The sequence below is a fragment of the Peromyscus maniculatus genome, chromosome X (genome assembly GCF_049852395.1).
Source record: "Peromyscus maniculatus bairdii isolate BWxNUB_F1_BW_parent chromosome X, HU_Pman_BW_mat_3.1, whole genome shotgun sequence".
NCBI classification, from domain to species: Eukaryota; Metazoa; Chordata; class Mammalia; order Rodentia; family Cricetidae; genus Peromyscus; species Peromyscus maniculatus.
Genome location: NC_134875.1, coordinates 35,764,860 through 35,821,656, shown reverse-complemented (window position 1 = coordinate 35,821,656; position 56,797 = coordinate 35,764,860). Strand labels below are relative to the sequence as shown.

Sequence of the window (56,797 nt, the reverse complement as noted above, 5' to 3'; positions counted from 1 at the left end):
GAAATCTGCAGCCAGAGGGGAAGCAGGATGCATGCCTGCAGAGAGAGCACTGGGTGATATAGATTTGCCCCACATCTTTGAAACTTCTGGTCGGATTTTAACTGAAGAAGATTTGATAAAGGGATACAGGAGGGAGCTCACAATTGGACAAACAAGTATTTAATCACAAGAGACATCGCTGCCATGAGATGCTGATGGTTGCTCTGGGCAGCCCTGACTTCACCAGCCAGTTACCTTATGAGATGGATTTCTTGAGGTGCCCTCAGGCTACCTGCATGTGTTGTGTGACAAGATTTTTCCAGAGGAGACGAAACACACTCATCTACTCACCCCAGATAGGGAGCCCATGATAGACCAAAGTGCAGATACCACCAAAGTCCAACTCGGTGCATGAATGGGTTTTACTGGGGTTACTTAGAGGATATGGGTGGGCGGTTACAGGACCAGAAATCACTCAGACAGGTGCATCACCAAAACTGACCCCAGCATGGGTGACAGCTCAGAAAACCTGGGAAACTGCAGTACACTGCACAAATCAACAGGTTGGAAAGTGTCCTTTCCAGGTGCCTCAGCTGGTTAAAACCTCTTCTAGGCTGCTTAGCTGGGCTAGCTTCTTCTAGGCAGCTGGTCTTGTCTTAGTCTTGTCTGCTTCTTTTGACCTCTAAGAGTGTTCCTAGCAGCTCAGCTTTTCTTCCTCTGAGAGGGACTCTCAGCTTTCATTGTTGACTCTGGCAGGAAGGGACCTAGTGAACCTGGACAGTTTCAGGGCTTTCTTAGGATTATTTGGAGTTATCTTTCTGGTTAAGGAGGTCCCAACCCTGCATGGTGCAATGTTTCCATCTCGGAGGAAACTGTTACACAACAGTGGGCCATCAGCATGGGCCAGAAAGAAAGTTCAGGCCAGCAGTGGCCTGTCCACAGTGTCACTGTAAGACCTCCTGTCTTGGATCCCTGTGTTAGTGGTGTTCAATGGTCAGGGTTTAGAGATCACAACTGGGTGAACAGAGGAAAGACTTCATCTCAGCAGATCTATGAGAGTCACAGCCATGAGGTCCAGCATGTAGGGGAGGATAATGAGGCACTACCTGAAGCTGCTGTGAGTTACAGAGATCCAACTGGAAGGAACAGAACTTGCTGGAAATCTGATCTCTCTAATCCAGCCCTCCTAGTCATTGGCTGCTGTATGGATCTTGACAAAGCTGGGGAAGGAAGGCAGATGCTTTCCCCTGGGATTCAGAAAAATAGATACTCTTAGTTGACACCTTCTTTTAATGTCCGAAACATGTGCTTGTCCAATGACAATATTTCAACTTTCTCCATGGGATTAGACATTAAATGCAAACTAGGCAAACTTTGTCATACAGCACATAAATTACAGTATGTAGTGGAACTATTACTCATTACTATTATTATTATTATTATTATTATTATTATTACAATTAATATATTGGGGTGACCCTTCTCAGTGTGGAGATGAGAGGATGACTCGCAGGATCTGATTCTTTCCTTCCACCATGTAAATCCTGGGGATGAACTTCAGGTCACCTGTCTTGGTGACAAGCACTTTACCTTCTGTGATGTTTTGCTTTAGTTGTCAACTTGACACGACCTACAATCACTTGAGAAGAGAGTCCCAGTGATAAATTATCTGCTTTGGGTGACCTGTGGGAGATTGTCTCAAGTGAGTTGTTATAGGAAGATCTAGTCCACTTTTGGGGGGCACCATTCCCTAGCCAGGGGATCTTGAACTGCATACAAATAGATACATTTCCATGAGTGAACACAAGCAAGTAAGCAGGAATGCATTCACTTCTGTCTACTGAGGACTGTGAAAGTAATGTGTGTAGCTATTTTAAGTTCCTTACTCTAATGGTCTATAACGTGGAATTGTGAGCTAAAATAACCCCTTTCAACCATGAGTGACTGAAAGGGAAAAATCAGTAGCCCTCTTAAGAGATGCTCCCTCCCTACCTCCTCTAAAGGTATTTGCTGACCAGAGTTTTATAGCTGACCAGAAATTAAACCCATTGGAAAATAGGACTAAAATAATAAATCTGAATTTATATATCCTGTGCTCAGCAAACACAGGATATAGGGAGTAAAAAATTTATGTCTCTGTAGATACCCTGCATCCTGTTAGCCATTAGTAACCTCACGCTTATATTTCAGCCAGTAACTTCAAAGAACTACCTCACCCTGAGCCCCCTTGTGAAATCCCGAGATATGCAACCCTCTGCACATAAACTTTTCCTATATAAACCCCTTGAAGTGAGTGCTCAGGGCTCTCCTCCTTCACCTACTGTGTTGAGTGTTGGACATGGATCAAGCCTGGGCATGTTTTGCTGTTAACAAATGCCTGTGTGCTTGCATTGGATATTGGCTCTGCGGTGGTCTTGCTTGGGGGGTCTTGTGACACGGGTACAATGTTACTTTTATTTCAGGGTATTTTGTCACAGCAACAGAAATGAAACACCTGCTGAACTTTCTCACCAGCCATGTTCCTATTCAGATACATACATCAAAAAAGCCTTGCACCAGGCGGTAGTGGCACACGCCTTTAATCCCAGCACTCGGGAGGCAGAGACAGGCGGATCTCTGTGAGTTCGAGGCCAGCCTGGGTTACCAAGTGAGTCCCAGGAAAGGCGCAAAGCTACACAGAGAAACCCTGTCTAGAAAAAACAAAAAACAAAAAAACAAAACAAAACAAAACAAACAAACAAACAAACAAAAACGCCTTGCACTAGGCATATGCTGATGGTGGCAGGAGCATGAAGAATCCTGGGACACAAAGATTCATGGCTGAAGATCTGTTGTCTGGAACTCTCAATCTGGACTTTCTTTTTGAAATCTTATTTTTAATTATGTGCACGAATCTGTGCATGTATGCATACAGGTGCATGTATAGGCCAGAGGAGGGTGTCATATCCCCTGAAGTTGGAGTTACAGGAGGATATGAGCCAACACAGGTGCTGAAAATGAACCATAAAGAGTATGACTGGGTCCATGATTGCTGTGCCAGCTCTCTATGCCCTTATTCTGGACTTTGCCCCAAGAGATGTGTGTCAGTTTCGAATGTTTTGTCGTGGGGTCATGGGAATGGCAGTCGCTGGATAAGGACCACAGATCACAATGAGGTCAGCTTCCCATTTGTGTATTGACTACATATACTTTCCCCTCTCTTGGTAAGTGGAGCTGTGGGTGCTCACTCTGGTCCCACACCAGAACCTGTTTTTAGCAATGGTCCCTTTCCTCATTGTTCATTGATCTCTATGGAGAGCAGCTTTCTCTGCATTTATTGGGCCCTGATCCACCAGGCTCACTTTGTGTGGCCAGTCACTCTCCAATTCTCAGGACTCTACTAAGAACCTGTTTGCATTCTGTGGTAGTAGACCCTGGGGAGTCTTTCTCACTGTCTCCACCTCACACACCCCACCTCTGCCTCCATAGGCATCTCTCTACTGTTCCCTTTCCTTCTATGTCCTGCTCATGTGCATAAATCCAGCATCCACCCTGGTGCTTACAACTCCAGCATCATTGCTCCCAGTCCTGCTTTGAGTAGAAGTATGTTGTCTTGGTCAGGGTTTCTGTTGCTGTGACAAACACCACGAGCAAAATGCAAACTGGGAAAGAAAGGGATTATTTGGCTTACACTTCAACATTGCTGTTCATCACTGAAGGAAATTTGGACAAGAACTCAAACAGGGCAGGATCCTGGAGACAGGAGCTGATGTAGAGGCCATGGATGGGTGCTGATTACTGCCTTACTCCCCATGGCTTGCTTAGCCTGTTTTCTTTGTTTGTTTGTTTTTTGTTGTTTTTCAAGACAGGGTTTCTCTGTGTATTTTTGGTGCCTGTCCTGGATCTCGTTCTCTAGATCAGGCTGGCCTCAAACACACACTGGCTCTGCCTCCCAAGTGCTGGGATTAAAGGCATGCACCACCACTGCCTGGCCTGCTTTCTTATAGAACCCAGGACCACTAGTCCAGGGATGGCACCACCCACAATGGGCTGTTTCCTCAGTTTCCAAAGAGGGCTTGGACACATGCTGCTGCACCCCTCTTTTTTAGTCTGCCACAGCTCACAAGTGGTCACAGCATCAAAATCAGCTCATGTCGTGGCCCCATTCTTACAGGACCCGAAGCTCTACTCCCATGCCATAAACCACCATACTAATGCCCTACACCACCATACTAATGCCCCTTTGATGTGTCTTCCCTGCTGGAACTCAGGCATAAGCCTCTCTATACATTTCCCACACTGCCTCTCCTCCAATTACCCTTGGGCTAACACAGACTTTTTTCCCTGCATGTCCCAAACTCTGTATCCAGTGTCTCCCCCTAACCTGGGCTGGTGCATCTACTGAGAAACCTTTGCCTCTCTGGTCTGACCTGAGAGGAATGTATCAATATGCATCTTGTGCATAGAGGTAGGAGAAGAGAGGAAACTTCCTTCTAGTCAGCATGGGATGGGCTCTTCTGATTCCTTTGAAACAGTAGGACCTGAGGCAGAAGGACTCCTAGTACCATGACTGAGCCATTGAAAGGACGAACAGTGAACAGACCTGGGGGCAGCCTGGGCCATTGCTCACAATCCTCCTCCCATGAATGCTCAGAATGTCCTCTTTGTGTATTTGGTGCAGATAAGAGTGGACTCCTAAGTATTGGTGGAACTCAGCTCTCTTTGTGAACAGTCTTCTCACTGGCAACTTGCCCTGTTCCTGTTTTCATGCATTTGCTCATATATACAGGGTCAATGATTAAGGTGAGGATAGCACAATGTGACAACAGAGAAGACTATGTGCCTGAGTGAGGATCTCTGTGGCTCCTGAGAAACTTGTGATTTGTGGAGTAATAAAGATGACTCAGGGTTTGTCACCTCTCTTTGTCCTTCAAACATGATATTTTCTCAATAATTGACACCCACAACTTAATGCTACCCCAAAAAAGACATGAAATATATTGAATACACATCTCTTTGTTGATGAAAGAATAAGGTTTCACAGCCATTATGAGCACTCGTCAGTGACACCAGAATATCTTCATTGAGTGCCGGGACAAGATGATGCTTCAGGATTCCTCCAAAAGCTTTACTGCAAGGTGTTCTGCCTGTCAGCAGATTCACACTTCAGCATTTGAGACTGCTGAGTTTTCCTGTACTTGGCTCTTCTTCTCTTAAACCACTTCTGCAATAACATGGTGAAAGAGATAGCTTTAGTATATTCAAGAGTCAATATCACAACTGGAAAAAACTCTGTGTAACTGTACATAGCAGTGAGGCTTTAGACTTACCAGAACAATCTCATACATATGGGTTTTTTCTTTAAAATTATTTTATAGGATATATTTGATCGTTTCCCCTCCTGAACATGTCTCACATTCTCCATACCTCCTAACCCACCCAACTTCATTCTCTCTCTCACCCACCCAACTTCCTTCATTCTCTCTCTCTCTCTCTCTCTCTCTCTCTCTCTCTCTCTCTCTCTCTCTCTCTCCAAAAATAAGATAATGACAAAAAATCAAAACAAACTAAAAGATGACAGAAAAACCAAACAAAAGAAGAAGAAATCCTGCAGAAAACATGGAGGCAACCAGAACTATTCCTGGGTATGGGGCCTGCCCCAGAGTATGGTTGCTATACCCAGTGACACTCTATGCAGAAAACTCATGTTCCCTCTTCAATCAGGTATCACCTGCAAGGAGCTTCTTGGTGAGGGGTGGAACTTTTTGTCCACTTCCCCTTCTCAGTGCTAGAATTTTGTCTGGTTTGAACACTTGCAGGTCTTTTGTCTGAAAGTGAGAGACTTTGTGCCAGGGCAAGACAACAAAAAGCTTCCTCCATTTTGTATTCTTGCTAAGGCCATTTCAGATTTACCAGGAATTTGATCTCCTTGTTAGAAAAATCTTGAAAAATTATCCAAATCTATTATTCTGAGGACCAGAGGTCAATATGTCCTAGCTACATAATCTCAGCTTCTGTTAAACTACCTGCTTGTACAGAACACTCTCTCCAGCTAACCACTTAATTTGGCTTCTACTAAAACTGCTTATTTCAAAGTACTTTCTCTGCAAAGCCCCCCTGATGCTGCTGAGTGTGATGCCAGGACATTTTCTGTCTTTAAAACACCATGCTCTGTACTCTCCAGGCTACACCTAGGTCCCTGAATAGCGTGGATGTGATCCCATCCAGCTGGAATAAATACTTTTAATTGGCTATAAATTGTTTGAGTGGCCAAATTTGGTGGGCTATGGGTAAAATTTTGAAGGTCTCTCTGAGATCCCAGAGATTGGATGCAGACACTTAGGCTCTTGGGATCCCCAGGAACAGTGAAGAGTGCACCAGCTGGAGAGGAATCTTAGGGGATGTGCTCAGCCTGCGACGGTCCAGGATCCCAAGAAAATCATCTCTTTGCCATTGCTGCTGAGCACTCAGGAGGCACCCAGTATTGGTCACCACCCAAAAGAGAAACAAACAAAAAAGGTAAAACAAAAGTCATCCGGTCTGAACACCTCCAGAGGTAAGTTTACTCTGTAAGGGGTAACATCTGGTTAGGACACAAGAGGAGAGGTCACACTTGACTATCGATCCTGTGTCTAGGATCTGTGAGATGTCACTGGATTGCTGGTCTGCAGGTGTATGAACGTGTGGTGGCCACCCCTATTTGCCATTTGTCTTTTGTATGTGTCTCTCAGTATGACTGTGTCTCCCTGAAAATTTCTGTCAGTTCTGTTGGCTGAAGAAACAGATCAAAAATGAAAGGAAGAATAAGTAATCTAAGACCACAGCTAGAGCTGCCCCTAAGCAGTGCACAATTTCCTGCAAGCTCATGGGCAATGCCAGGCAGCACCTTGGTGCCCCTGTTTCTGGCAGCAGTTGTGGCTGTGCCTTGTGGCAGCTGGCTCCACTACTGCTATGACTACCTGGGTGCTTCCAAGCCTCATCTGTAATCACCAGTTCCCATGTAATAACCAATGGCTTCCTCTGGTGCAAGACCCCTACCCTTGGCTTAAGACCTGTGTCTTCTCCTTGGAAACCAGAATCCTTTGGGCCTAACCGAGTAACTCAGAGAAACCCCAAACTTCTGGCTGTTCCCTCAGTTGGGAGATGGGAATAATTCCCAGAGCCAGGTGCTGGTTGCTCAGAGGAAGGAGAAAATTAAAGGGACTCTAGCCTGCTTAAGCATGGCAAACATGGCTCTGGCAGGTCTTATCCATCTCCCCATTCCCTATGCCTTGCTAAAAACTGTTAGCTTACATTCCTAAAGCTAGCCACCAAGGTCTATTCCCTTATTTGTCCACTTCCTTCTCCTGACGCTCACTACCAAGTTTTGTATCAAAGTGTTGAAGTCCAGCAATCAAAATCCTCTTGTGGCTTCCCTAATTAACATGTCCAATCAAAATTAAACACCTTATCCTAAAGGGAAGTTTCCCCTTTTACCTTTGTAAACTGCCGTTTTCCTATGGCCCATGTCTGTCTCATCTCTATCCAGAGACAATCTTTTGTCATCATCCCCCACAAATATCCCCCTCTCCCTTGTTTCCTTCCCCTTCTCCCTCATCCTCTATCTCCTGTCTTTGTCTCTTATTCCCTGCCCTTTGTGTCTCTGGGGCAAATAAATCTCCTTTGTGCTGAGAAGTTGGTCTTGGGGGTCTGGAAACAATACTGACCCCTTCAGAAGTAATTTCCCTGTCCCATGTGTGGGGAGTGGTGGCTCAAGGTTAATAGGTTTCAACTTAAGGAAATCACTCAGAAAGTTTACAGTCGCTGACATTGAAGCCAAAGACAAAGAAGGAAAGAAACTTTCCCATGAGGTGATGACTGCCCTTGGGGAACAGACAAGAGAGAAAATGGGAGAAACAGACCAGGAAAAGGGGTTCAGGATTTCACCAGCATCATTTGATGGGGCCCTGAGTGCAGATCTATTGGAGTTTAAGGGGGGAAAATATCCATAAATCCTTCTGCTCCAGTGGGTAGATGGCCTCCTTATAGCTCTGACCACTGATGAGGGATGTGGACAGCTAACAGAAGGCCATTTTGGAGGTCCTTCAAGCCCAGAGGTACAGAGTCTAAGCCAAGAAGTCTCAAATACCATGTTTTGATGTGCCACCTGTGCTCAGGTAAACTCCAAAGCGATCTGGGCTTGAGGAAGTGGGCCTAGAGAACATTGGGGGTTGGACTTTACTGAAATTTAGCCTACGATTTTTGGCTATAAAAATTTGTAGACACCTTCCAAGGATGCATGGAGGCATACCCCACCCAAACAGATTCTGCTCCACTAATTACTAGGAAACTTCTTCAGGAAATAATTCCCAGGTTTGGACTGCCCCTAGCTTTGGGGTCTAGCGATGACCCAGCCTTCACAGCCAAAATGTCTCAAAATCTGAGAAAGGAATTAAGTATTAATTGGAAGTTACATTATGAATATATATAACACAGAGTTCAGGTCAGTAAAAATAATGACTAGAACTCTAAAGGAGACTTTTGACCAAATAGGTCCTGAAAAACTGGTGAAAAATTGAGCCAATCTCCTCCTTATCCTGCTCTGAGTCCGATGTACTCCTTACCAAGAGGGCTTTCTCTTTTCAAAATTAAGTGTAGGCAACCACCTTCCATCCTCCCCAAACTCAAAGAGCTTCCTCAGGCAGAGATGTCTAATCACTCCCTTCTCAAGCCCTTGTAGGCTTAGCAAGAAGCTTGCCAGGCCATTGATCTGACCATTAGAGCATCCTGTCATCTCCCATCTCTGAGCCAACCACCCAGGAGACTTGGTTTAGATAAAGAGAGTCCCTGCTTGGCCCGTGAGATCTCTCTGGAAGGGACCCTACCCACTCATCCTCACCACCCCAACTGTTGTCAAAGCAGCTAGTGTCATCCCTTGAAAAAAAGGCCACTAAGGGATGACAGATGGACCATCACTTGGACCTTTGACACCTTATAGATAAGACTGACCAGAGTTTACTAACCCATGATACCATCACAAAATCCTTACCAACCCCAAACCTGGATGTAGGAATTCAGAACAAGCAGGAATGAGAAACTCTAGTTTTAGGGTGTACCTTTGCTCTCTTATGTCCTTTCTATGAATGAAACAATATGGGTCTAGGAAAGGGACCGGGGGTCATTATCAGGTTATGGAGAAGAGTGGACAGAAAAAGGCCTTCAGGGTTTACAGTTTTATACCTTCTCTCCCAAGGATAAGGTACCTGCATCATGCCTTTAAATTATCTGGCTTGTGCTGATGGTTAGACTAAATGTACCTCCTCTGTCTCACTGGAAAGTCACACCCCCACTGGATGTATACTGGCCTATGTTATCCTCTCGATACATGCCTATAATGGAGAAGAAGGGAGATGTTATAATGACCTTGATTCAATGTTAACAGAGGTCAAATGTGTCCCAATTCTGGTCCCCATTAGGTATGGGTAGGAATAGCTGATGCTGCCATAGCTACCTCAAATTTGATTGTTGGGGATGATCCCAAGATTTATGACCTAAGCTGAAGGAACAGAAAGCTGAATATATTTTCAATTTCTTTTTTTTTTGTATGGCTTTGTCAAAATTTATCAATAAAAGAGCTGCAGGAGGCAGGGCCCTTGCTAGGTGACAGTGGATGGCTCTGCATCTTTCCACAGAGGCCTCGTATCTCCTATGCACAGGAAAGGAGGCTTATGGGAGCTTTGGGCCAATGTCTGAACCAAGTCTGGCTTTCACCAGGCTTCCTGGAAATTCTGCACCCTGTTGTTCTAAGGTAGGAGAGGAGGGTGATGATGAGGTTGTGGGAACTGGATGCCAGTGCCCTGGAGTACATACATGGGCCTGTACTTTTTAAAATAAGTAAAGGAACGAAGTAATGAGGGATCACAAGTAAAAGATGATGGAGAGAGTTAGAGAGGAGAAAAAGAATAGTTGGGAGAAAGAGAAAGAGTGTGAGAGAAAGCAATAGAGGAGTGAGAGAGAAAAGCTCAATGGATGGAAAGAAGACATAGATCAGGAAATTAGTATCAGTCTCTGATGACCTGGTCCCTATGGCTGGCCACTTTACTGTCACCATTAGCTGAACCATCAATTCTTGTCTTTATTGGGCTAAAGGTGGAACCCTGCATGCTCGGCTGCATGGCCAACTGCGTCAGACAGAGAATAAACTCATTTAAGCTACTGGTCCCTAGAACCATCTATGCCCTCCTAGAACAGGATGAGTCAATGATTTGACTCATGCCTTTGATCCAGTGGGCAATGTGACAGGGCGAGACAGTGCAGTGGTTCCTCCAGCTTGTATTCTTGTTGAGGCCATTTCAGGTACAAATAGAATTTGATTTCTATGATGAAGTATCCCATGGAAAATTACTCAACTCTATTCTAGGGACCAAAGATCAGGAATGTTCTAGCTAACTTAGTTTTGGTTAAACTGCCTGTTTGTACAAAACCCCCACTCCAGCTAACTGCTTATTTTAGCTTTCGTTAAACAGCTTGCTTCAAAGTGCTTACAAAGGCCCTCTGAAGCTGGAGATTCTAGGACAAGGTTTCTGACATTAAAATCCCTGTGTTCTGAGCACTTGGGGCCCCATCCAGGTGCCAGATACCTGAGTGTGGTCCTAGCCAGCTGGAATAAAGACTGTTCCAAAGCTGTTACCAAAGTCAATTCTAAATGGGAGGTCTTCATCAAACTCCTCCCTTCAAGGCTCAGGGATCTATACCCAAGCCAAAGCAGAAAGATTGGAAGATCCAGAGGTCGTGGATCACTCTAAGGAAACAAAAATCTATTTTCTGGACAAAAAGGTCAAAAATAAAACTGAAATCAACACACTTCATCATTCACTCTCTGTTTGCAGCCTGACTTCAAGACTTGTGGTGTCTTACACAAAGTTAATCCTAACTCCCAGTGGTGCCTCCTCACAAGTGGCCAGTCTAAGAAAGGACAAAGGATACTGTGAGATTTATCACTTACAATAGTGGGATATCCACTTCCTACTTTCTTTCAACTTTCAGAAAACAATCTCTTTCATTCCCAATCTCCTCCTTCTCCTCCTCTTCTTCCTGCTCCTCTTCCTCTTCCTCCTCTCCTCTTTCTCCCTCCAGCTTCTTCTTCTTCTACCCTGGTCTCTCACAAGCAGCCTTCTGTGTTTCTGGATCTCCTCTGGCATATATTTTTATCTCGCAATTCTTCCCTATTAACATTTTAACCCCCATGCTTTCAGCTCACCATTCATGGCTTGATGACTTCTTATTGCTCTAGGACCTTAAGGGGGTGGGGTGATAACAAGGAACCACATCCTATCCCCAGCTCAAACAAACAAAATTCCCTCTCAAATTGCCTTGGAACAGCTAACACTACTCCAAGGGAGGCCTGCACAGAGCTGGGATATTGTCACTTATAGGGTTAGAGAAACAAGTCCAATTCAGACAAATCATTCAGGTATCTTGGCACTCCCCTGCTTCCATGTGGTTCAGGTGATGGTCGAGGCTGCTGTCACTTATAGACGTCTTGCCCTCTTATGTTTTCTGGGCTCAGGACAAAGGCAATCTTCTCAATGAGAGTTGCAGTGTGAGGATATTGATGCCCTAATTCCTGCCCGACATGAAGTGCATCCTGGACCCTATTATCTTACCGGGACATCCAAAGCCTAAAGGAAGAGCCTTAAGGTTGAACCTCCACTCAGGAAGGTGATCTGCCACAGAGTGGAGAACATTTAACAGAACTGCCTCCTCCTCCTCCTCCTCCTCCTCCTCAATACATTAGCTAGCTATGGTCACAGTCACAGTTACCTGTTAGATGTCACCATCCTCTCAGGATCCTAGTGAATGAGAGTCCATTGTATTGGGAAGTTCTCAAACTGCACATTTGTGTCTCCATGTACTTTATCTCCCTGCCTATTATGTGGATGTATAGTCTAATGAAGACCAACCAAAGGACCAGAAGCCCTAGTACCATCCTGATGCCTCCATGAACTCAAATAAAGCCCCAGTGGCTGACTCATGTGTCTCACATTAAATCAGAGTTCCCCCTGTTGATTCCTAAATCCTGTCTATTACGTCTGTAAGAGGAACGGGGAAATCAGAAGTGAGGCTTTGGAAAAGCCACACAGAAGAGTGTGCAAACAGGAGACCATGGGTGTTTTCTCCTGTGTCTTGTGTCCACCTTCTCTCTGTAGCTGCAGTGCACCAGTCTCTAGAGCTACAGTGCATCACCCTGTCTAGAGCTCCAGTGCATCAACCTCTCTAGAGTTCCAGTCCATCAGCCTGTCTGGAGCTGCAGTGCATCAACCTCTTGAGCTGCAGTGCATCAGTCTCTTTACAGCTGCAGTGCATCAGCCTCTCTGGAGCTGCAGTGCATCAACCTCTAGAGCTGCAGTGCATTTATACCCTAGAGCTGCAGTACACCAGCCTCTCTAGAGCTGCAGTGCATCAACCTCTAGAAGTGCAGTATATTTATACCTAAAGCTGCAGTGCAGTGGCCTGTCAGCTCCGAGAGGGAAAAATCCCTCACACCTTCAGCTTTTCTTTTCCTCTCACTCTTCCTCTCCATCTATGGGAAAACCCCTCTTCTTTCTTCCAACTTCTCCCACCTGAGCCTGGTCCTGCTGTAGCATATCTCTCGTGGTGTTGGGATGCATGCACTCCGGGGCCTGCTATTTGGGACTGCTGTTGTCCACAACCTACTGCAGGCAGGGCAGCATGCTTAAGTCACGACTGCCATGATGCATGCTGAAGTTAGCATTAACAGCACTCTGTGCTGCCTTTGTCCTTTCTGATTTGGCATGGAGTATTCAGTTTCTTGGGGCTCATGACCTCAGCTTTTTTATCTCATTAGTCTTTACTGTCTGAAGAAACGAAATTCATTTGAAAATAAGATAGCTACAATTCTACCTTCAAGTGAGCTCTAGCCATTCCAATTTTTCAAAAAACCTATATCTTCAACACAGTCTCCTTTAAAGGAAAAGGAACCTTTCCTGTTTTCAAGATTTTTAACAGAAGACTTACTTGTCTGTGGCTTGGCAGCCTTTATTTTTATGTGGATGGTGTGTGATGTGCATGTGTGTCCATGTGCACATGCACACTTGTGATTGCAGAAGACTGAGGTCAGAGACAAGCATCTTCCTAGCTTATTCCCCACATGATTTATGGAGGCAGGGTCTGTCCCTGAACCTAAGCTCAGCAACTAAGCTAATCTCAATCACCCTCAGGACCCACAGTCTCTGTCTCCTGAGCCCTAGCTTATGATACAGGTGAGCTAACATACCTGCTAAGCTTTTATGTGGGTGCTGAGGAGCCAACTCATGTGGGAAGTGCGTTATCCACTGAGCTCTCTCCTCAGTCCCAACCTGCATTTTGACTTCGCTATTTTCCCCAGATCATGTCCTCCTTATTAGATTAACTGAAATTAATTCAGTCCGACTCTTGTTTAATTTTTGTTTGTTTGTTTTTTCGAGACAGGGTTTCTCTGTGTAGTTTTGGTGCCTGTCCTGGATCTCACTCTGTAGACCAGGCTGGCCTTGAACTCACAGAGATCCACCTGGCTCTGTCTCCCAAATGCTGTGATTAAAGGCCTGTGCCACTACCTCCTGGCTTTCATTTTTGTTTAAATTTAACACAAATTTCCAAAGCTGTCATCCCTAGACCTCTCCAAACACTAATGAGACTATGGCTGGTGGATACAAACAATAATGAGACTTTTACTTTAAAGGACATAACCTAAACAAAGCACTGGGAAACATGAAAATTCAGCCTTGCTGTTGTCTACCTCACCTTTCCACAAACTTACAAAGGTGCAGGGCCAGCCACGTGGACTTTTAAAGTGTCTTCCCACATGACTCTTTGCTAAACTAAACACAGGTGAGTTATTGAAAACCTGTGTTTCTTGAAAGAATTTCTCCCTTGTCTCAATTAACTCATGCTTTTAAGTAAATGTATATTTGTTGCAACTGAACCCCTTTTTATCCCTGCTCCTTGCTACAATTAGAGGTCCCCAAGGTCATTTAGAGCCCTACTATGATACTAGATGTAAGTGCCCTGAAAAGACCAGGGTGTCAGGACTTCAGTATTAATCACTGCAGACATACCAGTAAACATTTATGTCGTCCTATATGCATGGAATTGTAATATTCAATGCTGTCTATATATCTGATGTCCACACACTGATTATAAGTAGTCTGCCTTTTCAGTTTTTTTTTTCAATTAAGAAATCATGTTGCCTCCAGCAATGGGAAAGGACCATAAGCTGCTGGGTGTTCATTTCCTTTTTACCTGTGGAAAACTGCAAGACTCAAAGCTTGGTTGCCATTATAAAACAGACAAGGACACCTCCCACCCATGATCACTTTTCATAATGGCTACAAGAAAATCGACCACAGCCTGAAGCAGGGTGCCCTGCACAAAGACTTTTGAAATGTACTGACCCGCACTCTAGATTCTCCCAGGAACAAGCGCTTTGCAAGGGCCCTCCTGTGGAAATAAGATGGAAAAGTGGAGCTGTTAGAAGAATACAGCATTTCAGCTTGGCAAGATGAAGAGACTTCTGGAGATGGGTCACATACTAACACAAAAATATGTAAAGTTGGTGATCTCTAAATTATAAAAGTGGCTTTTTATTTATCTCTACTTTACTACAATAAATAAATTAATTAATAAAATAATTAATTAACACATGGGGGATATGATAGAGCAGTAGTGGGATGGCGTAGAAACCACCAGGTCTTGAGTTCAATTCCCATTACAAAAGTGGGGGGGGGGAGCATAAAGAAGAAGAGGAGGAAAAGAAATATAAACAAAAAGAAAACTGGATGAGGAATTGAGAGGCACCAATCAGTTTTTAGAATCAATCCATATCAACATTGCATGGAAATATTGACTCTGAACATCACAAAACATCCTTCCCATACCCATCAATGAACCAGGCAAAAACCTCCGTTCCCTCTGGCTCAAAGCAGATAGGGGCCACAGTGTAGAGAACACACCTCCAAATGAGAAGCTGAAAGATGGGAGGTGGGATTGGCTACTGAAACAAGCCACATACCTTGTAGTCTCATCAGGGTACTTAGTTTGTTCAAAAACTTCTTCCAGTTCACTCAGCTGCCTGGGTGTGAGACCCAACTGGATCCGTGGCCTTGTGCGGCGGAACTGTGGAACCCTGGCAGCAGCCAAGTCCTCCTGCTTCTCCAACTGTGGGTGTCCAGACCCTTGGTGGCTCCCATGGCTCTCATCTTTGATGTCATCACCAATGTCATGGATCACATCATCCTTATGGTCTGGAATGCCCTGGTTCTTTAGTTTTTCCGGACCATTTAGAGGACCTTCAAAGTTGCCATTTTCTGCTGCTGGAGCAGCCTCTTGTTCAGCCTCAAGGATCACCTCGATCTCATTTTCAACCAGCTTGTAGAAATTGGGGTCTACATGTTGGAACTGAAAAGCCATGGTGGACCTAAAAGGGAGTAAGTAGTGTCACCTCTACAAATGTTCTGTGGATTGAATGGTATTGCAGTGCCTGGGGTTTTTGCAAGATTCATATCTGCCCTTTCTATCCCACAATCCCTACAGGAGATATGTGGTCAATGGGAGTGGCTCTTGGGAGCATTAGCAGAATGTACCCAACTTGGAATCCAACCAAGCCCATCAAAACCTCGAGAAGAAGGGACTTTAGGATTAAGCAAGCTGTTGCAAGTGCACAAGCAAGGACAAGGACAAGAATTTACATTGAGCACATGGCCCCTGAGTGAACCTCTAGAGAACTTCTAGCCTCTATATCTCACTGTGCACATTGCTGGAACTAGGAATTAAGTGCTCATGGTTATCTCAGTTTGTGTTTGTTCCAAATTTCTGTATGAACACTGAAAACACAGCCAATCACTGTCCTCCATCAGCAGCAATGGCATGTTTATGGAGCCAGGTATGTGCAGCATTCTGGTGGACTAGACACTGCAAAAAGATTGATGTCATCAGTGAAAAAAAATTCACATACTCCAGATTGTTGATGAGGAATCTCCATCACAGTTGTATGTCCTGTCCAGTGCTTCTTGTGTCTGCAAATGCTGACACTGCACGGTTAACTGCCCTTTTTGTAGTGTCAATAAACCACTTAAGGTTGAGCATGCATTGTAACAATACCTGGGTTGATTAAACACCATATGTGCATTAAGGAAATGAAAATGAAAAAACGTCAGGCCCAGTTCTTTTCAAGGAGTTAATAGTCTCAAAGAAGTGTTTTCAGTGTACGGAGATGTTGGAAAATATCAAGAGGATCTCATTAAGAAAATGTAATCCTTCACCCAGCAACTGATAGAAACAGATGCAAACATTAGGTGGACCTCGGGGAATCCTGTGGAAGAGGTAGAGGAAGGTTTATGGAGCCAGAGGTGCCAAGGAAAACACAAGAAAACCCACAGAATCAACTAATCTGGGCTCATAGGTTCTCATAGAGACTGAATCGCCAGGCAGAGAGCTTACATGGGAATGAACTAGGTCCTCTACACATACTTTACAGATGTATAGCTTGATCTTCTTGTGGGGCTTCTACCAGTGGAAGCAGGGGCTGTCTCTGACTCTGTGACATGCTTTCGGGACCCTTTCCTCCTACTAGATTGCCTTGTCCAGCCTTAACAGGAGAGGAGGTGCCTCGTCTCACTGCAACTTGATAAACCATGGCTGGTGGATACATAAGGGAGGCCTGCCCTTTTCTGAAGAGAAAAGAGGAGGAGTGGATGGAGGGAAGAGGGAAGGTCAGTGGGAAGGTCTGGGAGGAGAGGAGGAAGGGAGAGGAAATGTGATTGGGCTGGGAAAATAACTAATTAATTAATTAATAAAAAAGAAAAACTAGGGTTCAATATTACTTTTAAAAATTAATACTGAATTTACTAAAGTTACAGATTAAGAAACTTAAAAACATAATTCCTTTTTTAAAAGATGATTATTTGTTTGTGTGCACATGCTTGTGGGTGCCTACAAGGAGCACTGGAGGCCCTAAAGCTCAACTTACAGATAGGTGGTTGTGAGGACCTGAGGTGGATGCTGGGAACTGGACTCTGGTCCTCTGAAAGAACAACAAATGTTCTTGACCATTTAGCCATCTTCCAGCCCCCTCACACAAATGCAAACTTTTTCTTTCTTCATTTCAGTTGTAGAATCCCAGAGCTTTGTGACATTAGGGCAACGAGTATGATTGCTAAGAAAGTTGTAGTGCAAATAGTTTGACTTGAAAATGTGAAAATCAATGTCCTTAAATGCAAAAGCCTTGTCAAATACCCATAGAGTTGGTAGCTGAGTAGATTTGGAATCCTTTTAATTGCTGAATTTATTTGTTAAGTGTATGTGGACCAGTAAGTACCATGGAGTACAAGCCATAACACACATTAGGATGTGAGAGGACTACTTGGGAGAATCCATTCTCTCTTTCTACATGTGCATCCCAGGGATCAGGCTCAGGTCATCAGGCTTGGCAGCAAAAGCCTTAACCCACTGAAACATCACAGAAGACCTGCCTGCCCCGCACAAAGGTTCATTTTTATGTACAAGGGGTGTCATCCAGGCAAAGTCCCATAAAAGTATGCCTGCTCAAAATTATCAAACAAATTTAGAATGCCTTTCGATATTCATCTTACTGGACTTTGAATCCTACATACACTAAAAGGGCTCATAAATCATAACAGTATCCCCCCCCCCCCGAGAACTCCTAACTCAAGTAAATCTCATCAAATTCCTCCTAAGCATCCTATCAGGAGGAAGAGTATAATATCCCTTCTGAAGAGAATACTGTCTTTTCTGAAGTTGTATTACAACCCTTTTAGTGTATTGTGTGTTCTTATAAAGAGTAGTTCTTTGGTTGTTAGCAGGTTTGTGTAGTACAGAATAAGAAGCAGAGCCTCTGAGACTGCCACCTGCTAATGCTAGAAGCTGAGGTCTTCATGGTAATGCTGAACATAAAAAACACCTGATATTTCCATCATGTGAGCATCAGCAGGACAGGACACTGTCACCTTCCCTTTCCACTCACTGCTAGGAAGTCCTTTGATTCTAACCTTCAAGGAGGAAGAGAGAAGGAAAAGAAGTAAGAATGAGGGTAAAAGGAATGGAAAAGGCAGGCTGCTGTGAAGCAAGGTGATGATCAGCAGTGTAAGGAGGCACGTGGGTGCCCAGTTCCAAAGCCTGAGCTTTGTGTCTTAGGACCCTCCATGACTGTGTCTAATCCTCAGTTATATTAGCCTCCTTTAGCTGCTTCACCTATTCCTTTTGCCTCCTGGGAACATTTTTCACTCAGCTGCTGTTGCGAAACACACTTTTTCTAGGGAAACAACACACATTTACTCACTACAGAAAGGGATCCCCCCACAGACAGAAGTAACAATTATACCAGTGTCCAACCAGGCGAACAAATGGATTTTACCAGAGTTACAGGAATATGGGCGAGGGGTTGCTTACAGAAGCAGAAATGACTCAAAGTCACCTTTGTCACCAAAGCCTACCTCAGCTTGAGTGATGGCTCTTCAGATCTGAAAACCCAAAGCACACGATAAAGAGCCTGAGGGCAGAGAAACAGGTTGCGGTCTTTCCAGGTGGCTCTTAGTCTTAGTCTCTTACATACGGTAGCTCAACCGGTCTTTGCTCCTTCTGAGCACTTCTGCTGGTCTGTTCCAGGCTGCTCCACTGGTCTGAGAAAGACTCTCAGCAGTCTTAACTATTTATACAGCCTTGGGGAGGGCGGAGCCCACTGAATGAAGTCAGTTTCAGAAATTTCCTGAAGGTATTTTGAGTTGTTTACTCCTTTTTCCCTCTTGCCCGAACCTGAGGACCGAACCCACGGCCTTATGCTTGCTAGGCAAGCACTCTACCACTGAGTTAAATCTGCAATCCCTGTTTACTCCTTCTTAAGGAGGTTTTCTGTGGAATTGAATGTTTCAATCCAGGAGGAAACTGCTATACAACAGCAGTAAAAAGAATCAATAATAAAAATGTGCACTTCAGCCTGTCATGCTCCTTATTATACCCTCCCAGAGAAGGCACATAATACTTGGAAATGAATATGGCATCATAACTTTCAGCTACATAGTCATATAGTATAGTAGGCCACAAAAGAAACCCTACCATCTTCATTAAACATACATGTTTCTGACACATTTTGGCTATAAGACACCTTGTTGCTATTCCTGGGCAATAGATCAGTTTATATTTACAAAACAAGACTGTTGAGGGGGCAGAAGAATGATACAGGGGTAGGGGTACACCCAGCCAGGTTCACAGCAGGATCCCAGGCCACAGAACACTCAAGCTTGTGGAGAGGACATGCAACAGAGAGCATCAGGCTACACCACAGCTCAGAACACATGTGTCACCTGATACTTGAGAGTGCATGTGCTGGGTACTTTGATGAATACAGGAAATGCTGGCCAAGAATTCAGAATTTCCCAAATGGCTGTGTTTTAGGAATTTTGCTATCAGAAATGTGGTATAGGGTGACTGCAATGCCAATGAGATCATCTGACTTGGCTCAGAGGGAGCAGCCTTCTATAAGATTCTAAACCAGTGGTTTTCAACCTTCCTAATGCTTCAAACCTTTAACACAGTTCCTCATGTTGAGGTGCCCCCACACACCATAAAATCATTTCATTGCTACTTTCTAACTGTAATTTTGCTATTGTTATGAGTGGTAATGGAAATATCTGACATGCGGGATATCTGATAAGCAACCCGAAGCAGGTCACAACCCACAGGTTGAGAACCACTGTTATAAACAAAGGTGACTGTAGACAGCTCAGGGTCTGATGTGGGAAAGAAGTAGTATGGCAGGGTAGAACAGATGGAGAAGGGAAGGGTTTACAAGGCACACATTAAGTGGTTCAAGGCCAGAGAAAAAGGGATTGAAGATGACTAGAGAGAAGAGAAGGAGAGAAACAGAGGACAGAACCTGGTATATCCAATGAGGTGACTTCTGTATCCCAAATTCTGCAAAGAATGTTCACGTAACCTTCATCAAAATTCTGCCAAAGAGTAAGGGTTCAAGAATAGGGTTCCATTCAGATGAGATCTTCATATGATGTCATATAGCAGAAAGACCCATTCGTTACCAAGAAAAACCTTCCAAGCCCATGGAATCTGGGAATAATGCCCACACAAGTAACGCTAAAAAAAGTGTTTGTACCTAGGAGGACTCTTTTGAAAGAATCTCAGGACCCTAACCATCATTAGAGTCAGCCTCAGAGTAGAATCAAACCTCGGGAGTTAAGTCCATCCTAACCAGCTTTCATACAAACTGCCTGAAGCAATGCTTCTGCAATATGATTCATAAGTAGATGTCAAGTATATAGGTCAGGAGTGAAGGCTCAACACTGAAGTATGAATACCTGGGGTCCCAGATGAGAGGTCCAGGAGCTCAGGGATGTCAATGTTACAGCTTCACAACTACAAAAGAAAAACATTTACTGAACTCTTCAAAGGGAGACTGTTCCAGGGGAGCTTCCAGAGAGGTATAGGGAAAGGAGCTAAGCTCAGATTCAGGTGTGTGCCACAGTCAAGACAACTTGTAGTCAAGTCTCTTCTTGGGCCTAAACACTGACCTACCAGGTCTGTGGCCCCGACTGTGGAGGAGAAAGATAATTTTAGTTACTTCTTCGGTGAATTTAGGGCCAAAACTGAGGTCACTGTCACTAAAATGAAGCCTGGTTGGGACTAGAGAGATGGCTCAGTGGTTAAGAGCACTTGGTGTTCTTGCAGAGGACCTGGGTTCAGATATCATTACCCACATGGTGGCTCACAACTATCCATAACCCCATTTCCAGGGTATCTGATACCCCCTTTTATACATACATACATGCAGGAAAAAGAGTCATATACATAAACTTCAATAAATAAATCTAAGAAAATAAATAAATGGCAGCCTGGGAATGTGGCAATTCCCAGCTTCAGAGCAGAGGGTAGAGTAGTGGATGGAAATCTACTCACATAAATCCTTTGTAGGAAGGCGTAATTCTGGTTGAATAAAGATAAGACTTTGTCTAAGTCGGGTCAGGGTGCCCAGACATCTGCTGGGTGTGTGCAAGGATGAGGATGCAGAGCAGACATCGGGAGTGCTAGGCTATACATGACAGCTCAACTGACTGAGCAGGAGCTTTGCTAAACGTGGGCCAGGCACACACGAAGTCTTAAGTTCAGAGTCTGGGCTCAGCTCAGGAGAGACTGGATGTCAGGCTCCTCCCCTGCATGACCTCAGGGTAGATAGCAGGGGAACAAAAGCATACTACACGGTGAAAAGATAGGAAAATTCCATGAGTCTGAGGTACCAGCCCTGTCTACTTGAGACAGGAGGCATAAGGGAAAGCCGAGGGACCACGACCCTTTGTGAAGGGAGAGGAGAAGCTGAGAACGTAAAGGAGTAAGTTGAAGAAAGGTCTGCACCCCGGGAGATGTGAAGGAAGGCATGGAAAGGGGCACAGTGCAGGCAGGGAGGCAAATGACAAGACTCAGAGCATGGTGTCTGAAGCATGAAATGAGCCAAGGAGTGGGGAATGAGGCCTGAGCACAGCCCTTGCTCAGGCCACTGAGCATGGTGCTTAACTCACAATCACATAGAGACTAGGAATACTTAGAGAAATATTCTCTCAGCTCTGGAATCACAAGGTGAAAACATGGAAGTCCCAGGGCTTCTGGACTGACCCCAAGAATCAAAGACCCTTTGTCAACACACGCAGAAGTCCCATAAAACACTAAACTGAATTCAGAGGATTGGTGTAGACCCATGCAGGCCCTGTGTTTGCTGCTACAGTTTCTGAGAGTTCACAGGAGCTTTGTTCAGTTGATTTGGAGGGACTTGTTCTCCTGGTGTCCCCCATCCCCTCTGGCTCTTACACTCTTTCTGCCTCCTCTTCTCTGGGGTTCCCTGAGCCCTGAGGGGAGTGATTTGATGGGACAACCTGTTTAGAGCTGAGTATGAGATGCACTGGATTGTTATAGGCAGCTTGCTTAGGCTATTTACAGTAATTCAGAAGTCAGAGGCATCCATGCTGACATAGGCTCTGGAAGCACTGTCCTAGTGCTGAGATTATGCTATTCAGGGGAAGTAAACTGTAGTTACCGGTACACTGATTTGTGAAGTTGAAGTAAAAGGATGTCAAACTCTGCAAGTAACTCAATGAACCCTGATGGTATCCCTGTCCTGTGCCATTGGTGTTATCCCCATTTCCTGGTTAAGGAAGCTCTGAACAAGGCATTTCATTCAGAGTCCCAAGATAAACAGAGCTCAAGTTTTGGGATTTAGCTAAATAGAGCTGATACTGCCCATCCCATTTTCTTTTTTCTTAACTGCTTCTTTCTTTGCCTTCTGTTCTCTTCCCCCTCTGAAGTTATAATGCAGAGGTCTCCTAGAAATTGTGTGGCAGTCAGCGAGAGAAAAACTGTCCTCTGAGGCCCAAGTACAAACGTCAAGTGCCAAGCCTGTTGTTGGTGGTGCACACCTTTAATCCCAGCACTCGGGAGACAGTCATGTGGGTCTCTGTGAGTTTGAGCCCAGCCTGGATTTCATAGTGCTTTCCAGGAAAGGCGCAAAGCTACACAGAGAAACCCTGTCTTGAAAATCCAAAAAAGAAAAAAAACAACAAATGTCAAGTGACTTCCATGTCTCCACATCCACCATAAAGACTCCAGCTTCCTGCATTAGCGTGCTGCAGACTCGGGGTCTCTGTCTCTTTATCTATACTGACAAACCCTTGGACACCCAAGTAGTCAACTTTTAGAAACACACAAAATACATTGTAAGGCATATGGGAATCTGTCAGGAAGAGAGTTACTGATCCTTCCCCACTTTCGACGGTGGTTAACTCAGGCACCTATTATTTTTTCTGAAAAGGTGTCATATGCCTTATTATGTGTCTACACCCACACACATGTACAAATACAAACAAGTGAGCAATACATACACATAAAGAAAAAGAAAAATGAACCTTAAAAAATTTGAACTGAATTTTTAATCCTGACCCTCCCCCAAACTTCCACGAGCAGGGAAAACCCTAGGGTTGTGTTAAGTGTCTGGAGAGAAGAGTAGAAACAAATATTAAGGAAGACTTATGAAATTTTATATGTGATAAAACAATAGGCCAATTTACTCTTTTTCTTGAGACATTTTTTTCTGGGTGATTTGTCCCTTTTCTTGAAATGTCTCATTTGTCCAATATTCTTCAGAATCCTTAGCTGTCATTCTCTTGAAAGACAAAAACAAAATCCCTTCTCCAAGCCTAACTTTGGGGAGGTCCCCTTTTGGCAAGTTATATCTGATTAAATGAAAAACATTTGTTAGTGATATAAGTTAATTTTAATTGGATGATCATGCTGGTTTATGAATTATCACCTCTTCTAATTAAGATGTCTCTCTTGTTTAAATCAAACCTTTATTAATTTTGATGGTATCCACAGCTTACCTTCTCCTGTAGAAACAAAAGCAAAACCTCAACCCCAATGTAACACATATCCTGGTTCCCATTCTGAGGTCAGCACATCTTTAAAGTATATAGGCTGATTTAACTCAGTAGTTTTTTCTATTATCCAATGTCACTCCACAGCTATTGCTCTATTCTCATTAGCATTGAGAAAATTCAAAGTTAATAGAGCATTATGCAATCTATTTCTGGTTTTTTTGTTACCCCTTTCTGTTTATTTAGCATATCCTTTAGAGTTCTGTTTGATCTTTCTATGACTGCTTGGCCTGTAGGATTATGTGGTATAGCTGTAATATGCTTTATATTGTAATAAGCAAAAATCTATTTTCTTGTACCAAAGACAGATGCTGGAACATTGTTAATTTTAATTTGTGCAGATATCCCCATGATGACCATAACTTCCAGCAAATGCGTGATTACAGATTCAGCTTTTTCAGAACTCATAGAAGTTGCCCATTGAAATCCTGAATAAGCATCAATAGTGTGGTGTACATATTTTAATTTTCCAAAATCTACAAAGTGAAACACATCCATCTGCCAGATTTCATTCTTCTGAGTACTCTCTGAGTTACATCCTGCTGGTAGTGAAGTCTGATTTTAAAAAGAATAAGTAGGATATTTCCTTATAATTTCCTTGGCTTGTTGCCCGGTTATGGAAAAATACATTGCCTTGTGCTAAAGGGCCTGGCAGACCAGTATGAGATCGGATGTGAGTTATATATAAAGGATGACTCCTTTTCCTGATTGTATCTTGTAATTGAATAAATAGTGAAGTTAATTCTGAAGCATCAGGGATAAATTCGGCAGTTTCAATATGTAATACCACTCTTTCAGCATACTGAGAGTCAGTAACTATGTTGAGAGGTTCCAAAAAATCCATTAATACCATCAGAATAGCATACAATTCTGATTTTTGAACTGAATTATAAGGACTTTGAACCACTTACTTAAATTTTCTGAATTGTGACCTGCCTTTTCTTGTTTGTTTGCATCTGTATAAAATGTACAGGCTCTAGATATGGGTATTTCCCATACAATGTGAGGCAGAATCTAATCAGTTCTCTTTATAAGCTGAATTGTATCAATTTTGGGATATTTTCTGCTAATCTCTCCCCAAATTTACTGCAAGATTTTTGCCAAGGTTCACTTTCTACCCATAATTTTTCAATGTCATTCTTAGTTGAAGGTACTACAATTTCTGCTGGGTCTATTCCTGCTAATTGACAAAGTCTCAATTTTCCATTTAAAATCAAGTCCGAGATCTTTTCCACATAAGTTTTTAATTTTTTACTCTGTTTATTTGGTAGAAATATTCATTCCAATATAATAGCTTCCCTCTGCATTAAAATTCCTGTAGGAGAATGCTTAGAGGGTAAAATAACCAAAATGCAATCAAGTTTTGGATCCACATGATCCACATGTACTTCCTGTACTTTCTTTTCCACCAAGGCCAATTCTTTCTCAGCTTCAGCAAATAATTCTTTTGAACTATTTAAATCTTTGTCACCTTCTAAGGTTTTGAACAAATTATTCAATTCATCATTTTTTACCTCTCCAACAGTTCATAGATGGGAAATGTCTCCAAATAATCTTTGAAAGTCATTAAGAGTCCATAATTAATCTTTCTTAATTTGTACCTTTTGGGGTCTAATTTTTGTAGACCTATTTTATATCCTAAAATAAATTAATAGTATCTCCTCTTTGTATCTTTTCAGGAGCAATTTGTAATCCTGAACAAGGCAAAATTTTCTTTACTTCTGGGAATCTGTCAGGAAGGGTGCTACTGACCCTCCCCACTTCCAAAAGTGTCTAACTCAGGCACCTATTACTTTTCTGAACGGTACCATATGCCATATGTCACATGCCAAATATTGTTTTAAACACTGCCTGAATATTTACGTATTTACCTTCAATCCAACAGAAAGGACCGCATCAACATCCTCAGTGATAAGAACTGAGGCAAATATTACATGTGGAATTTATCAGAGATTATAAAATTATTATAATCTGAGGTAATTATTTCTCAAACAGATCATTTTTCTTTTGAGAGGAGGGGGTGTCTTTTGTTTGGTTTTCGACAGTGTCATTAACTAGAATTATATTCAAACCCAGTCCCAAGATCTTGATGTTGAGCTTGAAGAAGAATGGCTACCTAGCATTCAATGTACTAACAGGGACTCTTGTACTAGCAGCCACTAAGCTGATCATGTCTAGTTAGTTCTAAGCCCATTCTCTGAGCAGCAGTAGTAGGTGGAGGGTGCGGTCCACAGAAATTTTCTACATGTTCACGCAAGGGTCCTGTGGTCAGTGTGTGTTCCCACCTTTCTTCCATACTTCCCCAATTATCTTTCAATGCTACACAATTCATCCTTTAGTGTCATTTCTACAACCTAAGAGGAACAGGCAGCGTGCGCATATATGCAGATGCAGGCTAAAACTCATTCTACACGCATGCCCTCGAAACAAGGTTTAATTTCACACGACGTTTCACAAGCCTGTTCACAGTGGCTCCCTCAGTTCCTCATCTTTGGGCCACACCCACCATTTGTGCACCAAAGCAAATACCACCTACCTCAGCAGGAGTTCAGAAAGCCCAGAGCAGTCAGTCAGGAAGGGAAAAAACTATGGCGCCCTTCTGGAGAGGAGCGTGTGGACGTCAACCGTGAGGAACATGGAGAAGTGTGGAGCATGCGCAGAAGGACACATTGACGTCACCCATTCCTCGGGCCCTCTCTTGACGCCCCGTCAGTAGCAGAGACTGACCGAACAATAGGCCTTGAGTGTGGGCATTCCTGGGGCCCCACTTCTCTCTGTGGCTTCGGCCCACTACTAGTCATGGCCAGTAAGAATGATAATGGTGAGGAAATAGCTCAGGTCCCCACCTTAGAGGCTGCCTTGGCGATGGTGGGTGGCAACTCTAGTGGACGTGACGCCTGCTGCGTAATTGACCTAAATAACGGGGTTTTCCAGGTCCGTGAGGGCCAAAACGACTCTGAGGAGAACAGTAGGGACCCGAACTCCTCTTCCTCAGAGCCTCACCAGAAGGAGCCAAGGCCCTAGCCGAGCCTGTGATTCAGATTCCGAGGCGCCGTTCCTCACGAAGGCGGCGGCGAACCACATTGCAGTTCACACTGGGGCAGGTGGAGGAAATGGAAAAATTGTTCAAAGAAACCCAGTACACAGATGCGCTTGCCAGGTATGTGTCTGGCACCAAGAGCTATCCCCAACCTCCCTGTTGTCTCAGGTTGAGATGTCCTTTTGTTCTTCCAGGCCATGGTTTCCTATCATCCCACCCTAAGCCACTGCTGTCTTCTCCCTCGGTGGTGGGTACAGGAGGGTGCCTTGTGTAGGGGTCAAGATCAGTATTAGCGTGTAGTGTTGAGCCGAAACAAGTGTACATAGTCAACACCACGAGTTTCCTGTCATATTTTAATTTCTGTAAATTATAGAAACATGAGTACAGTGTGCCAAAATACTCACTAGTGTGAAGTTCACCAGTGTTAAGGATTTACACTTTGTTGGGTGACCTCCTCACCAGTAGCCTGGTCATTTTTTCAGGGACTGTGTCTCTATCCATCAACTCCTTTCGGTTTCCCTTCTCCTTCCCCTGGTGCTGTTTTTAATTTAGTACAATTTGCTCACTGTACACTTTGGCATTTATATTTAATTTTTTTTTTTTTTTGGTTTTTCGAGACAGGGTTTCTCTTTGTAGCTTTGCGCCTTTCCTAGAACTCACTTGGTAGCCCAGGCTGGCCTCGAACTCACAAAGATCCGCCTGCCTCTGCCTCCCAAGTGCTGGGATTAAAGGCGTGCGCCACCACCGCCTGGCTATTTTTAATTTTTAATAGTGTGTTAAAATTATTCATCTGTATTGTTTAAAAACTTTTTAAGAGGTAAAAGTATTTCAAAAGCGAGACTAGTTCTGAGTATGAAAGTTAAATGTGGGTGTGAGGGAGGATAGCAATATTAAAAAAGTGTAGTAATCATATATGACTCTGCATTTCATGTAAAACACTGCACACTAAACATTGGTGGTTTTCTTTCCACAGGAATGAACTTGCACAAGCTTTGAATGTTACTGAAGTCAAAGTGAAGGTCAGTAAATCCAAGCAAAGCCATTGAACAGTCAATCTACAGCCTTCCTCAGGTCTTGGGAAGCCTTGTACTAGGCACTTTTTTTATTCAAGATTTTTTTTTCATTTTACATACCAACCACAGTTCCCCCTCACTCCCCATCTCCTGCTCTCATCCCTACCCCACCCCACTCCCACATCTACTCTTCATAGATGGTAAGGCCTCCATTGTGAGTCAACAATGCCTGGTACATTCAGTTGGGGCAGGACCAAGCCCCTCCCCCCTGCATCAAGGCTGACCAAGGCATCCCACCATAGGGAATGGGCTCTAAAAAGCCAGTTCATATAACCAGGATTAGTCCTGGTCCCACTGTCAGGGACCCCACAAACAGATCAATCCACACAGCTGTCACCCACATTCAGAGGGCCTAGTTTCGTCCCATGCAAGCTCCCCAGCTGTCAGTCCAGAGTCTCTGAGCTCCCACTAACTCGGGTCAGCTGTCTCTGTGGTTTTTTCCCATCATGGTCTTGATGCCCCTGGCTCATATAATCCCTCCTCCCTCTCTTCAACTGAACTCCAGGAGCTCGGCCATGTACTTGGCTGTAGATCTCTGCATCTGCTTCCATCAGTCACTGGAAGTAGGTTCTATGACGACAATTAAGGTAGACCCCATCTGACTACAGAAGAAGACCAATTAAGGCACCCTCTCAACCATTGCTAGGAGTCTTAGCTGGGGTCATCCTTGTGGGTTCTTGGGGATTTCCCTAGCACCAGTTTTCTCCCTAACCCCATAATGGCTCTCTCTGTCAAGATATCTCTTTCATTGCTCTCCCTTTCCATCCCTCCTCCAACCTGACCATCCAGATCCCTCATGGTCCCATTCCCCCATCCTCAACCTTCTACCCCCTTCCCAGTTTACCCAGGACCTCTTAACCATTTTCCCTTCCTGGGGTGATCCATGCATGTCTGTCTTAGGGTCTTCCTCTTTAACTGACTTCTCTTGAATTGTTTATAGTAGCCTGGTTATCCTTTGCTAGAGAGAGAGGTTGATGCACTGCAGCTCTAGAGAGGTTGATGCACTGTAGCTCTAGAGAGGTTGATGCACTGCAGCTCTAGAGAGGTTGATGCACTGCAGCTCTAGAGAGGTTGATGCACTGAAGCTCTAGAGAGGCTGATGCACTGTAGCTCTAGAGAGGTTGATGCACTGCATCTCTAGAGGCTGGTGCACTGCAGTTCTAGATGCTGGTGCACTGCAGCTCTAGAGATACTCATACACTGTAGCTTGATTTTTCCGCCTTGCCCACAGTCAGGACAAACCTCTGTCACCCGCCACTCCCACAGCCGCTCAGACCCAACCAAATAAACACAGACACTTATATTGCTTGCAAACTGCATGGCCGTGGCAGGCTTCCTGCCAACTGTCCTTATCTTGGTAACTGTGCTTTTATCTTAAATTGATCCATTTCCATACATCTATACCTTGCCATGTGGCTGGTGGCTTACTGGCGTCTTCACATGCTGCTGGTCATGGCAGCGGCTGCAGTGTCTCTGGTCACGGCGGCGACTGCAGCCTCTCTGGCCATTGCGGCGGCTGCAGCGTCTCTGGTCATGACAGCAGCTGCAGCGTCTCCTTCTGCCTTTCTGTCCTTTTATCCTGCCTAGCCACGGCCGATCAGGTTTTATTTATTAACCAATCAGAGCAACTTGACATACAGACCATCCCCCAGCACAGCCAAGTGCAGACCATCTCAAACACCTGCACTCAGGCCCATGGTCCTAATCATCCTCTATACGGACCTGCTGGGTAACGCCACAAAGAACCTGAGAATGGGCTCCCACAGGACATACAGAACATCCCACAGCACTTCCCCTTTCTTTTTTTTTAAAAAAAGGAAGGTTTTAACTTTTACACATCTTTAAAGCCAGCTTGGTATATTTGGGAATTTGGGCGTAGCTTCTCTTACTACTTCCTGCTGGAGGGGGGCGCTGTATCTTATGGGAATGCAAAGAAAATTTTAGGATCATGGAGTAGTCCGTGAGACCGTATCGTCTGAGCCAGTTGCCTTGAAACGATTCTGGATGTTGGATCATCTGGGCCATGGTGTCATCGGAGACCTTTCAGGTGGTCTTGGCTGGTCAAACCTGATGTATCTTAATCTGGAACAAATCCATAGGCTCTGGATTTCTGTAGAGACAAAAGCAGAGTCTCCTTCCCAAAGTAACACATCCTTATATCCAAATTTTAAAGTCAAGATATCTTTAATATATACATATTGGTTTAACTCAACATCTTTTACGATCAAATGTTTTTCTGCAGTTAAAAATCCCAAAGACAATATAATCCAAACTCTCTGTGTGATATCCATCTTTACATGGCTTTTTTAAACTTTCTATTTCTTTATATAACTGTCTATGTTCCTTTTCCTCTCTCTTCCAAGCCCCAGGAACCCGCCAGTAACTCAAACCGGCGGCTGCCGCTCATTTGAGAGAGAGAATTAGGAACTGTGGGGCATTTACCGACGTCACCGTTCCTGGAGAACTTACCGACGTCACCGCTCCGTGTGTTGAGTTCTGAATCCTCTTTACCACCACGCGAGGATTCTTCTCAGATCACACTTTATTGGAGCGCCTCTTGGTTAAGGGACTTTGTCTTTAGTATTTTTTTTCATAACACCGGCCTTTATCCCTGTTCATTTGTCCTTTTTCTTTAGTCCCTCTTTTTTTTTTCTTTCCTTTTTTTTCTTTAGCCCTTTTTTTCTTTAACCCCACGTTCGGGCGCCAAATGTAGCTTGATTTTTCCTGCCTCGCCCACAGTCAGGACAAACCTCTGTCACCCGCCACTCCCACAGCCGCTCAGACCCAACCAAATAAACACAGACACTTATATTGCTTGCAAACTGCATGGCCGTGGCAGGCTTCCTGCCAACTGTCCTTATCTTGGTAACTGTGCTTTTATCTTAAATTGATCCATTTCCATACATCTATACCTTGCCATGTGGCTGGTGGCTTACTGGCGTCTTCACATGCTGCTGGTCATGGCAGCGGCTGCAGTGTCTCTGGTCACGGCGGCGACTGCAGCCTCTCTGGCCATTGCGGCGGCTGCAGCGTCTCTGGTCATGACAGCAGCTGCAGCGTCTCCTTCTGCCTTTCTGTCCTTTTATCCTGCCTAGCCACGGCCGATCAGGTTTTATTTATTAACCAATCAGAGCAACTTGACATACAGACCATCCCCCAGCACAGCCAAGTGCAGACCATCTCAAACACCTGCACTCAGGCCCATGGTCCTAATCATCCTCTATACGGACCTGCTGGGTAACGCCACAAAGAACCTGAGAATGGGCTCCCACAGGACATACAGAACATCCCACAGCAATACACAGCAGCTCTAGGGGCTGATGCACTGTATCTGTAGAGAGACTGATGCACTGCAGCTCTAGAAATGCTGATGGATGCACTGCAACTCTAGAGAGGTTGATGCACTGCAGCTCTAGAGAGGATGATGCACTGTAGCTCTAGAGTGGCTGGTGCACTGCAGGACTAGAGATTGATGCACTGCAGCCCTAGAGAGACTGATGCACTACAGCTCTAGAAATGCTGATGCACTGTAGCTCTAGAGAGGTTGATGCACTGCAGCTCTAGAGCCTGATGCACTGGAAAATGATGCACTGCAGCTCTAGAGAGGATAATGCACTGCAGCTGTAGAAAGGATGATGCACTGTAGCTCTAGAGTGCCTGGTGCACTGCAGGACTAGAGGTTGATGCACTGCAGCTCTAGAGAGACTGATGCACTGCAGCTCTAGAGAGACTGATGCACTGCAGCTCTATAGAATGGTATAATCCAGCTCTAGAGAGGTTGATGCACTGCAGCTCTAGAAAAGATGATGAACTGCAGCTCTAGAGGCTGGTGCACTGCAGTTCTAGAGGCTGATACACTGCAGCTCTAGAGGCTGATACACTGCATCTCTAAAGAGAGGCTCATACACTGCAGCTCTAGGGGCTGATGCACTGTAGCTGTAGAGAGACTGATGCACTACAGCTCTAGAAATGCTGGTGCACTGCAGCTCTAGAGAGACTGATGCACTGCAGCTCTAGAAATGCTGATGCACTGCAGCTCTAGAGAGGTTGATGCACTGAAGCTCTAGAGAGGCTGATGCATTGCAGCTCTAGAGATGCTGGTGCACTGTAGCTCTAGAGAGGCTGGTGCACTGCATCTCTAGAGGCTGGTACACTGCAGTTCCAGAGGCTGGTGCACTGCAGCTCTAGAGATACTCATACACTGCAGCTCAAGGGGCTGATGCACTGTAGCTGTAGAGAGACTGATGCACTGCAGCTCTAGAGAGACTGATGCACTGCAGCTCTAGAAATGCTGAAGCACTGCAGCTCTAGAGAGGTTGATGCACTGCAGCTCTGGAAATGCTGATGCACTGCAGCTCTAGAAATGCTGATGCACTGTAGCTCTAGAGAGGTTGATGTATTGCAGCTCTAGAGAGGCTGGTGCACTGTAGCTCTAGAGAGGCTGGTGCACTGTAGCTCTAGAGAGACTGATCACTGCAGCTCCATAGAATGGTGTACTGCAGCTCTAGAGAGGCTGATGCACTGTAGCTCTAGAGAGGTTGGTGCACTGCAGCTCTAGATATGCTGATGCACTGCAGCTCTAGAAATGCTGATGCACTGTAGCTCTAGAGAGGTTGATGCACTGAAGCTCTAGAGAGGATGATGAACTGCAGCTCTAGAGGCTTTGCATTAGAAAATGATGCACTGCTGCTCTAGAGAGGTTGATGCACTGCAGCTCTAGAGACTGGTGCACTGCAGCTAGAGAGAGAAGGTGGACACAAGACACAAGTGAAAACACCCATGGTCTCCTGTTTGGACACTCTTCAGTGTGACTTTCCAAAACCCTCATTTCTGATTTCCCCTTTCCTCTTACAAATGTAATAGATAGGCTTTAGGAATCAAACACAGGGAACTCTGACTTAATGTGAGCCCACATGAGTCAGCCACTGGGGCTTTATTTGAGTTCATGGAGGCATCAGGATGGTAGTAGGGCTTCTGGTCCTTTGGTTGGTCTTCTTTAGATTATAAATCCACATAATAGGCAGGGAGAGAAAGTACATGGAGTCACAAATGTGCAGTTTGAGAACTTCCCAATACAATGGCCCCTCATTCACTAGGAGCCTGAGAGGATGGTGACATGTCACAGGTAACTGTGACTGTATTTCCGTAGCTAGACAATATTTAGGAACAACTGATTTATGACTACTTTACCCATACTGTTGTGGACCATCTTACTCTTTACCTTTTGAAGAAAGGTGTGGTTTAGATGTCCTGGTGACACAGCAGGACCTAGTGTGCCCTCTGTGCTGGACAGGATTCTGGAAATATAGCTGAAGCAGAGATATTATTCTTCATCCTCATCATGGAGAACTTTGTATAACATGAAAGAATATACTGTTCAGATTAACCATGGGTGGAAGTTAACCTTTCAGCTGAACTCCTGGAGATGGCAAAGGTTTCAGTGTCCTGTATGTCATTTAGGTTAAATTTGTCAACTTTCTCAAACACTGGAGGCTGTGATGTCAAACCATTGTCCAGGCCATCTCTGCCTACCACCTGTTCGCTCTCCTGAAATTTCAAGTACCAACAATCCCATTGGCACTCTTGAATGCTATTTTCTTTCTAAAAATCTCCCATTCTTATTTCTGTTGATTAACTACTTCATACTGAAGATTACTTTTACAAACAGAAAACTGTTCCCCTCCATAGACCTTTAAAATGTGCTAACATTTGGTGATCTACAATCTCTGCCCAAACAAGAGGAACATATAACTAGTGAGGAGGGTATTCTACAGCTGATGGTCAAATGTCAGAATGAATATTTTCCTTTACCCAGTTACCATATATTGAATTAACATCAAGGAACAAGTTGTAATCTAAGCTTTCCATACAATAAAAAAAGAAACCACTGAAGTGTCTATACTGCTGGAAAAAGATAAAATCATAGCCTGTCACAGAAGTTGACACACAGCTGGTATTTGCTTTTGTGAGCTGAGTAGAAAGTCAGTGTTATGTGGCTTAAAGAGGTTTTTATCTCTTGGCTCTGGGATGGAAGCCAATGCTAAATCCAATCCTGTCCTCCTCTGATTTCAGACATGGTTCGTCCATCAGAGAGCTGAAGAGAGGAAGAGTGAGAGGTCTGTAGTATTACAGAGCATACCTCCTCCTATTGAAAAGGTCCTTCTCCTTAGGGAAAGGGACGACTATCTCTAGAGTGCAATCTTTGTTCAGGAGCTAAAGGGAAATTTGGTGACACATGTACTCAATGTACAGCTTAACTAAAATTCAGCACTCATGTTAATAATAAAAACAAGAATTTCCATGTTAATTTCATATGCTTTCTGGGGTTTTGTAGTATATAGATGTACACTCTTCAGGAAATGCCTTTTAAACAAAATGACAACTTCTGTTTTTTGGGGGTGACATTTCTAAGTCATGAGTATTGCTTGCATAGATGACTATTCCCTGTACACGGTAATTGTGAAACAGTGGATCACTTAAGCCTTCTTGATTCAGGCTCATTTGATCCTTTGAACAAGGGATTCAGTAGTAACCCTGCAAATGGAGAATTTAAGGAGAAGGTGGGCACAGAAAGTATTGATGGTGATTTCTTTTTATTTGGGGGGGTTATACCAATTCTTTCTTTTTTCTTTTAATGAAAATAGATTTTTCTGTCACATAATATATCCCGATTATGGTTACCCTTCCCCCTACTCCTCCCAGTTCCTCCCCACTTACCCTCCCATTTGGATATATCCCCTTTTCTGTCTCTCACTAGAAAACAGCTCAGGTGGGTGGAAGCCACCCACAGGCCAGCCTGGGTCCTCAAGGCCTGGGCTGGCTAAAGACATTGACAGGGGGAGGGTGCCATTATGATGAACAAATGTATTCTGGAGAAATGGGAGAAAATGAGAGGCAGAATGGTTCATGTGCTGTGGAAACAGGTGGAACAGAAGAAACAAAGGTGGTGAGGAGCTGGCTGAGGTGGGTGGCCTGCTTGTCACCCAGGGAAGTGATGACACCTGGGCCTGGACTACTACATAGGGCCATGTTTATGTCCGTGGTCCTACTGTAGCCAGGGTCTGAGTTGATGTCCATGGCATCTGTTGCCACCAAGGGCCATGAAGATGCCCAGGGTCTGGTTAGTCAATTCAGACAATTTTGTTGTCTGAGAGCCGTGCTGCTGGTGGTGCCACACTGATCTCAGTGACCTGAGCTGCCACAGGGGACATGGTAACATCTGGGCCCGAGATGGTCTGGAGGGCCACCTCTGGATCTGTAGTCCTGCTGTAACTGGAGTGTGTGTTGACATCTGTCGCCCATGTTACCATAGAGGCCATGCATGATGAAATCCAAGGGCAGTGCTGACTCAGCCCTGCCCTGTGTTAGCCCTCGCAAAGCTGGCCCTGCCCCTCACTAGATACTGCAACAAGAGGGCTAACCCTGACCCTCACCGGTGAGCTGGCCCCAATGACTCGGGCATGGAGAACTGGCCCCTTGTACTCAGGAGAGATGGCCCCACCTCTCAACACAGGCATGAGAGAGATGGCCCTGATGCCCTGGGCATCGGAGAGCTGGTTCCACCCCTCACCTGAGTATCAGCTCAAGTATCCAGGACTGACCAGCTCACCTACCACTCAGGTCCATATCCAGGTCCTTGGATTGGCCCACCCTAACATCTACCCCATCTAGGACCTGCTGGAGCATGTGAAGGGACTGGTTCTGCAGATCTCCATGACTAGGGGCCGCCATGGGGTATCAGAGAGGAGTTTCAGTGAGGATCCAGTGATGATGGTGGACCAGAAACCAGGGGCCTTGAACCAGACCAATGACTCATTGCAATTTTCATTTTCGGGTGGGGCTGATTGAACAAAAGGGTACACTGCAGGACACACCAAGGATCCCAGTGCCACTCAAATGAATGAAGAGATGTTGAAGAGGCAGGAAAGACAGTGGAGAGATGTGGGCTTTTTTGTTTGTTTGTTTGGTTGGTTTAGTTTGGCTTTTTGTTTAATTTTCTTTTGGGGAGGGACTCTGCAAGGTTGAAGGGAGGATATAGAGGGACTGGGAAATGAGCAGAATTAGGGTTCCGATGTGAAATTCCCAAAGAATCAATAAATTGTGTGTGTGTGTGTGTGTGTGTGTGTGTGTGTGTGTATGTGTGTGTATGAAAATATATAGGCTTCTAAGGGGTAATGATAAAATAAACTATAGCCAAGCTGTTGTGGTACACACCTTTAATCCCAGCACGTGGTAGGCAGACCCAGACGGATCTTTGTGAGTTCGAGGCCAGCCTGGTCTACAGTATGAATACCAGGACAGCCAAAGCTACAGAGAAATCCTGTCTTGAAAACCCCACAATAAATAAATAAATAAATTATAATGTAATAAGTGAAACAAAAACTAACATGTTAGAATTGAACAAAATGTCGTGGGTCTAGGGTCACTCAGAGATTCACTGTGACCATGAATAAATTTTAATAAGAAGAGGCTTTATTAAATAAATACTGGTGCCAGATGCTCATGACACCAAGACTGCAACTGAGATCGCTCCCAAGTTGCAGCCCCTGGTCATATTAATCCAAGGCTTATAAAATCAAAACCACAAGATTACATGTATTCTGTCTACACGTAAGCATGTTCTAATTTTAACATATGTCTTGTAGTTGTCCTGGTCATTGAGCAGAGTAAGCTAGTTTGATTACAAAAACAGAAATAGTATTTAGTCCTATGAGCTATTGTCTTTCTAGAACAGCAGATTTTACAGGATCAGTCAATTTAAGAACAGTCTTCAATGCCTTGGAAAAACCGGGGGAGGATGAGCTGCTAGGGCACAGCTTGTACAAGCTAGGGGCTTGCATGTTTGAGGGGTTTTTTTGCTTTTTGGTCTCTCAAGCATAGTAATTCTAAACTTTAAATGTAATGATAATCATTACCTTTCCCCCATTGAGTTGTATAATGAGTCAAATATCTGACTCTGTGATGGATACCTGTTATTTCTAAAGCCTTTTGGTAGAGGGAAACCAGTTTCCTTTTAGACAAATATTCCAGCCTTTGGTTGAGGATAAAGGGTGAGGGATTCTCTTCTGCAACTGCTTCTCAGCTGAGATTAAGATGTTCTTGTTAGGACCCCTGAAGGCTGGAATGCAAATCAAAGGCCAATGTTAGGCATTCAGGAAGTGGACAGCATTCATCAGAAGCATCTGGTTTGCTGTGGAGACAGGGAGAAATCACATTGGCTGAACTGGTTCACATAAGCTTTCAGCAAGTCCAGGGCTCATGGCCTTTGAAGCAGTTTGTTTTCTGCAGCTGACACCTGATCTCTGTCAGCTGAGTGGAAATCTGGTGGTACAGCTGTAGACTGGGAACAGAAGTTAAAGTTTAGGAACTTAAAGGAGAATCTTAGATTTAGAACTTTCCCCTAAGGAAGAAACAGTAGGTAGGGAAGCTTAGGCTATTGATTGACAAGAGTACCTATCTGGAGTCCAGTTGATGTGTGACATATGGATCCAAGTTGTGTCTTTTTATAGCTTATATGGATTTTTAAAATTTACAACAGATAAAATTTTAGATACATTACTATTAACGTTGTTTCTAATAAGTACAGAAATCCATAATGTAAAAAAGGCAATAGACTCAAAGGCCTTTGAGTCATAGTAGAAGCTTGATGACCCAAAAGATACAAAATCAAAAATATGAACATCTTTTCCCAGAGGGCTGAAATTTTATATATAAAAGACAGAGATTTTTTAGCATAATAAAAAGCATCTTTAAGTCTATTGTTAGAAGACATCTTGACCAAGATGATGGTGAAATGACATGGCTGTTACTTTTTTAAATCCTTTTTTAAAAAAGAGCTGAATATATTGTAGTAAATTAAGGATACTCACACACATATTTTTAATTATTAAGACTTTTGTCATAAATTTTTAAGTTAAACTTTTGTTGTAGATTTTATAGATCTTTAACCACACTCTATAAACTTACAAATCTTAAAATACAGAAAATGAACTTAATAGTTTTACAAACTATTAAGGTGAAGGTATTATTAAGGTATTATTGAGATAAAGTTTATATTTTAGCAAAAGTCTTAGAGAGTTCAATGAAGTCATTAGTCTAATTTTTTGTCTGTTTTGCTTTGCTCTCTTTCCCCGTCATAAAACCAGGTGTCTCATCTGACTCGGGACAGAGAGGAAAGGTTGTTTGGTTTTAGACACATGCTTGGGTCTAGAGAAAGGAGAGCCATAATCCAACTCCAGAGCCAGCTTTTTAATAAAGCAGAACAACATAAAACAATATTTCAGTATTATCCATATCTAAAAGATACCCAAATCCCTATAAAACAGAATCCAGTAACAGGGGGATTCCTGGTTATCAAAGCATCCAGGGCAGGCAAGACAGTAGCCTCAATGATGGTCCTCCATTGCTGGATCGGCCTTCAACTGCCCCACCCCCAGGTAGGCCCTGGTTTTCCCCAAAGTGCCTCACTTCTGCAGGCGCCTAGCAGCCAATCTAGAACTGGTGTGGACCAGGGATTTCCTACTGTTTAACTAAAACAATGCATCCCAAAAGCTCATGGCTGTGGTGGTGGGGTGATTGTGGCAGTGACTGGCCAGGGATTTGGATGAGTGAGGCAGAAGTACACAAGGCCACCCAGAGTTGGGGGTCATAGTGCCTGCGGGAGCAGCATGCTCCCAGGAGGGTGCCTGTATCACCTCAGCTAGGTGGCACAAGGGCAGTGGATCTGTAGCCCTGGCTATAGACAAAGGATATTATTGCAGGAGGGAGCTAAGATAAGAATTAGCACAGAGTGTTCAGTTGTTCCTACATAGGGCATTGTAGCCTCATGGGTTCCCCCATTCCCTCCCTTGCTTACTTGGTCTGGTTTCCTCATCCTCTTGTAATTGAGAAAGATTAACTATAGCACAGAAACTCATATAAGGAACTGAGACCACAAAAGTGCAAAAACCCACATCAATTGGACATGGTTTAGGGTGGGGGAGTTACTTCAAGATTTTTGTCCCATCATTTCAACATTTTTTAAAAATCAAGAGTAGCATAACAAACAATCCATACAACATAAAACAGACATACAATTTGGTGGCATCTCCCTACTTCCAGAACTAGGTCTGACAGACCCAATCAAGGGCCCCACAGACCCAAACAAGGGCCCCGGTGTCCCAGGGATCCCTCAGACTCAGGAATGTAATGCTGAGTCCAGCTTTTCCCATGAGTCTCACAGATGCAACCTACAATAGAATCCTTACCTACAAATCCAGAGGTTTTTTGATGCCTCTTTTTCAAAATTCTAATGTTGAAAACCTCCCCCTCCCCCTCAAGTGCTGGTCTTCTCCGATTCCTTGATTCCTAGCCTGGGAATACACCAGTGACTTTCCACAAACACTGGGCCTCTTGGATCTATGTTTTGCCTGGCAGCGGCCTGGAAGACCTCAGGAACTCAAGGCTCCTCTGTGAAGTCTAGGCGCTGGATACCTGCTGGTAGCTTCCCTAAGCATTGAGCCCTCTGATTTACCTCTAGGCTGTCAGGCTAGTAGCCTGCAGGAATCCAAAGCTGGTCAGGTAAAAACAGTTGACTCTGGGGAATGCAGGTGGCCATTAGGCTGGGAGTCCCTGGAGACCAACAAAACAAATCTTGATGGAATCTCCAAATGTTGTGGGTATGGGGTTGCTTAGAGATTCACCATGACCATGTATAATATTTTTAATCTATTCTCTTATATTAAATATTACATCTTGACTGCAGTTTCCCCTCCTGCCTGTCCTCCTGCTTACTACTTCCCACCTGCCCTCTCCTCCCAATCGACCCCTCTTCCATTTCCCTTCCAAAAAGGGCAGCCCTCCCAGGGTTGCCAGTCAAACATGGTTGCAGCAAGACTCAGCACATCCCCTCATATTGAGGCTGGGTGAGACAACCAAGTAGGAGGAAAAGGGTCCCAAAATCCAGTAAGAGTCAGAGACAGCCCCTGCTCCCACTGTTTGGAATCCCACAAGAACACCAAACTACACCACCATAACATACTTGCAGAGGACCTAGATCAGATCCATACAGGTTCCCTGGTTGTTGGTTCAGTCTCTGTGAGCTCCTATGTACCCAGGTTAGTTGATTCTGTAGGTCTTAGACATCCCTGACCCCTCTAGTTCCTACAATGCTTCCTCCCTCTCTTCAACAGGATTCCCCATGTTCTGCCTAATGATTGGCTGTGAGTCTCTGCATCTGTTTGCATCAGTTGCTAGATGATGCCTCTCTGATGACAGTTGGGTTAGGCACTAATCTATGAGCATAGCAGAATATCATTAGGAATCATTTCATTGTTTGATTCTATCCTATGTCTCTGGGCTATGCAGCCTCTGGGTCCTGGCCCTCCAGTGTCAGTGGTGGGATCCCTCTGTGGCATAGATCTCAAGCTGGACCAATCTTTGAATATTCACTTCCACTGCTGTGGGATGTTCTGTATGTCCTGTGGGAGCCCTTCTTGGGTTCTTTGTGGCATTACCCAGCAGGTCCGCATAGAGGATGATTAGGACCATGGGCCTGAGTGCAGGTGTCTGAGATGGTCTGCACTTGGCTGTGCTGGGGGATGGTCTGTATGTCAAGTTGTTCTGATTGATCAATAAATAAAACCTGATCGGCTGTGGCTAGGCAGGAAGGATAGGCGGGACTAACAGAGAGGAGAAATAAAAGGACAGGAAGGCAGAAGGACTGACTGCCAGCCGCCGCCATGACCAGCAGCATGTGAAGTCACCGGGAAGCCACCAGCCACGTGGCAATGTATAGATTTATGGAAATGGATTAATTTAAGATAAAAGAACAGTTAGCAAGAAGCCTGCCACGGCCATACAGTTTGTAAGCAATATAAGTCTCTGTGTTTACTTGGGTCTGAGCGGCTGTGGGACTGGCGGGTGACAAAGATTTGTCCTGACTCTGGGCAAGGCGGAAAACTCTAGCAACACTTCCACAATTTCTGCACCACTTTTACTCCAGCTTTTCTTGTATGTGGTGGTATTGTGTTCCCCCAAAATATTGTGCACCCTAATAAACTTATCTGGGGTCAGAGAACAGAACAGCCACAATATTAAACATAGAGGTTAGGCAGTGGTAATACATGCCTTTAATCCTAGCATTCCAGAGGCAGAGATTGTCTGCATCTCTGTGAGTTTAAAACCACACTGGAAACAGCCAGGCAAAGTGACTCACTCCTTTAATCCCAGGAAGTGATGGCAGAAAGCAGAAAGGTATATAAGGCTTTTGAGCAGCACAGTTCAGCTGAGAGGCATCCAGTCTGAGGAAACAGGATCACCTGAGGAATTGGCTTGTTCTGCTTCTCTAATCTTCCAGCATTCACCCCAATACCTGGCTCCAGGGTTGTTTTTGTGAATAAGAACTGTTAAGATTCATGCTACACTTGTAGGCAGGACAAACTGTCGGTTGAAGGTTATGTGGCTGGGTTGGTGTCCCAATCTCTCCACTGGAACTCTTGTCTGGTCACAGGAGATGGCCAATTCAGAAGAGGCTTTATTAAGTACTGGTGCAGGATACTCATGGCACCAGGACTGGAACTGAGGGCATTCCCAAGATGTAGCATCTAGGCATATCAGCCCAAGGCTCATACAGTAAAACACCACAAGATTACATGTATTCTGTCTACATGTAGGCATGGTCTAATTTTAACATATATGTCTTGCAGTTGTCCCAGTAATTGAGCAGAGTAAGCAAGTTTGATTACAAAAACAGAAATAGCAGTTAGTCCTGTGGCCTATTGTCTTGCTAGAACAGCAGATTTTACAGGATCAGTCAATTTAATAACAGCCTTTAATGTCTTGGAAAAATGGGGATGGAGGGTGAGCTGCTAGGGCAAAGCTTGTACAAGCTAGGGGTTTGCATGTTCAAGGATTTTTTTTTCCGTTTTGGTCTCTCAAGCATAGTAAATCTAACCTTTAAATGTAATGTTAACTTTCACAAAATAAACAGGAGGAAAAGAGCCCAAGAGAATTCACAAAATCAGAGACCCATTTGTTCACACACTCAGGAATCCCATAAAAACACTAAACTGGAAGCAATAATTATATGCAGAAGACCTGGTGTAGACACATGCAGGCCCTGTGCATGCTGCCTCAGTCTCTCAGTCCATATGAGCTTTTCAAATGTTGATTTAGGCTGCCTTGTTTCCTTGGTGTCCTCTCTCCCTCTGGCTCCTACACTTTTTCCACCTCCTCTTCAGCAGTGTTCCCTGAGTCCTGAGGAGAGGGACTTGAGGATACAGCCCCTTGAATGTCTGTCAATTACATGTAACCCAATCCTAGGACTGGAAGCTTCACTTGGTGACAAAAGATAGCCAGTTGTTGTTCTGTTTCCCCCATTGTTTGATGATTTCAGTTAGATCACTTCATGCATGTATGTATTTTAGGAAACTTCTGCTGTACCCCTCAAATGGCCCTTAATTTTAGCTGTCTCTCCCTTATCCCCTCCCTCCCCCTCCCAACTTTATCCTCCCTTAGTTATCTATTCTATTTCCTTTTCCTTACTCTATACCTACTCTCTGTGGTCTTACAGATTGTAGCTTGGTTATCATTGATTTAATAACTGATGTCCACATATAAGCAAATATATACCGTATTTGTCTTGCTGGGTCTGGAATACCTCACTCAGGATGTTTTGGGGTTTTTGTTTGTTTGATTGGTTAGTTTTGTTGTGTTTTTGTTTCTATCCATTTACCTTTGGCTCTCACAATTTCATTTTTTAACAGCTGAATAATATTACATTGTGTAAATACACCACATTTTCTCTATCTATTCTTCTGTTGAGTGACATCTAGGTTGTTTCCAGTTTCTGGATAATATGAACACATCAGCAATGAACATGGTTAAGCAAGTGTCTCTGTGTTAGGGTGGAGCATCTTTGAATATATACCCAAGAGTGGTATAGATAGATATTAAGGTAGGTTCATTCCCAATTTTCTGAGGAGCCACCATATTGATTTCCATAGTAGCTGTACAAGTTTGCACTCCCACCAGCAATGGAGGAGTGTTCCCCTTGATCCACATCCTTGCCACCATGAGCTGTCACTTGCTTTATTAATCTTAGCCATTCTGGTGGATTAAAGATGAAATCTCAAAGTAGTTTTCATTTGCACTTCCCTGATGGCTAAGGATGTTGAACATTTCTTTGTTTCTCAGTCATTTGAGTTTTCCTTCGTGAGAAGTCCCTGTTTGGATCTGTAACCTACTTTTAATTGGATTATTTGTTTTTTTTGATATCTAGTTTCTTGAGGGTTTTTTTAATTTTTTAGAGATTAGCCCTCTATGGGATGTGTAGTTGGTTTAAAAAAATCTTCTCCCATTCTGTAAGCTGCCATTTTGTCCAGATGATGGAGTCCTTTGCCATGCAGAAGCTTTTCAGTTTCATGAGATCCTATTTATTAATTGTTGGACTTAGTGCTTGTGCTAACAGTGTTCTGTACAGAAAGTCTTTTCCTGTGCTAATGAGTTCAAGGTTATTTCCCACTTTCCTGTCTATCAGGTTTAGTGTAACTGTTTTATGTTGCAGTTTTTGATCAATTTGGAGTTAATTTTTGTGCAGGGTGTATATTTACTTATTTACTTATTTTGTTGTTGTTGTTGTTGGTGGTGGTGGTGGTGGTGGTGGTGGTGGTGGTGGTGGTGGTGGTGGTGGTGGTGGAGGTGATGGTAGTGATGATAGTGGTGGTGGGAGTGTGTGTGTGTGTGTGTGTGTGTGTGTGTGTGTGTGTGTGTGTGTGTGTGTGTTCCCCCCTCTTTTGATTTGCTGTCCTGAGATTCCCTGTACTTTCTTGGGAGTGGTTAATTTCTTTTTTGTTGAAGTTTTCCTTCTAGGGTCTTCTGTAAAAATGGATTTGTAGATATTGCCTAATTTTGGTTTTATCTTGCAATGTCTTTATCTTTTGTGATTAAAAGTTTTGCTGGGTATAGTAGTTTGGGCTGGCATCTGTGGTCCTTTAGAGGTTGTAGAACATCTGTCCATGCCCTTCTGGCTTTTAGAGTCTCCATTGAGAAGTCAGGTGTAATTCTAATAGGACTGTTCTTGTCTGTTACTTGGTCTTTTTCCCTTGCAGCTTTTTATATTCTACTTTTGTTTTGTATGTTCAGTGTTCTAATTATAATGTGCTGAGGGGACTTTCTTTTCTGGTCCAGTCTATTTGATGTTCTGTATGATTCTTGTATCTTTATAGGCATCTCCTTCTTTAGATTAGGAAATATTTCTTATATGAGTTTATTGAGAATAAATTTTTCTTCTATGGTTTTGTTGAGAATAATTTCTGTGCTTTTGACCTACGTTTCTTCTTCCTCTATTCCTAGATTTAGTCTTTTCATAGTATCTCAGATTTCGTGAATGTTTTGTGCCAGGATTTTTTTAAAATTTAATGTTGCATTTGACAGAAATATCTATTTCTTCTATCGATTCTATTCTCTCTTCCATATGTTGGTGAGGCTTGATGCTGAGGTTCCTGTTGGACTTCTTAAGTTTTTCATTTCCAAATTTCCCTCAGTTTAGGTTTTCTTTATTGATTCTCGTTCCACTTTTAGGTTTTGAACTGTTTTATTCATTTCCTTCCACTGTTTGTGTTTTCATAGATTTCTTTAAGAGATTTATTCATTTTCTCTTTAAGGACCTCTTTCATGTTCATAAAGGCTATTTTAATGTCTTTATCTTGTGTTTTGGGTATGTTGCAATACTTAGGGGCTGCTCCGTTACTGTTTCTGGGTTTTAGGGGAGACATATTGTTCTGGCTGTTATTGTGTTTTTACACTGGTGTCTAAGCACCTGGGTTTGCATAAGATTGTAATTCTAAGTGCTGGTATCTGATCTTGTCTTTCTTGGGTGGGTATTTTATTCCTTGGTTTCCATTACCCTCTCTGGTTCTTAGGAGAGTGAGGTGGCTCTGTGTTACCTTGTAGAAAATTCTTCTGAATTCCTGATACGTGTGGCCACTATGGGTTCCAGATAAAATGTCTTCTTAGGTACCGGGATCTGACACTTAGTAATGAGGATGTGTTGGGATGTGGGGAGAGGGGTGCTGAGGGCACCCACAGTGGGAAGGAAAGGAGGATATTCCACCAGGATATGCTTAGTGTCACTAAGAATGGAGGCAGAGAGTGAGAAGAGGCTGCAACAAGTGGTCTCCTACAGAACTGGGGATGAGGGTGGAGGAATGAACTTGGAGGAGGAAGAATAGGTTAAGATCTGCAATTATCCTACCAACTTCCCTGGCTCTAGTGGCCCATGGGTTCCCAGAGAATATGATAATGATTATGATTATTGCCACCTGCAACACAGCCATTTCTCTACATCTTCATAAACATTGTATTTCATAATTCTGCATAAAAAAATCAATCTTGTCTAGGTAGATTTTAGTAGGATACATGAAGCTAGTCTTCCATAAGTGATCAAGGATTACAAATCAGTATTAAGGGAATAGTGTCCAGGAGGGAAATTAACTTTTAGAGTACATGATTTGAGCCCTTTCATAAACACAATAGCGCTTAAAAACCTGTCTTTTCTCTTGTGGTCCATTTCTCAGTTATCAGTGTAATTGCTAAGAAAGAACAAAAAGCATCTAATACACATGGAGTATAAAACTCCTCCTTAACAACTGCTATTGCCTTCAGTATCAAGTTTCTGTGAAACCAACTCAGAAACTTAGCACTTTACAAAAGGCTTTTGGTGTATGTGTTTAAATCGAGAGGTTACTGCAATGTTCTTTGGACAAACTGGCAGGGGCTAAGGGGAGTGGTGGGTTCATGCTGCCTGGCCTTATTCTGCAGATGCAGACATTGCTCCCTTTTTACATTTTCCTCTCTCCAATTGGGGATGGATATCCTCAGTGGACTCCTTCTCTGGGAAGATGATGCTGTTCTCCGTGTGTTATCCAAGGAAAGAAAAGGCATGGCTTTGATTTCAAGGTGATGCTCTGGGATGATCTCATCCCTGGGCTTATAACAGGGCCTTTTATAAGTGCTGCTGACTCCTATGCTATGATAAAAGTGCATTCTGTCTAGTTTGGGACAGTTCCTTTTCCTTTGATGTCAAGACATGCCATGTGCAACCAGCCAAAGCTAAGGAAACTTTGGAAGTAGTTCTGGACACATCTAAAAAGGTCTTTTCAGAATGTGGGGTGCTTTATGGATCAGAGCATGGTCACATGTACTGACATGCCTGTAAAGAACAATTTCCTCATTTCCCAGTTCCCTGTGAGCAAGTTGTAGCTAAACAATAGAGCATTTCCTTCCTAATCAGGAGTCTGATATACAGGAAAGGAAAGGGACATGGGGCAGGGTACAGATGTATAACATCAGAAAGATGTCTCCCTGTCTTTTAGGGGCTGTGTGTGAAGGACAGGGGAGTGTGGTCTGTTGTACTGCACAGAAAAGACTCCATATGCTTTTATCAGGAAAATGTATATAGAATAGGAAGAAAAGGGGCTACTACTGTTTAATCTAGTTCCAAAATGATGGTGTATTTATTTCATCCTTATAAAGCTTAATTCCAATGCTGTGGACCAACAAAATGGCATAATGGGTAAAGCTCTTTGCTGCTAAGCCTGATTATCACAGTTAAATCCATGGGACACTCATGGTATCATTCCCTGGGCAGGTAGTCATGGGCTGTGTATGAAAGCTAGATAACTAAGCATGAGCCTGAATAAGTGAGCCAACCATCAGCATTCCTCCATGGTTTTTGCTTTAAATTTCTGCTTGAGTTCCTGCTCTGACTTCCTTCCATGATGGACTGTCACCTGTAAGTCCCAAAGTCTTGCATATTCCTCCGAAAACAGCATGGTCAGGCCTGTCACAGCAATAGCCCACTTCCCAATACCAACTTCTCTCTTAATTACTTTTCTATTACTGTGATAAGATACCATGACCAAGGCAACTTCTTAAAAAATGGCTTATTTGGGGGCTACAGTTTGAGAGTCCATGGCCATCATAGCAGGAAGCATGGTCACAGGCAGGCAGGCATGGCACTGGAGCAGTCTCTGAAAGCTTATATCTTGATCCACAAGGAAGAAGTAAAATGAGCTAACTGAAAATGTTGTGCACTTTTAAAACCTCAAAGCTTGACCCCAGTGACACACCTCCTCCAACAAGGACACACTACCTAATCCTTCCCAAACAGTTCCACCAACTGGGGATCAAGCATTCAAATACATGAGCCTATGAAGCCATTCTCATTCTAACCATCATATACATAGTCTGCTGTCAGTGAGTGGACTTCTGTATATGTCTATCTATTATGTCTGGTTTTATAATGTTGTTTGGCTTGTCTACTTCTTTACTGATCTTCTTTATACATGTTGTGTTGTTGAAATAAGAATTGAAGTTCCCAACTATTATTCTAAAACTACATTCTTTTCAATTTTGTCAGATTATTACATATGATTTGGCATTGTGTTTTTTGCTGCATATATATTTATGATTGTTACCTTGATATGGGAGAAATTAGGAGTGAAAAATTAATGTTATAAAGCAGTGGTTCTCAACCTGTGGATCATAAGCCCTTTGGGGGGGTCACATATCAGATATCCTGCAGTTATTTACATTACAATTCATAACAGTAGCAAAATTATAGTTATGCAATAACAATGAAATAATTCTATGGTTGGGGGTCACCACAACATGAGTAACTGTACTAAAGGATTGCAGCATTAGGAAGGTTGAGAACCACTGTTATGAAGGATCTACTAATAAACTTGCTTAGGAAATACTCAGTTACACACAGTAAAATTCTTATTTATTCAGGTAAAGGAGCACTGCCTCTAATATAACTCAAGGTTGAGTAGTATATTGATTAGACTTGTTAGAAACTGTAGGAAAGAAAATTTTGTACATCTAAAAAATGTTTCCATTAGCTGGCCATGGTGGTGCATGCCTTTAATTCCAGGTACAGACAGGCAGATCTCTGTGAGTATGAGGCCACCCTGGTCTAAAGTGTGAGTTCCAGGACAGTCAGGGCTAATACACAGAGAAACCCTGTCTCAACCCTCCGCCTCATTTGTTTCTGTTAATATGTGTTCACCAAGACTCCTCCAGTTAGACTCCATTTCCCATGACAAAACAGGGATAACCCTCATTTACAACTAGCTACCAGACCCATTCACACATCAAAGAACATGTCTTAAGTGGGTGGCACCAATAACAGCTATCATTAAGTCCTGGTCTGCCATCTATCAGGTCCGGGTTCTCTTATCGGGAAGGCATAATTCTACCAGGTTGCATGATGACCCTGGTAACAATTATTTGAAGAGAACAACACTGGTGTACTTAAAAAGTAATAGCGACACCATTTGGTGGGGATCGGGGTGGCTGCGTCTGGCTCCAAGGTCATGAGTGTGGGAGAGCTGGCCATACTTGCCTGTCATGCAGTATGTGGGTGAGGGAGTGATGCCCACCCCCTGCCCCTCACTTCTTGCCACCTGCTACAGGCAGGAGAGCTAGCCCTGCCCTTCACTGGCTGCAACATTTGGGAGAGCAGACCCTGCACCTCCTCTGGGGAGCATAGTAGACCTAACCCTCTTGGCCAGATGCAGATGAGCTGGCCACTCCCTAATCTTCCATGTCGTGGAGTGAATGAAGAAAAGATGCCCTCTCCCCTGTCTCCCCTTGCTGCCTGCAACATGCAGGAGAGCTGTCCCAAAGACATGAGAGTGGGATTGCTGGCCCTGGTGGTGTGGGTTTGGGTGACCAGGCCCCAAGGATGTGAGAACAGGAGAACTGGCCTAGCCCCTTGCTGCCTGCTGCATTGGGTGAGCTAGCAGGGGGCAGTGCTGGAGAGCTTGCTGCGCTGGTGAGGGTGAGGGACAGCTGATAGGCTGACTGACTGCAACCACCCAAGCTCAGAATCAGGCCTATGAGTTGCCTCTCTCCAACATCCACCCCATCTATGAACTGCTGTAGCATGTGAAGTGGCTAGACCTTCAGACCCAAAGCTACAGGATCTCCATGACACAGGGCAACATCAGGATATCCAAGAGGATTCCCAGTGAGGGCCCAGCATAGATAGTGTAGCAGAAACCAGAGGCCTCAAACCAGACCAATGACTCATTGCAATGAATACTTGCAAGTAAAGATGCACGGACTAAAGCGTTTACAGTGTGACTCACTGTGTCACACTATAGCTTCCCTGATGAGATTTTGGAGGGAGGGGGATTGCAAGGGCAGAGGGAGGAGGCAAAGGGACAGGGCAATGAATGGGATCAGGTTGCATGATGTGAAATCCACAAAGAATCAATAAAAAAAGTTTTTAAAAAGTAATCACAACCATGTTTTTGCTGTGTAAATCTCTCTCATTTGTCCAAATGGTCTCCTGTCTCTGTTTAAATTGCTCAAAGTGTGACCTGAAAGAGATTTAAAGGTGACTACATATATGAAATGCTTAAGCCTAAGGCTTCCTTTTAAACTGAAATTTTTTTCTCTTGAAGGCTTGTTTCTCTTTGGGTATTAGGCAGAACTGGAAGAGTGCTAATAAAGAGGTTTTTTTCCTATTTCCTGAGTGTTTAGAGTGAATTTTCACTGGGACAGGGGTGGAGGTATTTCATGTGTTGCATTAACCTTATATACTAATCTACAATTTAATCAATGGTAATGTCTTTCTTTGTCTCTTGTAATATGTTAGTTACATACTTTACCTAATACTAGGACATCTTTTGTTCTATTTCAGTTACTAAATGCAAAGGACATTCTATTTGCAATATATTTCTATATTGACATCTGAGTCTCACCTCTCTTTGTTTATTCAAATCTATCAGCCAAGTATTTCATTTCATATTTGGACAAAGCTCACACACCTGTCTGTGGCAGAAACCTAGGTCCCTCTAGCGTGTTTTCTGTGCATATGTCCTGAACATGCATAGTGCATTCCATTTTTTGCAAATCTTTAATTTCCAAGAAACCTCCTATTGTGGGGATTTATTAAGGCAACTCCATGTAGTTAAAAAGGAGGTTTGTTTTGGTGGGTAACTTACAGCCGATAAAGGGGTTGGTTACAGGATCTGGGAGAGGTAAGGTGCAGTCTACCATCCAGCATCCAGGATCACCAGGAACCAGAAGAGCCGACACATCAGAGTCTCGGGTCTTAAGGGCTCCCATCTCCGCCCTGCCTCAGAAGCAGGTCATAGGTAAGTGTCACAGTTACCTGAAGCCTCACTGGGGGTAGTACTTCCAGGTAAAGCTGGAACAACGACCCACTACAACTTCCTCCTCACCTTTTTCCTTCCCAAGGTTTTGGGTCTGTTTGCTGTTTTCCCTATTGTCCTTGCCTGTCTCTAGTAGGTATGGGCAGTGTGTGTCTGTGAAACCCCTCAAACATGCCTGCTCTGGAGAATGTACCACGAGCCTAGAGGGGAGGAAACTCAGCCCTTGAGCAGACCTCTCAGGACACTATCAAGCATGAAAAGGAAGAAGCTTTGGTTTAGCAAACAAGGCTTATAGTAATGGTGGTCCATCTTCTGTATTGTATTCATTTCTCTGTTGATGGGTACCTAGTTAATTCCATAGAGATGTCACTGGAAAACATGTCTGGGCCACCATGAAAGAGGCTCCTGAGTTCCTGCAGCCTACCGGTGGTCTTTTGGCTCTACTACTGAGAGACCCAGGCCTCAGCCAAATTGCAGGCATAGCAAAGGGGCATGAGCAGGAAGCCCTCCCACTCCTGACCTCTTGAATGCCTCTGACCTTTTTCTCTAACTACCCAGAGAGAGCCATGAATTCTTCACCCCACAGGGAGGACCCAATCAGAGGCAGCGACTGCCTCTTAACCTTTTGCCCTAGCTAACACCCTGCCCATGGGGAAAAGCCAATCAGAAGCCATGAACACCTCACCCCATGAGGAAGGGCCTATCAAGAGCCAGGAACACCTTACCCCCAACCTGCGAGGACCAATCAGTAGCAGACAGACAACTCCAGGTGCTGAAGCTACAATGTTGCAATTCCCTAGACCCAAGAGAGCCAATCAGCTCAGCCAGGTACTCCTAACCAGGGTGTGAGCCAATCCCAGGTCTGTAGCTAGGCTGTCTGGAAACTCCCCCAAGTGTCCCACACCCTTGTCTAGCCTCTATGAAAAAAAAAAACCTTTGCCCTGTGCTGCTCCAGGTGTTTCTGCTACTCTGCTGCTGCTTCAGTTGGACCTAGAGGCCTGAGGCAGCTCCTACTAAAGACTATTTTTGCATCGGATTCAGTCTCTTGGTGATTTTTTGGGGGATCCAGACTTTGGGCACAACACTATGAGGGAGTAAGAACAGTCTGATTGTTCTTTGCTTTATATCTAGTATCCACTTATGAGTGAGTACATAACATGTTTGTCCTTCTGGGTTTGGGTTATTTCAGGATGATATTTTCTACTTCCATCCATTTGCCTGCAAATTTCATGCTTTCATTATTTTTCTCTGCTGAGTAGTACTCCATTGTGTATATGTGCCACATTTTCTTTATCCATTCTTCAGTTGACAGGCATCTAGGTTGTTTCCAGGTTCTAGCTATTACGAATAGTGCTGCTATGAACATAGTTGAGCATGCAACCCACAGAACCAGGGAGGCTACATAGCAGGGTGGGACCCTAGGATGACTGTGGCTTGTAATAACTTTTGGTTTTACTCAATCACTAGGCAAGCCTCAGTTAAACAGTTCACTATTAGGATAAGAATTTGTCTGTATCAAGCTGATAATAGAAAAATAAATAATTAAAAATGAAAAAAACAGTCTACACTGGAATTGCACTGAGCAAGAATCAGATTTACAGGGTTCTTTTTTCCTTTTTATAAAATGCTGCTTCTATTGTTGATTGAGCCTCATCAAACCACTTAAGATCAGGTCTGTCAGTCCATGATACAACCTGGATCTTAAATGAAAAAAAAAATAACTTTCTGAGAGAGAAAAGAAGGTTAATGAGAAAAATAGCAAAAATTGACCCTCAAAGTGTTATGCCCAGATAAGGACCCCCAAAGAGACCACCAGGAGACCAGATATGTCCAGAATGAAATAGCAAGGTTTACTTGTTGGCGCAATACGAGCTAGCAAGGAACCCCCGTCCGCAGTGCCCGGAGCAGCGAGGCAGGGAGGAGAGTTCCTCTTTCTTGGGGAGATTAGCTTTTGAAGGCAAAAACCACAGAATTCTTCAGAGAGTAGGGGGTTAGTATAGGTCCACCCTTGATTGGTCCAGTTTTCCTGAGTTTGGACTTTTATCTTATTTTTTGCTCTGTAAGTTTTACAGCCCATCTCCAAAATTTGGTCATATTATCTCAGGGGAGGGGGGCGTCTCGTGGTTAGCTACCACCAGACAGTCTGATTTTGTACTTTTAAAACTTCTGACTTCACCCTGTCTGGAAATGGGGAACTGACTTGGTTCTGGCTATTTTAAGATGTCCCTTTCCTCAGCTCTCCAGGCCTTAGGGGGAACTGGGGTGGGGGTTTCTCATTCCTTCCTTCTCTTGGCCCTAGAGGGGCTCAATCATGGGCCCCTAACTTGTTCTAGTTCATGAGATTCCCATGTCCTCACTTCGGGGTCTGCATATGACTAGTACTCGGTAGTCCTGACTTGAGTATAACCCCATTGCACCATGAGTTGTATGGTGCCTAGTCTTTGTCTCATATACTGTAGTAGCTTTAACTTCAGGGGATCAGTAGGATGCTTGGACACTCTCCAGGTTCCGTCTGGATGTTCCTCAGCTGCAGGCACCACAGGTCAGGTGTGGGTGTGGTGGATCCAAGTGGAGATGCCGTCCACCTTGAGAGCCGTTGGGGTGGTCAAGATGATGAGGTAGGGTCCTTTCCACCGTGGCTCCAGGGACTTGTGTTGATGCCTCTGGATCAGGACCCAGTCTCCAGGCTCGAAACTGTGAGGCTCAGGGGGAGAGGAGGATGAGTACAGGGCCTGCAGTTGAGGCCAAATGTCTTTCTGCACTCAGGTCAGAGTTTTTAGGCTCTCAAGAAGGTCTACCTCTTCTGGTGGCAGAATCAACTCTGTCTGGAAGCTAGGCACAAGGGGTGGAGGCAGACCATACATTATTTTAAAGGGTGTCATCCCCAGCTGATAAGGGGAGTTCCTTACACGGAACAAGGCAAAGGGGAGAAGAGTCACCCAGTCACCGCCAGTCTCTAGGGCTAATTTGGTTAGGGTCTCTTTTAGGGTCCAATTCATTCTTTCGACTTGACCTGAGCTTTGGGGTCTGTAAGCACAGTGTAGTTTCCACTTAGCCCCCAATGCAGTGGCTATTCCCTGACTTACCTGCGAGATGAAGGCTGGGCCATTGTCTGACCCGATCATGTGTGGGAAGCCAAGCCTGGGGAGGATTTCTTCCAGTATCTTCTTGGCTACCACATGAGCTGTCTCATGTTTGGTGGGGGTAGGCTTCAGTCCACCCTGAAAGGTATCTACAAGAACCAGCAGGTATTTATATCCATATTTACCTGGTTTGATCTCTGTGAAGTCTATTTCCCAGTACGTACCTGGGCGGGTCCCTCTCATGCGGGTACCCTTTTCTCCTTTTGCTTTTTGGACATTTACCAGTTGGCAAGCTTTGCACTCCATCACAATTTTGTCAATCAGGTGGCTGGCCTGTCGAATCTTCAGTGGGAACCCAGAGATCAATTCTCTCAGCTTTCGAGTCCCCAAGTGGGAGGTCTGATGGATTCTTATGAGGACGTGCTCTCCTAGTAATCTCGGTAGCAGTACTTTTCCTGAAGGTAATTGCCACCAGCCATCCTTCTTGTATGCTCCTTCTAATTGACTAGCCCAGGCCTCTTTATCTGAGTCATATTTTGGCAGCAAGGGTAGGCTACGAGGGCCTGGGTCAGTCAGGACAGGTAGGGCTACAGGGCTCTTAAGTGTAGCTATCTCCCTTGCTTTTTGATCTGCCAAATTGTTTCCTTTTGAAACCACATCTGTCCCCTTTTGATGTCCTGGACAATGCATCACTGCTAACTTCTTTGGGAGCCAAAGTGCTTGTAACAATTTTAATATCTCTTGTTTATTTTTGATAGTCTTTCCCTCAGCAGTCAGTAGCCCCCTTTCCATGTATATTGCCCCATGGATGTGTAAGGTAGCAAAGGCATACCTACTATCTGTGTAGATGTTGATCTTTTTGTCTTTGCCCAGGCATAAAGCTTTTGTCAATGCTATTAGTTCGGCCCACTGGGCTGAGGTGCCAGCTGGTAGGGCTTCTGCCCAGACCACCTCCAGGTGGTGGTGACTGCAGCCCCCACATACCTGTGTCCATCCCGTACAAAGCTGCTCTCATCTGTGAACCAGGTTTCCTCCACGTCTGTCAGTGGTGTGTCACGGAGGTCTGGTCGAATGCAATGCACTTGGGAGAGAATCTCGTTGCAGTCGTGTAGGGGGGCCTCTAGGACTGGATCAGGTAGCATAGTGGCTGGATTGAGGACAGTGGGCACCTGGAACGTTATTCTACCTCGGTTTAGGAGTAGAGTTTGGTAATGAGTTACTCTGGCGTTACTCATCCATCTGTCAGGAGGCTGCTTCAGAACCGACTCCAGGGCATGTGGAGTAGCCACCACGAGGCTTTTCCCCAAAGTGAGTTTGTCTGCATCTTTAACTAACAAGGCCACGGCAGCAATGAGGTGTAGGCACGGGGGCCATCCTGCTGCCACAGAGTCCAATTTCTTAGATAAGTAGGCCACCGGCCTCCTCCAAGGCCCAATGCTCTGGGTCAGCACCCCTTTTGCCACTCCCCTATTTTCATCTACATACAGGAGGAAAGGCTTGTTGATGTCAGGGAGACCCAGGGCTGGGGCTTCTAGTAATTTTTGCTTAATGGTGTCAAAGGCAGTCTGCCTTTCAGAGTTCCAAATCAAAGTCTGTTCTTTCATGGCCTCATAGAGGGGGCAAGCAATTTCAGTATATCCTGGGATCCACAGTCTACAAAACCCTGTAGAGCCCAGAAACTCTCTGACTTGCCTTACTGTCCTCGGCATTGGTATTTTTAACATCATTTCTTTCCTGGCCTCGGACAGCCATCTCTTTCCCTCTTTCAGCACATACCCTAGGTAAGTTACCTGTTTCCTGCAGATCTGGGCCTTTTTGGCTGAGGCAAGATAGCCCAGTGTCCCCAGTGTCCTTAGAAGATCTTCAGTTCCACCAAGGCACTCCTCCTCTGACTTAATGGCTATTAGTATATCATCTACATATTGTAGAAGAGAGACATGGGGGTGCTGGGAGTGGTACTCACCCAGATCCTCATGGAGAGCCTCATCAAATATGGTGGGTGAATTCTTGAATCCTTGTGGCAGTCTCGTCCAAGTCAGTTGCCCACTTATTCCAATGGCTGGGTCATGCCACTCAAAGGCGAAATAACCTTGGCTGTTCAGTGCAACTGGGAGACTAAGGAAGGCATCTTTTAAATCTAGAACAGTATACCATTCTTTATCTGGAAGGAGCATACTTAATAAAGTATAGGGATTGAGCACAGTGGGGTGAATGTCCATTACCCTTTTGTTAACTTCTCGAAGGTCTTGGACAAGGCGGTAGTCATTTGTCTGTGGCTTTTTAACTGGTAGGAGTGGTGTGTTCCATGCAGACTGAATGGGCTGCAAGACTCCCTCTTGTAGGAGTCGTCTCACATGGGGGGTGATTCCCTTTTTGGCTTCCAGGGTCATGGGGTACTGGCGGACCTTCACTGGGTCTGCATCGGTTTTAAGTTCCACATAGACTGGGGGTCTATGTTTGGCCAACCCCATTCCCCCTGTCTTGGCCCACGCAGTGGGGAATTGTTGGAGCCGGATCTGCATGTCTGCACATTTGATGGAGGACCGCTCTTGTTCATGGAGGTGGTATTCTTCCTCCAAAGGCATTGTCAAAAACACTCCAATAGCCCTCCCATCAGGGTGTTTGACTTGAGCACCCTTATCAGTGAAATGGATCTGTGCCTTCATTTTAGCCAACAGATGGCACCCCAGAAGAGGATATGGGCATTCAGGAATGACTAGGAATGAGTGGGTTACCTGTCCCACTCCCAAGTCCACTGTTCTTTGGGTAGTCCATCGATAAGGTTTAGTGCCCGTTGCTCCCTGTACCCAGGTTTGTTTTCTTGACAGGGGTCCCCCCCGCCCCCCGATGTCAAGAGGACTGAACTTTCTGCTCCAGTGTCACCATGAAGTGGACAGGTTTCCCCTCCACTCTTAGGGTTACCCTAGGCTCGGGGAGGGGGGCCGAGCCCCGTCCTCCCTAGTCGCTGTCTTCATCCAGGGCGGCAAGGATGGAAGTTGGCTTCCTTCCGAGTTGCACTGATGTTTCTCTCTTGCTCCTATTTTTAGGGCATTCACTAGCCCAGTGTCCTTCTTCCTTGCAGTACGCACACTGATTCTTTCCTAGCTTAGGCCGGGGCCTTTTCCCCTTCTCATAGCTTCCTGCTTCTGCAGCCAGGAGCACTCTCTCCATCTGTGTCTGTTGCTGTTCCAGTATCTTGGTCAGGCTCTTCTCTTGTCTCCTATCTCTCCTGTTCTCTCTCTCTCTCTCTCTCTCTCTCTCTCTCTCTCTCTCTCTCTCTCTCTCTCGACGTTTTCTTTCCCTCCTCTCTTTCTTTTGTTCCTCTGTCTCTCTTTTGTTATAAACCTTTTCCGCCACAGCCACTAAGTCCCTCAGATTCCTCTCCCCTAGTCTTTCTAGCGACTGTAGCTTTTTCCTAATATCTGGTGCTGCCTGGTTCACATAGGCTAGAATAACTGCTTGTTGGGCTTCCTCAGACTCTGGGTTGTACGGGGAGTACTGCTTGAAAGCCCCCATCAACCTCTCTAAATATGCAGCTGGACTTTCTCCATTCCCCTGCCTTACATCGTAAATTTTTTTGCCATATTAGTAGGCTTGCGTGCAGCAGCCTTGAGACCTGCCAACGGAGCCTGTCGGTATACACAGAGACTCTCCTTACCTTCTGCCGTATTATAGTCCCAGTTAGGGCGAGTGGATGGGAAAGCAGCCGCTGCCAAGGCAGGATCCACTAGGGGGGCACCCGTGGGTCCTGGAACTAGCTTCCGAGCATTCTCCAGAATCCAGTTTCTCTCCTCCGTGGTGAAGAGGACTCCCAATAGTTGATTTACATCATCCTATGTGGGCTGGTGAGTGAATAAAACTGTCTCCAAAAGGTTAGTTAAGTCTTGGGGGTCCCAAGAGAATGGCACATTTTGAGCCTTCCAGTTATACAGGTCACTAGTGGCGAAGGGCTAATAGTGAAAGGGTTGGTTCCCTGCCTCGTCCGGGGGCCCAG

The 56,797-nt window shown here is 44.4% G+C and overlaps 1 protein-coding gene and 1 long non-coding RNA gene across 2 annotated transcripts; one reads left to right on the top strand and one right to left on the bottom strand.

Moving 5' to 3' along the window:
* Positions 1 to 4,956: 4,956 nt before the first annotated feature.
* Positions 4,957 to 18,646, bottom strand: LOC102906415 (uncharacterized). Its single transcript, XM_042269445.2, has 4 exons — positions 18,447 to 18,646; positions 15,008 to 15,412; positions 14,391 to 14,436; positions 4,957 to 5,182 (listed from the first exon to the last, which is right to left on the bottom strand). The coding sequence occupies exons 2-4, from the start codon at positions 15,403 to 15,405 to the stop codon at positions 5,087 to 5,089; spliced, it is 540 nt and encodes a 179-aa protein (XP_042125379.2). The 5' UTR covers positions 15,406 to 15,412; positions 18,447 to 18,646; the 3' UTR covers positions 4,957 to 5,086.
* Positions 18,647 to 27,451: 8,805 nt separating this feature from the next.
* Positions 27,452 to 33,866, top strand: LOC107401761 (uncharacterized). Its single transcript, XR_001578683.3, has 2 exons — positions 27,452 to 27,500; positions 33,627 to 33,866. It is a non-coding gene; the product is annotated as an uncharacterized LOC107401761 (long non-coding RNA).
* The last annotated feature ends 22,931 nt before the right edge of the window (positions 33,867 to 56,797 follow it).

Coding starts and splice junctions, on each gene's coding strand:
- LOC102906415 (XM_042269445.2), bottom strand. CDS start 15,405: ATGGCTTTTCAGTTCCAACATGTAGACCCCAATTTCTACAAGCTGGTT. Junction 14,437..15,007: donor TACCCTGATGAGACTACAAG/GTATGTGGCTTG, acceptor TTATTTCCACAG/GAGGGCCCTTGCAAAGCGCT. Junction 5,183..14,390: donor TGGGAGAATCTAGAGTGCGG/GTCAGTACATTT, acceptor ATGTTATTGCAG/AAGTGGTTTAAGAGAAGAAG.